We start from the raw sequence: 72,089 nt of genomic DNA, 5'->3' as shown, positions 1-72,089 counted from the left end.
CTAACTAACCTGGAAATTATGGAAATCCGAGCAGTTTCGAGATGAACACTCATAAACAAATTTTAACCAAGACTATACTTCTAAATTAAATGACCTTTCTTTACGTATCTTTAAATACAAAGCAAAATTAAAGCATTTAACTGGGCTAAGCAGCTAATGTTTTGTTAAATAGTGCTGTTCGAGAATAAAGAAGTTTTTAATTTACGGCAAGTGAGCTCATAAAAACACATTTTGAGTACGAGGTGGAAAAAACGCTCATAAACACTCTTAGTTTTTTTATTGAAGTATTTTATAATCTTAAAACTAATCACTTTGAATATTGGTTTGTTAAACTTTAAATAACAGCTCAATTAAAGTTAATTTTAAAACAAGTAACACCTTTCTAAATCTGTTAAATTTTTTTAAAAGAGCAATAAAAAGCTAGCTTAAAAAACTTTATTATATCTTTTTAATTGTTTTAAAGTTTCATTTGTTCTCAAACAGTGCTCAATGATTGCGCTTCTTCTTGCTGAGACCTGTAGAAATGAATATTAATTTAGTGTGCGAAAAAGACAGTATTACAACCATATAATTCTTTGGTTACTTATGAAATATTTTATATCCTTAAATCTTCCTTTTCTTTTCCACTATGTAAAATTTTCAAACTTTTAAAAAAAACGTGGCTTTGTACGTTAGCGAAGCATCGTTTGTGACATCCCGAAAAGAATTTATTTATCATTAATTGTAATAGTGATTACATTTATTTATACAACTTAATAGAAACTTAGCTTATTAGTTGGTGGCTTTCTTAATTTTTATGAAACTTTTTTCAAATTTTGTATGAGTCATGATTGTAAAAAATAAACAACAAATATATTACAAAAATATATACTTAAAGATAACTGGTCGAAAGAATCAAATGGATGAAAGACGAAGCACGAACTCTCAATTTAAACAAGACAACGATCGTTTCACCACTGTTTTCAGTAATTTCAATAGTTCTTTAAGGTAAAACTCTCAAAATGGCAAAACGATGCAATCAATTTATCTGAATTGTCTCAGCCGATAGCGAATCTCGAAAAGAAAAAAAGTCAGTTGTTATGGTCATCGCTCTAGCCTGGCACAGGACGATCAATAATAATGACGTTGTCATGAAATTCTTTGAAGCCGTAAGACTCACAGTAAATGTCAATTCCATGCTTCGAATAAAATCTAGCAAAAACAATCAGATCTCGAACGTCATATGTGTATTGCTCTCAACTCCAGCAGTTAAATCAACAATCTTACCTGCTGTCACAACAATATCGAAGAGTATCAGGGCGTCATTGCTAGTGAGGACCAACCTCTAGTAGAATAAGCGAAGTTTAACAATGACTGCACTATTTTGAAGAAACGACGAGTTGAATGCTCTTGATCTTTTATACCAGCCTTATCGGAACGTCAGTCACCATAAATGGTCAAATTTTCTGCAATGAAATCGTTCCAAATCTCAAGAACAAATAATATCAAAATAAGTTAACTGAATTCAAATTCAATTGAACATATGTGGAGAATAATAAATTATAGATACAAATTGTTTTTGATAGGCTGCATCGATAGACCTTTAATCACGATGGCTTACGGCTTGCTAAAGTAATAGCATTAATTGCAACAACAACAAAAGACGTGCAGGTGAAAGAAATTTTTTCTACCATCAATTTTATGATGATTTTAATTTTAGTCGCAAGTCGTATGACCTTATCAAATAAGAGGTGGTTTGAGATTTGTTGGCCAAGTGATAGACAAACGGTAACAAACACGTAAGGCGTGTTTGAAAATTTAGGCCTTGTAACCATTCAAAGGCATGAATAGTCTCCAAGAAAGGGCAAAGAAGAAGTGTATTTGACACCGGAGGTAACTTTTCTAACTTATTGTCAATTGAGCCTCGTATTGCCAAAAAGCTCTCCTCGACCTAATAATCAGCTGCAAAACGGACCGAATACTTGATTTTTTGGAGTCCAATCTCCTCGGACCCACATCAATGGGACAGTCACATTCAAGCGGTATCATAAAACGAAACAATTCATTCTAAATTAATGACAAATAACAGCCATAAGTGGTACTGAAATGCTTCATGGCCATAAGTGGTACTGAAATGTTTCACGACAGATCAAAGCAACAATATTTTTGCTGAAAAGTACAACGAAGCAATCACGCTTCAGGTCTTAACAAGAGCAACTTTTTTTTTACTGTAAACAAGATCTGAATAACAGAAGAAGTTATCGTTGCAGTTGACAAGGCCAAAATTTGTGCAAACTTTGGTCAAATTATCGAGTGTCTGGTCGACGCAATCATTAAGCACTTTTAATTGGCACGTGCCAGCATTTAAAAATGTGGTCAAAATAAAAAAAGTCTGCAATGCTGACTTATGAATAGTAATTTCCAAGAGCATCAAAAACCAACCCAAAATTTCTGCATGCACACGTGCAAGGCAAGCAACACGTTTAAGATCTTATTAGGTGCTTTCAGATGTTAGATGGATCTACTTCAACAGAAGACACTATCATATGCAAAGTATTGATCAAAATTTTCCTAAAGCCACAGTTTGAAAATGTACTCTTCATGACATAGTGACATAGCCGTCGAGGATGTTGAAATCTGGCTTGAAAATTTTCTCGATACTTAATCAATGGGGTACGACGGCGTTCAGTCGCGCATCTTGAAAAGTTGTGCAGCTGTATTTGCACCTCCAATAGCGCTCATCCTCAAGAAACTAATTGCAAATGGAAAAATTTTGGATCTATGGAGAAAATGAAACATAAAGGCGTTTTTTGAAAAAAGGTATTCAAATCGACGCTTCAAACTACAGACTAGTATCACTAACCCAATCTTTTGCCAAACCCAAGAAGGCTATATCACAATCGAGTTATATCTCATTGCGTAGTCAAAAAATTGCATTCAAAAGTACAGCGTGGCTTGGTACGCTAGTGAAGCATCGTTTGTGACATCCCGAAAAGAATAACCTTTATCATTAATTGCGATAGTGATTACACAGTTATTTATACAATTATGTCCATAATACTGAAAAGTTGATTAAAAACTTTTTGTTAATCATTTTTCGATGGTATCAAATAGTTTTTTGAAAATCCATATATAATATGTTTTCAAAGAGCTATTAAAAATATTAACAATAAGAAATCAAATTGAGATATAAACAAATTGTATTTATTGCAAAAAGTTTTGTCTTGGTTTTTAGTAAATGATTAGAAATGGTGAAATCCAGTAATGTATATTCATATTCATACTTAATATTAATATTCATAAAATAAATATTCATATTTAACTATAGACACCAACGGCAAGCTAAACCAAGTCTATCAAAAATAATGATTTTTTTTTCTATAAATTAACTTCCAGATGTACACCATATAAACTATATATACACTATATAACTTTGCTATAAATTAACTTCCAGATGTACACTATATAAACTATATATACACTATATAACTTTGCTATAAATTAACAGATGTACACGATAAATATTTACACTTTTTTAAAATGAAAAACAGCATTATTATAAGTACCTAAAATTTCGTGCCATGCACGGCAATCATTAGCTATTAAAAAGATAAAAAAAAAACGGTAAAAAAAATCATAACTTGGAACCGTAGTTGCAAGTTCTTGCATTCAAATTTTGAATGCAAAAACTTGCAACTGCATTACAAAGACCGCTTACCCATTGAACAATCAATGTTAGTTAAGTAATATTGTTTATCAAGCTACTGTGGTTGATGAAAATCCTAATCCTAAAGAAAAAGAAAAGGTATATTTCGGTATCAGTGAGACACCATTTAAGTTTAGATACGCAAATCATTTAAAATCTTTTAATACCGTGAAGTACAGAAAGTATACCGAGCTTTCTAAGGAGATTTGGAGTTTAAAAGAAAAAAACATAAATCATACAATAAAGTGGAAAGTTGTAAAACGCTGTAAACCTATCAAAACAACATCCAAAATTTGTAACCTCAGCCTTCATGAGAAATTTATAATTTTATATCACAAAGAAAACAACTTGCTTAATAAAAAAGACGATATATTATCTAAGTGTCGATGTTCCAATAAACTTTTATCCCCTTTTGATACCGAAGACTAAATAGTTACATTTTTTATTACGTCAGAAGTCGTTCAACCGTAATTTTTAATTCATTTGTAAAAGAGTTTGTTTTTAAGCGGTTTTTTCTAACGGTTTTTTTTATGTATTTAATAGCTGATGATTGCCGTGTATAGCCCGAAACTTTAAGCACTATTAATAATGTTGTTTTTCATTTAAACAAAGTACACACACATATATATGTATATATATATATATATATATATATATATATATATATATATATATATATATATATATATATATATATATATATATATATATAATATATATATATATATATATATATATATATATATATATATATACACTGCATGCCAAAAGTTTCCGGACACTTGATATTTTTATATAAAAAGCTAAAATCTATCCTGTATCATTAAATTAACCAATAAAATTAATTTATAATACTTAAACTTACTAATTTTAGGTGTTTATGTAAGTTTGAGGTCAGTAATTGAGTATTACTGACCTCAAACTTAAATAAGTAAGTTTTTTTTTTTAATTGTTTATTTTAACTTGATATATAGCGTTACATTACTCTTAAGAGTTTGGTCTTGTTAAAGTTATTTATTTGTTGAAACACGAAGTAAATATTTATAATATAATGATAGCCGACTAAAATGATTAAGAATATTTAGTTTTGTTTAGTTTTCATTTGGTATTAATGATGGTTACATTAAAAAATCTTGAAAAATATTTTAAAATTTTATAATTCGACTATTTAACTAAAAATATGGGTAAGAAACTTTCTTTAACGGTTGCAAAACGTTCTGAAATATTTACATTATATAAAGAAAGTTATTCAGTTCGTAAAATTTGCAAAAAATTAAAAGTTGCCAGAAGTACTGTACAAGATACCATCAAACGATGGAAAGAAACAGGCATTTTTGAAGACAAAAAAAGATCTGGTAGACCACGGAAAACAACAAAAGCAGAAGATAATAGTATAATATTGATGAGTAAAAGGAATCGAAGACTTACGGCCCCGGAAATAACTTCAGGCTTTAATAGGAGTCATTCAAAATCTATTTCATTAACCACTACGAAACGACGTCTTAGACAAGCAGGACTTTCTGGCCGTATAGCGGTCAGGAAACCGTTGCTACGGATTGGAAATAAAAAGAAAAGGTTACAATGGGCTATAGACCACCAAAATTGGACAGAAGGAGACTGGGGAAAAGTACTATGGACCGACGAGTCCAAATTTGAACTGTTTGGGCAAAGACGTAGAATTTACATCAGAAGAACAACAAAAGAAAAAATGATCCCAGAGTGTTTAGTGCCGACAATCAAGCATGGTGGTGGGTCAGTTGTGGTATGGGGATGTTTTTCTTCAGCTGGTGTTGGTGACCTAGTTAAAATTGAGGGTATTATGAAAAAAGAACAATATAAAACAATTCTAGAAAACAATGCTATACCTTCTGGCTTAAGAACTATTGGTCGTAGTTTTGTTTTTATGCAGGACAATGACCCTAAACACACCTCAAAATTATGTAAGAACTACATAAAGGAAAAAGAGGATAATGGTGTCCTCAAAAACATGACCTGGCCGGCCCAATCACCAGATTTGAACCCAATAGAGTTACTGTGGGAAGAATTGGACAGAATTTTTGACGAAAAGACAGTTTAATAATAATAGTGTTGTTAGTATTTTTTTTCTTTTATTTTTTTTCTTTTTTTTTTTCTTAAATAGTAACTATATGTATCTTTTATAAAATAAATATGATATAGGAATTTTTTTGAAATAATTATGGGAGTTTTAATTAAAAAATTAAACAAAATCCAAGTGTCCGGAAACATTTGGCCAGCAGTCGATATATATATATATATATATATATATATATATATATATATATATATATATATATATATATATACATATATATTTTTTATTTTATTCATAATTTTTTTATTTCGCTGACTAAACGATATTACAATTTTCATATAATAATGTAAAAAATAAATAACATCGTAAACATCTCGAGTAAAAAGGGGTAAAAAAAAGGGGAAAAAATCACAAATTTAAAAAATTTTTTTAAAACTAAAATCATTTTTTAAAAATTTTTTCTATTTATGTTGAGAAAAATGAGCTCTATCTAAATATTTGAAAAAAAAAAAAAAAAAAAGGTGATAAAAAGTTTTTTAGTAAAATGAATTTATTTGAAAAAAGAAAAAAAAAAAAAATTCGGTTAAAACTGAACGTGTTAAAGTGTTGGGAAATTTTAATTTATAATTTCAAAAATTATAATAAAAACAATTAATTGACAAATAGAAAACAATTAATTTACAAAAAGTTAGTATTAACAAAAGAATTACAAAATGATAGTTATTAATTTACAAGAAAAAGATATTTTCTAAGTTTCGACATTTTTGGTACAATAAAATTCTTCACTAGTTTTACATTTTTTTGGTTAAACATGTTTAACAAACCCAGCTTTTGCAATTTGTGCTTTCACATGTAAACCATTTACAATTTTCATTTTCATCATTTCCTTTCTACAATTTTTTGCATTTTTTTTTCTGTAGAGAATTGTTAATTTTTTGCTTCTTTGAAGGTTGTAACTCAACTTTATAATCAACATTAAAGTCAAGTTTCCAATTTTTTTTATTTGTTTTAATTCTTCAGCTTGTTGTAACCTTTTTAGAATTTCAGCTTTATTTACGCATTCACATTCCACTACTTTTATGCCAATATTTTTTTTTTTTATTATTATTATTTTTTTGTATTGACATTTTGGACTCGAAAATGTTATTTTAAAGATATTTCAAATCCAATTACTAATTGATTTAATGCATGTATTGCTGGTATCACTTGACAAATCGGTGTTTCAATACGTTGCAAATGATGTTGTATTGATTGAGATGGTGTGTTATGATTTTTATTAGATTAAATCTTTGTGTTTGTGTAAGTTGAACTTGTGTAGGTTGAGTTTGTGTAGGTTGAGTTTGTGGTGGTACAAATGTTTCAGTAATTTGTAATTTAGATTTATTAATTTTGTTTATATCAAGTCGAAATAAACAAGTATTTTGAAATCTTCCAATTACTTGTAATCGTGTAAACACTTCACCAATGTTAAAGTTTTTGGCTTGAAGCTGAAAAAAACTTTCTTTTGATAAATTGCTGCATAATGTGCCTGCATAATGTCTCCAGTAAGCACAAGACGTTTTTAAAACGTTTAAAAAACTTATTAAAACAATTATTAACGTTTTTTAAACGTTTTAAAAACGATCTGTACTTACTGGGGCTAGCATAGAGCTGTTGCAATAACTTTTGCCCAATCTTTTTGACAAGACAATATACTCCAACATCTAATGGTTGAAGTATGTAGAAGGAGTAAGCTGGAAAACGTATTAACTTTTTTAAGTATTGTCAATGCACGTTAGTGCAACTTGATATGTTACATGTGTGTTATGACCATCCAAAACTAACACATGTGTATCAAGAATTTTTTTTTATTTTTGGTATAAATAATTTATTCAGCCATTGCATAAATTGTTTATCTTCCATCCATCCTGAAGGTGAAGTTGAATATTCAGCGTTTGACGGACCACCTCAACACCTACTGCTGTATAAACGCTGCACAGTGGGCCAGAGGTGAACAAAACCCCTCAAAACCAACTTCTATATTGGAGTAATTTCTTTTTATAAATATAATCTAGAGACCCCCTGCACTCTAAAACTAATATAATTTTTTCCATGCAATGATCTTTAAGCTAAGTATATATTTTTTTTACATTTACCTTAACACAAACAGAAAAATACTAGACTGCACATGTGATTAACTTTAAATTACACTCGTATATATATATATAAATTTAAAACCAAAATTTCCGAGTTCAGCTGAACGCAGTAGGTGTTAGGCTTTTTGTTATAAATGATATCCTAAATTTTAAATTAAAAAACTGAAAAAGACGCATAAAGAACGGATTTAGATTTTTAACCATTATACTTTGTTAAAGTTTATTTTAAATGGCACTTTAAATGTTGTTGTGGAAAATTATGGAACATTATATGAAGACTATATGATTTTCGTTTATTAGTTTTTTTATTAGTAACTATTTTGTTATGTTTAAGCGGTTTTTTAATGTACATTTTTCAGGATTATTGTATTAAATTTATGTGAACATGTTTAAAAGGATGATTTATGGAAAAGAAAATGTATTATTTGTACTTAATTACGCACTTTGTAAGGTGTTTTTATTTATTTAAAAAGAAAAGTTTGATTTAGTATAGAGAAATTAGTTTGATTACGAGATTAAAGGGTTTCATAATTTCTCGATGCATTGAGAACAAAAAAACTACATCATCTAGCACTTTTAATTTTAATGTCGTCTAAATAACTTTTCTAAAATGCCGTTTTCATTCAGAAAATTGTATTTTAAATAGGTCAAATATGTTTTGTTATTTTAAATAACCCCCAAAAAATGGAAAAACAGTATATTATTTGTGAAAAATAATCATTTCATACACCATAATATTAATGTTGTATGCTAAAATAACAGAAACTACTGTTCAATGAAATTCTCCAGGCCCCAGACAAACTCTGATAGTGTAATGAAAATTCTTTGCAGTTACGATATTAAAGTGTCAAGAATGAGGAGAAGTTAGCAAAAAGTATTGAAAAATCACTGGAACATATCAGGACCACCCTTGACTAGTCTTAAAAGAACCAACTGTACGCAATGACTACTCCCAAATATGCCCGGATTTAAATTCCCTGATCTCTATTATTTGTATATAGACATGCAATATGCTCCATCTAAATGAAAAATTATCAAAATATTCCAGGACCACCCCTAAAACGACCACGTAAGCGGTTATCGCCCAAATTTGAATTCTCTGACCACAATTACCTATATTTAGACATACAACATTTTCCAACTAATTAAAAAAACATCAATTGTTCCAGGACCACCCTTGATTACCCTTAAAATAACCACTTGAGCAATCATAGTCACTTCTAAAGAACGAATATGACCAGATTTGAATTTCCTAACAGCAATTACTTAACTTAATTTAAAAATCATCAACACATCTAATGACCATCCTTGAAAAAAATGACTACCTGTGTTGTCATGACCACTTCAAACTCAAAATGGCGCCCAAAAATGAATTCCTTGGCCCCTAAAATCACTATAAACATTTATTGTATTTCTATATTTAACCCATAAGTAGTTTTGCCATTTTTAACAATTCTGGTCCACTGTACGCTGTTTTGACTTAAATATTATAAATTGTAGAATTACGGCTCTAGCTCCATTGATGCAATTGCTGTCTGTATAGTTTATTTTTTCATTATTACCAACCAGTTTTAATGGACTTTTAGCACCACATCTGCAAATTATGGATTGCTTGCCTTGGTCACCAGAAAACCCGATTTCATCGAAAACCCATAAATTGCACAAACTATTTTTATTAATATTTGCTTTGAGAATTTGCTTTTCATATGTTTGGAATTTTTTTGCTTGAATTTCTTTAGTACTAGATGCTGCTCTTAGTGTTGATATGATTTGTAGCTCTAATCCTTATTTTGTGTTTCCATCTGTTAATAAAATGATAATACCAGTCTTTTTCAGGTCGGTAATTTTTTAATAAACTCGTTTGATTTGTAACTTTTAAATAACCGGCAACAATATCTATGGTTTGACTTTGTGTTCTACCAAACTCCTAATCTGATAATTTTGCCAGCATTTCTAACAATATTAATTCAACCGCACTACTTAGAATTGTTGCTGTACCAGACCCTTGCGAATTCACACGGTTACTTACACGATTTGACAAGGTACCTTTTGGAATATTGGACATTTGAAATGCTTTGCATAAACTTATTTTACCACAATTCATTCTTCCCACCGCCATACGTATTTGTTCCTCAGAGTAATTTTTTTTTTTTTTAAGTAATTTTTTTTTCTTTTTTGGATAACGTTTTGGCATTTTGAATTGATTTTGATTTTGTTAATTGTTTTACGTTGATTTAGATGAAAATGTTATTGTTAAATCATAGTCAAGAATAAGAAATAATCATGATAAAAAATATAATTATTAATAGAGTTAAAAAGTTAATTAATTAATTAGATGCGAAAATTATTGGTGTTCAGTTTTACCCGAAAATATGACTTTTTGATAATTCTGTTATAACTTTATTCAGAAAAAAACAAATTTATTTCTGAAAAAGATTTCTTAATCAGCCTAATTTTAGTACAAATAAATCTTTTCACTTTAATAATATTACATTTTATTTCCAAGATTTTTACGTCGGTATAAGATAATAAGATTTAAAAAAATTAGAACTTTTGAGTGTGATACGAAAATTATTATTTGAAATTTTTTTATTTTTATGTCATTAGATTAAGCACAAAATTCTCCATAATGTAGAACTTAAATAACTTTTGTTTAAAACCGAATTTAATCAAAATTAAAAACATTTTCATAAGTGTTCAGTTTTACCCCATTTTACTAAAAACTTTATGGCTTACAGAAATTTTTCTATAAAAAGTCTAAATAAAAATTTTTAATTTTTATTTAGGCTTTTTAACCTTTTAAAACAAAATGATATAAAACGATGGGATAACGTTTATACACTGCGACCATTTTCTATAGGCACATGTGGATTATGTCTCAAAAACGTACTTAACTTTATTTTTATAGTGTATTGCAATAAATTATAAATAAAGTATCAAAAAATAATGAAAATTATCAAAAAATAACATCAAATTTGAAAAAAGGTCAATCATAAATGAATTAAATTCAAAAGATAGCTGACTATTTTCTATAGACGCAGTTCACATTTTTTAACAAAACTATCCAAAAAAAGTTTTTATCACATTTTTAGTACTCGATTTTAGGATTCAAATCTAGACTGCGAGCAGGTCACCACATTTGCTCAATTTTTTTAGCTTCAAACCAAGCTTTAGTCTCGTTACTAGTGTGAATGCTGGAACGGAATCAAACATAATTTTAGCACATCAATGTATTCTGAACTTTTCATTTTGCAAGATGTAATTGCTAAATTTAACTTTCCTGTTGCACAAAACCCAAGCCAAACCATCAAAGATCCACCACCGAAATTCCTTGTCGAAAAATATTTGGGTTCTCTCCTCAAATCACGCCAGTAGCTACTAAGACCATCAGGCTCATAAAGATTAAATTTTTTCTCGTCCGAAAAAATCACCTAGTATTGAAAAAAAAAATATTCAGCTATTTTGACATCTTACGTATTCATAAGAATTTAATCTAAATTTTCTTACTAGTTCCCAAATGTGTGCCATGTTTTCGCGGGCGAATTCCATCCGTTTTTGTTTGTGAACTTGGTGCTTTATTCATTTTTGATCGTACAATAAGTGGGCTGTCTTTAAGAACTTTCCTAATCGTCTCCTTGCAAACATTAAAACCCAAATCTGCGAGTTGAACAATTCTGCGTTTTTCACGGTCTGAAACCTTAGATTTCTTTGGTTTCCTCTTGATTGTTGCATAATCTGTTAGGTTTTTAAAGAAATTACGGATAACGTGGTCTGATCTCTTCAATCTTCTAGCAATTTCTTGATTAGGAACTTTTTCTCGATGATGAGCCAATATTTCACCTTTTTCAATATCGGTAAGGACCTTTCCTTACGGCATTTGGTTAAGTTCAACTTAATTTCGACTCACAAAATAAAAAATACTACAGAATATAAGAAATTTGCGTCAAAACTCCTAAAAACTTTGGTGCGTCTATAGAAAATTGCCACGAGAATATTTAAAATTTAACTATTATAATACAATCAAGACAATTAATAATCAGATGCATAATGGATCATTGTTTTCTTACATATACTTATTCAAAACCGTTAGAACAATTTTATTACCACTGTAACGCTGTAAATCAGAAAAAAAGAAGCACACTTGATACAGCACTAACTTTTGATAAAAAAAAATTATAACAAGTAAAGCAAATGTTTGTCAAGAATTTAATAAATATTTTGTTAATGTAGGCCCCTCTCTTGCCTCTAATATTGTACAACCAAATAAAATTGTTGATAATTTTTAGAAAGAAAAACCCACTACTGTATAAATAATGAAAAGATAACTTAACTTGTACTAAACGTAACTTAAACGTAACAAGTCATGTGGATATGACCGTATTTCCAGTAATGTAGCTATTTATATTACATAAGTAAACCATTATTTTTTTAAATATTATCTTCAATTTAAAATAGTATATTCCTTGACAATCTTGAATTAGCCAAAATTAACCCAATTTTAAAAAGGATAGTTGTAATAATGTTTCTTGTTCTTAACCTATTTCTCTTCTTCCAGTTTTTTCAAAAGTATTTTAGAGAATAATTTATAATAGAGTTAATAATAAAGCACGTTATTATACACAAATTAGTTTGGACTTCAAAGCAATCTGATTCAATGCTGTAATGAACATGCTATTATTAAACTTGCTAGCAAAATACCTCGTTCCGTATTGATAAACTGGTATTATGTGTGTTTATTGATCAATCCAACGTCTTGACCACAGTATTTTACTTTCCTAGCCAAAATATTATGGTATAACAGGCTCAACATATAAGTGAATTCAAAGCTACTTGTCTAACATTAAGCTATTTGTATAACTAGAAAAGTCTGGAGCCTTCTTTATTGCATGTGTATATCCTCTGGCTTTAATCCTAGGTACGTTATTGTTTTTTAATATATATTAACGGTATGCACAAAGCTCTACAGAAAATATCTGCAATTGTGTATGTTGAAAATACAAATTAATTTTTTAATCATCCTGGTGCTAAGACATTGCTTGAAACTATGAACTTTAAACTCGAAAATTTCAACCTCTAATTTATAGCGAACAAGTTATCCCTAAATTATCAAAAAAAATAACTTTAGTTTATAAAACAAAACAATCACTTAATATTCCTTTAAAGCTGCTTAAACTGCTTATTAATAAAATTGAAATTAAACGTGAAAAATATACAAAATTTTGGGAGTACTGTTTGATGAAAACTTATCATGGAAAAACCAAATCGGCCTTCTTGAAAAGAAAAAAATTCTCTGTAATAGGTGTTTTGTATAAATCGAGATCTTTTCTCAATAATAGATCACATAATATCTTTGTGACAAGACCTGATGGTCTTCTTTGAGTATCCGCGTTCTTTATATTTAAAAAGAAAATACCTATATGCTAAGGTTCACTTAGTCGACATTTTCTAGCATGTATATTTTGCAAATTTGGATATAACAATTTTTTCCGTATTTTTGTTACTTAAGTTTTTGTAATAATTGTCATGAAAAAAGCATTGCTGCTAAAATCATACAGAAAGATTTATTAGATAAGCTTAAGAATGTTTATAAATTTTTGTAATGAATTTACTAGTTAAATATTTTTAATTAGTGCAGAACTCAGGGACGCCCAAAGCATTTTTTCGTCTTTGAGATAGCACACTTCCAGAAATGGAGCAAACTCCAAACATTTATATGTTTATACTTATGTCAAATAAGGGTGTTTTGCAAAAAATTGCGATGATTGGAGCTTGGGAACAAAAAAGCCCCAAAAACTTAGCCCCACCTGCCCCAAACGTGAGAGCAACAAGTTGATGAAATATTTTTTGTATTATTTTTAACTAGACTTATATTCATTGATAAATTATAAGTTTCATAGTAAAATATTTTAGCGTTCAAAAATTATGACTATATAAAGTTTAAACCCCCCTCAATTTGAGGGGGTTGCAAATTTTATATTGCCATAATTTTTGAACTCTGAGAGATAATACTATAAAACTTAAAATTTATCGATGAATATAAGTCTAATTGAAAATAATACAAAAAATATTTCATCAACTTGTTGCTCTCATGTTTGCGGCAGGTGGGGCTAAATTTTTGGGGCTTTTTTGTTCCCAAGCTCCAATCATCGCAATTTTTTGCAAAGCATCCTTATTTGACATAAGTATAAACATATAAATGTTTATACTTATGTCAAATAAATCATCAACCAAATTACAGATAAAAAAACTAAATGTATAAAACTAATAGTTTATTCATTTAGTTTATTCAATCAATTATTTGAATATCTTCTTCCATCAAGTCTTTAAATATGTTGTTTTTTTCTTTGATATTCCATAATTCAAAGGACTAGTTTAGAGTTGCCGCTACTTTATCTTCTACGTCAGCATTTTGACGTTTGAAAATGATTTTTTTTACCGTCTATCAAACACTGGACGATGTTTAGCTTCAATTGGTTAAAAATTTAGTGTTGTTAAATGTGGCATTTGTTACCTAATGTATTGTTAATGGATAATTTATTGGTGCATGCTCTCCACAGACCTCTTTTTTATTATATATTCTGTTGGTGGAGCGGCATAGACAATCTTGTATTTTTTACTAGTTTAAATACACAGTCTCTCCAAAGGAACAGTTTTCAATCCTCGAGATTTTACATGGCGCCCGATGAGGGACTATGAAAAGATACCAAATCAAAAGATTAAAGAAAGAAGTAAGAGTTAAGAAAAGTTTGACTTATTGAACGTTAAAGTTGAGTTTTTTATTTGTGATTTTGTTCGGTAAGATTTGATAGAATTAGAATTTAATTGTTAAGGTGTTGGTTTGACAAAAAATTGATTTTTTTCTGAGTTGTTGTATATATTCATTTAAAATTGAATTAGGAAGCATTAAAGCTGCATTAAAGCTGCATTAGGAAGGTAAGTAGCGAGAAGGAGTGCGTTACGAGTAAGTTTTGGAAATTTATTGAGCGAAATAAGAAAGGAATTAGAGAGTGAGGAGTTTAACCATACCAAATTAGTAGGTTTAAAAAATTATTTTATACGAAAGTTACGAGAGATTAAACAATAATGATGAGGAAATATTAAATAATTTAGATCAAGAGGAATTTGAAAATGACGTTTGCGAGAGTGCAAGAGTAGTTGAGTTTTATCATGTGTTGATGGCTGGAGTGACACTAAAATTAAAAAATATAAACATAAATGAATCGGATAAACATTCTGTTGAAAGTTTAAATCAAACTAAGTGTATTTTACCTAAGTTAGAATTGCCAGCTTTTAAATCCCGTAGATTGGCAGGGTTTTTGGGACCAATTCAATTTATCAATTCATAGGCATGAAGGTTTAAGTGATATAGATCGGTTTAACTAAAAACATATTTGTCTGGCCAAGCATTGGCTACTATCTCAGGACTTTCACTTAGTTCGAAAAACTATAAAGAGGCCATTGAAATCTTGATAAACAGATACGGGAATACACAAATTTTAGTTTCAGCACATATGGGTTCTTTGTTAAAAATAAAGAAAATTAAAGATTTCAATTATCTAGAAGAACTAAGAAAACTTTATGATGATATAGAAAGCTGTGTACGTAATCTTAGATCCCTAAAAGTAGGAACAACAACTAATAGCTGTTTGCTAGTTCCTATCCTTAAGGAGAAACTGCCAGATGAACTTTTGATTTTAATTTCTAGAAAATTTGCCGGAGAGTAATGGACTTTAGATAGACTTTTAAAATATTACGATGAAGAATTACAAGCTAAGGAGTGTTGTGCCAAATATCTTTTAAAATCAAGTTATGAAAAAAATGAACATAAAAATTTGAAATTTGATTTTTTTAAACAAATATGCATAGAAAAATTATTCTCATAATTATAGAAACAAAAATAACTTTACAACATCAAGTTTTCATACACAAAATAAAAGAGCACAAGAACAAAAAAATTTACAATGCGTATATTGTTTAGAAAACCATAAGCCTTCTCACTGTTTAAAAGTAACGAATTTAGATTCCAGAATTGAAATTTTAAAACAGCAAAAGAGATGTTTCATCTGTTTAAAATTTTGTCATTCTAACTATTCATGTTTTTAATGCAATGGGAAACACCACATTTCTTTTGTAATAAGAAGCAAACCCAAACTAGTGCAACTCTAGTAGGTGTCTCCGATAGCATTTTACTACAGACAGCAAAGGCTAAGTTTTTTTCAGAGAGTGAGTGTGGAGTATTCAGAATATTATTTGATGGCGGTAGTCTGAGGTCTTATGTTACTAAGTATGTATGTGAAAGATTGAAATTAAAGACATTAAGGCCATAAGCTATAATAATAAAAACATTCGGTCAATATAACAATTCTAGGGTTAAAAAGCTTGATGTTGTTCAACTTAAGGTAAAACATAGAAATGCTAATTTGTATGTGTATGTCGAGCCGCTGTGTGTGTCAGTTATTTGTTGCCTTTTGCAGAGGCAAGAGATATCTCGAGCGCGTAAAAATTACCGACAAATTTCAAAATTAATTCTTGCTGATTATGATGATGGTTAAAGATGGCTAATAATTTTTCTATTAATTTATTGGTAGGGTGTGATTTGTACCATAAATTTATGCCTGGTAAAGTTATTAGAGGGATTGAAGGCTGTCCTGTAGCTTCTTCCTCTGTTCTAGGATGGGTATTAAGTGGCCCAATGTCTTCTATAATAAATGATAATGAGAAAATAATCATGAATTTAAACGTTGATGCTAATTTAATAGGGAGTATGAAAGATGTGTGCAGTGAGATAGATGAAGAAGTGATTTACAAAAATTTTGGAGTGTGGAGAAAATGGAATATACTGATGAGTGTGTGATACATAAATTCAAAAATGATTTATGCATAACGTTGAGAGATATGTAACTAAGCTTCTTTTTAAGCCAGATCATGATTATTTACCAGATAACTATAAAATTTTTGAGATTAGACTAAATAGGTTAGAGAGGCAATTGATAAGAATTTGTTAAGTGGTTATGACGCCATTTTTAAAGAATACGAAATAAATAAAATTATTGAAAGAGTTTCTGACAATGAAATTGCTAAGGAATCAGGAAAAACACACTACCTAGCACACAGGCCAGTTGTAAGAAAAGATAAGGAACCACTAAGATAAGAGCAGTATTTGATGCTTCTTTTTCTAACAATGGATTGTCCTTGAATGATTTTCTTTGTTCAGGGCCAAATCTGTTATCCAAAATATTTGATGTGCTACCGCAATTCCGATTAAATTATATTGCCATATTAGCAGATATTAAACAAGCTTTCTTGAATGTAGACATTTCTAGTAAGCATAAAGATTATTTCAGATTTCTCTGGTATGAAAACGTTGAAGCAGAACAGGACTCATAATTGATTGTTTATAGGTTTTTGAGAGTAGTATTTGGGCAGACTAGTAGCCCCTTTTTATTAAATGGAACAATAAGACATTATTTTAAAAAATATGAAAAATGTAATGGCAAGTTTGTAAAGAGATTCGTTGAAGATTTATATGTTGATGTCACATCTGGAACTGAAAATGTAACTAAGGGTAAAGAATTTTATAAAAAGTCAAAAATACTTATGTCTGAAGATGGTTTCAATTTAAGGAAATGGAAAACAAACAATCAAGAGTTACAAAACTATTTTGATTTTAATGAGAAAATAATAAGAAATAAGGAAACAAAAAATTGAATTAATTTTCAAATTTAATGAGTTAATAAAAATGTCACGTGAACTTAAAACAACAAAAAGAAATATCTTAAAAATTTTTGGCATCAATTTACAATCCATTAGTCATTGCTTTGCGTATAACAGCTAGATTAAAAACAATTTTTCAAATTTTGTGTGGAGATAAAATGGAGTAGGATGGAAGTGTGAGTTGAGAGATTGAGTTTAAGTGGAAAGACTTGTTGAAAAATGTTGAGGAGCTGAGTGTTTGAAGAGTAAAGAGATTTGCGTTCGTTAGAGTAGAGGAGAGAATAATTTCGGCAGATTTACATGGATTTTGTGATAAATCAAGAGAGAGATATTGTGCAGTTGTTTATCTTAGAGTTAAGACGAGTGTTGCTGTGAGAGCATTTGTTTCAATGGTGTTACCTTTGTTTTGGCAGCCAAAACAAAGGTAGCGTCATTGAAAGAGTTGTCTGTTCCTAGGTTAGAGCTATTGGGTTGTTAGCTGTTGAGCAAATTAGTTGGAAAAGTGAAACGAGTAATAGAAAATCGAGTAACTATTAGTGAAGTTATTTGTTGGACAGATTCTGAAATGGCTTTACATTGGATTAAAGGGAAGGCAAAAACTTGGAGACTTTGGGTGGAAAATTGTGTAGTCATGATTAGAAAAGAGGTTGAGAGAAAGAAATGGAGGCATGTAGCAGGATTGGAGATTCCAGCAGATATTCCAACTCGTATGTTTTGTTTTAAGCAATTGAGTGATGGTTGGGTATCTGGACCTAAATTTTTATGTAAGGAGGAGGTTGAAGTAGGAATGTTTGATAGTGAGAATAGCTTGAATGTGGATGAAGTTCTGATTGAGTCGAAAGGTGTAGATAGGATAAGTGAGAGTAATGTAAATATGGTTGAGGCTGCGAGTAGTGGTAACATTGGTGTTCTGATTGACATTAAAAAGTATAGTACATTGAGCAGAATTATAATTGTAACTGGGTATGTGAATAGATTTGCAAGTAATTTGATAAAATCAATTAAGAAGAACAATGGGTTAATTAAAGAAAACATGTTAACACTTGATGAATATTATAAGCCATTTAATTTATGGTTATTAGTATAACAGTTTTATTTACAAAAACAAGAATCCACTACGAGAAGCTAAGTTCATCCCTGAATTTGTTCACTGACGAACAAAACGTACTGCAATTAAAAGGATTTGGAAATTCGATACTGAGTTTTTTTGATGATATTTTACCGTGTTAATTATTCATGACGCCCATGAACGTGTCATGCATCATGGCATTGAAATGACATTAAGTTAAGTTTGAGCAAGATTTTGGATTATTAAAAGAAGAAGTGTGTTATTTGTAAGAAGATTATTGGAAGAACAATGCTACCTCCCCCAACTCCTGATTCACCTGATTGTCGTGTAAATGTTTCTATGTTTTCGTTTCAAGCTGTTGGTGTAGATTTTGCTGGACCTTTATATGTAAAAAATTACTTAAAAACTGATTCTGTATCTAAAATTTACGTTTTGATTTTGACCTGTGCGTCTAGTTGTGCTGCTAATCTGGAATTAACTCCTGACATGAAGATCCCTGCTTTCATCCGAGCACTTAAACGCTTTATAGCACGCAGGGGCATACCTGATAGCATTACTAGTGACAACTTAAAAACATTTAAATCGATTGAAGTAAAGAAGTTTTGTTTAAATAATAAGATTAATCAAAAATTTATCCTACATGCTTCCCCTTGATGGGGAGGATTTTATGAAAGATTGGTACGATCAGTTAAGATACCACTATTAAAGGTTATGGGAAAATCCCTCGTTACTTATGAAGAACCGCAAACAGTTTAATGCGAGATCGAATATGTAATTAATAGAAGACCACTTGTCAACACGAGTGAAGATGATAATGAAGAAGCAATTACTCCTTTTTACTTGACGTATGGACGAAATATACTAACAAATAATGTGGAAACGAGTTTAAGTTTTGAGTTGGGAGATATCAAGAAACGTGCAATCTACTTAAGAAACTTAATTTATAATTATCGAAAGCGTTTCAGTAAGGTTTTTCTGAATGAATTAAAACAGCAGCATATATTGTTATTATTGTTAATGGATAATTTATTGGTGCATGCTCTCTACAGACCTCTTTTTTATTATATATTCTGTTGGTGGAGCAGAATAGACGCTCTTGTATATTGTACGAGTTTAAATACATAGTCTCTCCAAAGGAACAGTTTTCAATCCTCGAAATTTTAATTTTAGTTTACATGTTCGTTTGATCTTATTACAAAACGGCATACTTTCCGAATGTACTTCAGACGCCTTTTTAACGTTCCACTTTCAGCAAGGATATAATGGTCCCGTACTGGTCCTGTATAGGCTGCCGCGCTGGACCAGCTGCGGTTGGCGAAGCTCCGTCTTGCTCTAATGATTATTAATGGATTGTCACGGAAAAAACCGTCCGTGGAGTAAGTATATATATATATATATATATATATATATATATATATATATATATATATATATATATATATATATATATATATATATATATATATATATATATATATATATATATAAATATATATATATATATATATATATATATAGATAAGTGTTTTTAACTAATTTATTATTGCTCTGTTCTTTAAGAACATTGAGCACTCTATTTGTATAATACACTAACATAATTTACATATATATATATATATATATATATATATATATATATATATTTTATTTTTATATATTTGTATTTTAAATATTGTAACGAAGGTATGATAAATAATGCGCGCTTATTTATACTATTTATATAGTATTGGCAATACTATTTTAATAAAAACCTATATGGTTTAGGAACGCAACTTCCAATGGGTGTGAATATCTTGCAACACTTTAAATATTGTCAATCAAATTTGCCAAATGGAATTACAAAAAAGTTGTATATTCTATATTGTCCTCCAAAAATACGAGTTTAGAGGACTACATGTTGCCTTTATTAATTTTTTAGGGTTTGGAATTTTTTCGGCTAGGTTTGGTCCTACAGATCCAAAATATTTATTGAATTTGGAAGCAATGGTTTTTTGATCAAGAAAAAAATTATCATCTACTTTAATAACTGAGTGCAAAAATTGCGACATTTTTTTAGTGTTCGCAGTAATTTCGTTTATTAGTTGCCAAGAGCGTTTTGAGTTTAATTTGCATTTTTCAAATAAATTAGTGTAGTATATTGTTTTTAAATTATTACTTAGGCGTTCAAATAGTCTTACGTAATTTTTATAAATGGTCTTACTCTCACTTGTTTTTGATTTTAAGTATTTAATATAAAGTTTTTGTTTAGTTTTAGAAGATTTTAGAATACCCTTAGCAATCCATGGCGATTTAATTTTTTATATTTGTAATTTATTTCTACTTTGGGAAAATTGATGTTATAAATTTCATAAAATATTTAAAAAAAATATTTGTATATTAAATAATTATCTATTAGAAAAGTTAATAATGTTCCAATTAACTAAAGAAAGTTGATATTTAAAAGATTCCAAGTTTTTATTATAAAAAGTTCGTTTTTTAATTGATTTTTTTTTTCATTATATAAAATTTTCGCATAAATACTATTGAAAAGAAAATAGGGAAATGATCAAATATGCTTTTTAAATGATTTTTTTTTTCATTATATAAATAGAAAAGAAAATAGGGAAATGATCAAATATGTCACTTTTAATAATGCCTTTTTTATGTGAATTAAAAATATCGTATGCGAATTAAAAATATCGTTGGTTATAATGTTATCAATTAAGGAAGTTGTTGTTTGAGTTAATCTAGTTAGTTTGTTTGTAAGAGGAACTGCTCCATTTTCAAATAGGCCATTATAAATCCGACTAATGTCTTTTTTGACGTGATACTTTTTTGACGTGATACAATTTAAATTCAGATCACCTAATATGTAAAGTAATTTCTTTTCGCGGTTGCTTTTATTTATAACATCATCATGTAAAAATGTACTAAATGTTTAAATTTCACCCGTAGGTGGGCGATAACAACAGCTCAACACAATGTTTTTTAGTTTTATTGATCAATATTTCAATCGTTAAAACCTCTTTAATGACGTCAGAAATACTTAGTCGTGCCTATTATAATACCGTCGAACCTCGGACCTCTGGGTTCGGAGCCAGAACTCTAACGACTGCGCCACGGCTGTGTTTCGTTTCTTTTTCGGCGATACTATTTCGTGATCATGTTCAAAATGTTAATCTAGTATACTTTTTGATGTTTTACTTGTGTACCCTTAGATCTGCTAATATTACGTCCGTTGCACACCCATTTTGATGTTTCCTATTTAATTGAGTAATATTCTATTGAGTATACTCGAATGGAGTTTTGGTGGTTTCTTCTGTGTATAAAATTCAATTTCTTTTTGACTAGATGAAAATATTTTTTTTTTTACAATAACTATTCTTTACAATACATACAATATAAATAAAAGATTAATCGAAGGATTTTAACAAGATCATATAGATCTTATCACAAAACCCTTTACAATTTATAGTTTTAAAAATATTTAAATAGTATAAGTTTACAATTTTAGTGAAGTTATATACATTACAGTTAAATACACTAACAAATTTAAAACAAAACTAATAAATTTTAAACTTTAGTTATAGATAAACATGTTTTCTAGTAAAAAAAAAAAAAATTTTAAACTTTTGTTTGAAATAATTATAAGCCAAATTAACAAAAAAATCGATATTAGGTATAACTATTATTCCATAGATATGGACCACGAAAAGAAATACAAAATTGATTATACTTATTTCGGCAAAAAGGGGCATTGTGCTAATTATCAGTAGGGGAGACCCGGGCACGTTGGCCTGCTTTTTTTTCCTTGATGTGTAACTTTTTAACGTTTTGTTTTTTAATTTATTTTCTTTTTGGAAAAAGGTTGACTAATTCCTAGACTAACCGGAAAAAACAATAATAAAAGTTCATAATAGCTTTTCAATACATTTAAAACTGTTTTTATTAGGTCATGTCGGGTGGGCCAACCTACCCCGTTATCGGGGTAGGTTGGCCCAAGGATTGGAGTCGGTTGGCCCACATACAACTTATGGCAGACTTTAACAAATTTATAACTTAATAAAACAATATTGAAACAACTTTAAAACAATAAACTACAAAAAAATGAAGTAAAAACAAAATAAAACAACAACATTTTATTTAACAATAGTATAAACATTTACAATCTAACCCCTTTGCATCTTTTTCTACATAACTTACATGGGCCTAACACTGACAGCTTGAACACTGTGTCCACACAGCACCTGGAAGGTTGTTTGAGAACGGTTTGAAGCAACTAAGACACAAGACATCTTCCTCATTATCATCTTTTTTTTTCTTGTTGCGTTTTTCTTTTTCAGGTTGACTGGCAAAAACCTTGCTTGTTTTAGAGTTACTTGGACCGGCTTCTTTGATAGAAAATAGTTTTTTATTTTTTGAACCCTTCTGCTTTTTTTCTTTTGCTGCTTTTTTTTCCTGTTGCAAGCTGGTGTATCAGTTAATATAGCAGAAATTCGTTTTCGATTTCTGAGCAGATTTACATTGTTTTTTCTAGGCTGAGTTTTTTCAAAAGGCCTCACTTCTTCAGGAGATCGTATAAGTGAAGAGTTTGGAGTAGCACCTGATGTGCTGTCTAAATCTGGAATATTTCCTTTCTTAGATTTTGATTCATTTTAATTAAATTTTTTAAATTTTTTTTGTTTACAACCCACAGCTGAAACTTCGTTTCTAGGTGTTTGTTTAGTGATGCTAAAATCCTCAGATGACATTTTACTGCTAGGTCTGGTCTATCTGTTAAATATGATGGCAAAAAATTACTCTCTGAAAAATATCTCTGTTAAATGGATAAATATCTGTTGCTTGGAAATCACTGACTATGTTTCTTGGAGTTATAGCATTAGGAAGTGATGTTTTTACTATACCAGGTATGTCATAGATAGTCATAGGTCGTTTGTTTACAGTAACCCATGTATCACATGTTGAGTTCACAAACTTTTTAAAAGGACCATAAACACTTCTATCTAAAGGTTAAAATTTACAGCTACAGTGTGCTGGAAAAGATAAAAGTGTGATGCCATTTTCTTTACAAAAATCAAGCACTAAAATACAAGGGCGATCATTGGAACAACGTGCATGGATAGGAAATAAGAAAATTTGTCTCTGTCATCCATCCTGAAGAATGTGCTGATCCATTACATCCTATTGGTCCATCACGAATAAAGTGAGATTTAAAATTAACTCTGGTAAAGATAAAATATGGAGGTATGCAATTGCCAATCGCACTAACCACCAAAGCCATAGTCACTAATGCTCCTCTTTCTGCTGATGTTACTCGACCGATCTGGCAAAAGCCTCTACGGGCAACAACACGATCAGGCCGCTGCACTGTTGTGATTTCAGTCTCATCAATGTTCCAAATGTCTAAAGCACTTAATTTTAATCTAGTCAAAACATTGCTTAAGTTGTCAAAAAATAAATTTACATTATGTTTATTAAAACTTGTGCGCCGAGTTTAACTTGTTGCTTGAGGAGAGAGAATAGAAAGCTTTGTATGCCTTTTCAAGAATCCGGAAGTTTATTAAGATCATTGATATATATTAAAAATATATATTACATGTAATATTCATTAATATCTGAGAGTCAGAGTTTTCATTGTAAACATACTGTTTGCGATTTGTTAAACAGCATTTGAATATTAAATGTTTAATTAAATGTTTTATATTTTATACCATAAGGGAAAAACAAGCCTTGGAACTATAAACACTCCGAATGTAAGTTAAGAGTTGAGATTTTTTTAAAGATTGCATGTAAGTTGGAGGATAGCGTGCTCAGTTTTTTTTTTCCTTTTAAACCCAAATTGGTTTTGACAAATCAATTTATTGTCAATAGGCTGTATAAACTTGGTTATACATTAATTTCTTGAAAATTTTTAAGATAAATGGAAGAATTGAAATAGGGCGATAGTTATTTGTATTTGTATAATCGCCGGTCTTGAAAACAGGAATTATCTATGCTATTTTTAGATGATCTGGAAAAGATCCTTAAATGATAGATGCTCTAAATACTTAATATAATATTTTTGATAACATTGTATAAGTCGATTATAATATATCCATTAATGCTATCAGATCCTGTGGCCTTATTTCGTTTTAATTATTTAAAAGCATCATCAAACTCGTCATAAGTCAATTCAGTAAAATTTATTTTTGAATTACTTGGTATTTGCACATCATAGACATGTTTATCGTTTATGTATGGAATGCTATTAGATAATTTGTTCCAATAGTTGTAAAATATTTGTTCAATTCAATTGCAATATAATTTGATTCACTTATTATAGTTTTATCAGTTTTCAATGTATGTGGAAGCGAGCACTGTGCACTCCTGAGACCGCCAGGGTAAATTTTGGTTTACTTTAAATTTTTTTTGTTTATTTACTATTAATGGGTTAAACAAAGTATTTTAAAATAGTTTTTAAAATCTAAACTAACTTTTAAACATAGAAATTTTAGATTTAATAAATTGAAATGTCTAAAATAAATTGCGTCATTATATGATTGCATCATCTGTTCTATATGGTACAAAATGTTGCAATACCGATGAAAATTATTATTACAGTTAAAAGCGATCATATAACACTAATATTTTTTGTCAAAAAATGGCCGACGAAAAATGTCTAATTTGCGCATGTTGCTTTATTTCCTTTAGAAAAGAATCACATAAACTTATTAAAGTAACTCCCGCATTACAACTTCACATTCAAAATTTGATTTGGAGAGAATATGATGTAGAAAAAGAGTGTTGTCCGAAAAACATTTGTAATTCTTGCAAAACAAATTTATATGCATTGAACAGGGGTGAAACATCAAAATTAAATGATTGGATTGAGAAAATATCTCAAATAAACAGAAAAAAACTCAGAAGATCATCTGATATTAGTGAAATATCTGAACAGATCACAACAAATATTCAAGATATCGTTGATAAAATTGTTAAAAAGATATGTCTTTCTTGCTTCTCTACAATAGGTATGATTTCCTCAAGTAAATTAAAAATATTGTATAACATATATATTTTAGCTAATAAACTATTTCTTCAATTATTAAAAAAAATAATTTAAATTTAGCATAGAGTCTATGCTAGTCAATACATAGTCTATGATAGACTTATTAAATATTAGTGTATTATTTTTATATGTTTTACAAATATAATAATATCAGAGTTTTTCCTACTTTAAATTTCTATTTAGGCAAAGGAATTTCTCGCTTTTGCTGTAAAAGTGAAGCTGTAAAAAACCTAATTATGTTGGCTGAAGGTCTTGGAAATGTATCCAGTGAGCAAGTTGCTTCTGGGATTCTCAAAATAAAAATGAAAAGAGACAATATTAAATCTGGAGACAAGTTTCCTTTAAAAACCTTTGGAAACAATCTTCTTCTTGTTGTTGGCACACCTGATAATAAATGCAGCAGAGCATCCGTTAAAAAGTTATCTCTAGAAACTTTAATGGAAATCTCTAATACTTTAAACCTGAGTAAAAGAAAGACTAACCTACTTTGTAAACATATGCGACAAAATTTAGGGAAGAAAATGTTAGAACCAAATATAGCAACTCAGATAGAGGAGCTGCATAATATATTTTCAGATTTTTATGATGTCAAAACTGAATCATTCATTTCAGGGGATGAAGAGATAAGTCGGAGTTTGGTATTTGTAAAAGACACTTCTGATTTAATTCTTCATATGATTAATGAAAGAAGTTTGAATCCTTATAGCACTATTGCTAGGATTTCCATTGATGGTGGACAGGGTTTTCTTAAATGCGTTATAAATGTTTTTGACCCACTATGTAAACATACAACTTCAGAAAGTCTTGATGATTGTGGTGTAAAAAGATCATTGGTTTTGGCTTTAGTTGAAGATGTTTCAGAGCATAATGGTAATCTTAGCAAACTATTGAAACCACTAGCTCTGAGTGATGTAAAATATTCAATAGCATTTGATCTAAAATGTGGTAACTCTTTATTTGGTTTAAGCAGTCACAGCAGCAAGTATGCATGTCTCTGGTGTGAAGGGGAAAGTACTCTTGAGAGCGGAAAAAAAGAACTTTAGGTTCAATTGATATCAACTACAATAAGTTCATTGAAGATGGATGCAAAAAGAATCACATGATGGAATTTAAAAACTGTATTTCTCCTAGGGTTGTGTATCTTGATGAACCTCTAGAAACTTTAGTAGAACATCTCATTCCTCCACCAGAGTTACACATTCTAATTGGTATTACTTTTATATTTGTAAAAATATTAATTACATTGTGGCCTGATTTTGATTCGTGGCTTAAGTCGAATTATATAATCTATAGAGGTTACCACGGAACTGGTTTGGATGGTAATAATTCACAGAGACTTTTAGATAAATTAGATAATTTAGAAGTTAACCTTCTAAGTGCAGCCTCTATATTACCAAATATGATATTTCTCCAACCTGTAGTTAGCTGTCTTAGAAAGTTTTCAGTTATTAAAACAAAAGGTTTTAGCATGTTTATTGGAGAATCTATTGCTGAATCAGTTTTAGATTTTAAAAAAGCTTTTGAAAATCTGCAGCTTCATCTTCTGGAAAAGTTTAACTACCAATTAAATATTAGCTGGAAAGTTCATATTTTAGTATGTCATCTTGTTCCTTTTCTTCAGCATAGTCAGTTTGGGCTTGGTGTATATGCTGAGTAGGCAGGAGAAAGTGCTCACCACTATCACTATCAAGTATGGAAGCGATACAAGCGTCGTTTGGAACACAATGATTATGCAAAACAGCTTATAAAAAGTGTGATTGAGTTTGGTATAAACAGTTTCAAGTAGTCCTTTTCTCTCATTTTTTAAAATTGTGAACTTTGAAATGATTGAATTATTTTATAAGGAATTTTAATATTTCATGTTAAACTGCTACATTTATTGCCTTGATGTTATATTGTTAATCTAGAATTTATCTTAATTTTATCATAAAAGATCTCATTTTTTCATTTTAAAGTTGTATTTTTTGTAACAAAAAATGTTTTAGAAGTGTAATACTCCTATAAATTTTGAAAAAAATCACCGCCCTCCTCATATTACCCCCTCCCCCTCCATATGTTATTTTAGGTAAAAACTATTTTTGCAAAAAAAATGTTTAAAAGTTATTTTAGATTTTAAAAATTATTTTAATATACTTACCTAAACCCAATATTAATGATTAAACAAAAAAAATTAGAGTTAACCAAAATTTTCCCTGGCGGTCTCAGGAGAGCACAGTGCGAGGTAAGGTAATTTTTTTTTTCCCCTGTGATTTCTTTTAATATTCGCCATGCGCGCTTTGAATCATGTTTGTGTTTGTTTAGCATGACAGAATAGTATTTTTTTGTTGTTGTTGTTGTTGCATTTTTGTAAAGTTTTTCGATAAGCTTTTGTCGGTTTGATAATTTATGTTAATTTACTTTATGTTTTTCTGATTTAGATTTTAAGTACGTATAGTTTTTGTTTGATTTTTGAAGATTTTTTAAAGCCTTTAGAAATCCAAGGAGATAATGTCTTTTGTTTTTAGAATTATTTCACACAATGGAAAATTTACCTCATAGACTTCATAGATTATTTTAAAAAAGGTGCTGTAGATAGTGTTTATATCAGAATCAAAATGTATTTGATTCCAGTCAATTAGTGAAAGCTGTTCTTTAAAGGAGATTAAATTTTTATTATTGTATATTGGCTTTTTTATTGTTATTTTCCTTGTTCAATGGTTTTTTTTGGTTTTTTTAATTTTAGGTGCCCCAAGAAGTCCTAACGGTCTTGTCACAGCACCGCGGAAGTGCATTTAACTAGAAAGTTCAGGCCTCCTTCCTTACCGTGACGCGAAAATATGTCCAGAGCTCGTTTCGAACCTCGATCTCCTGCTTATAAAGCAAGCGTTCTAACCACTGCGCCACGGCCGCACAAAATTTATGTATATAGAGAAAAGTTTAAAATCTATGTTTATAGAGAAAAGTATTGGAAGGATATTAAATATTGGAGACAAAATATTTTTGAAAAAATCAGTCGTTATGATATTGTCAATTAATGACGATGAGAAGTTTGTAATTATAGTGGATCGGTATTGTTTTCATTTTGAATAAGCTGTTGTAAAACGTTTTAATGTTTTCATTATCGTAATAATCAAAACATTTTAGGTTGAAATCTCTAATAAGATAACTGTTTTTCTTTTGTCGGTTAGTTTTCTCAAATATGTTATTTTGTAAAAAAATGCAAAATTTTTCAGTTTTATCAGTTGGTGGCCTGTAGCAACAGCTTATTAACAGGTTTTTTGATTTCTTGTTGATCAATTCTATTGCTAAAATCTCATTATTTACTAGGGGTGCACCAATGAAATACAATAAAATTGCTAAAAGTATAGGAGTAATGTGTAAGGCTAGAAATGCTTTCAATACGCAAAGTTTAACACAATTATATTTTTCTTTTATATATTGTCATTTAAACTATATTATATTACATATTTATATAGAATTTACATATAAAACATATATAAATTATATATATATATATAAAATTATATTATATTACATATATAGAATTATATATATAAAATATATATAAATTATATATATAAAACAAATATATATATTACAATATATACAATACTATATATATATATATACAATTATATTTTTCTTTTATACATTGTCATTTAAACTATGCAAATATTGGTTGGTGTAGTGCCAATAAAAGTAAACTGGAATCACTTTATTGTTAGCAGAAGCATGCTGCTCGTCTTATCAATCTAAAGACAGGTTTACTCATGCCAGGCCTTTTTTATTTGAAATGAAAACTTTTAATATATATCAGCTCAATGTTTTTAATACTCTTTGTTTTATTTACAAGTGTAAAATTAACTTCCCTTTTCAGTTTCTTTTTATAACTTATATACCTTGAAAGATAAATTTAAATACAATTTGAGAAACGGCAATTTAATTCGGCAACCATTTTATCAAACTAATTTTGGAAAAACAAGCATTGCGTTTCACGGAGCTTCTCTTTAGAATAAAATAGTTTAAAAACCTTTTTGATTTTTTTCTGAAATAGAGCTACCTCTCATTTAAGAATAAGCTTAAAGAAATTATTTTGTCTCTTGATAATGTATTTTTATATATTTAAACGTTTGATAATTTAATTTATTATTTGATGTATTTATGCTGTCAAACTTTTATAGAGATATAGAGCTATATTTGATTTGAGATTAATTGAGATTGTTAATTACGAGCGGTTTTTGACGGCAAGACTTGATGGTCTTCTTCTGCGAGTCTTCTCGTTCTTTTTATAAAATTAAATACCTAATTTAACTATAAATTTTATTATTTTTATATTAACAATTTTATTGTACAACGATTTACTAAAACGTTAAAGAAAAGAACAAAAAAAAATTTTTTTTGTTTATATATTGTATTCAAAAATATAACTATTCCATAAACGAAAATACATGTATAAGCCTAAGTAAACCTTTAAATATTTTTTGAACCTTAGTCTTATAAGACATTTAGTGTCTTTTTATATTTTAATGTCTTTACTAATAAGACATTTAGTGTCTTCTAATAAATTAGGAAAGTCTGTGTGTATATATATACATAATATATATATATATATAAATTTCTCGCTATAACCTAAGAGTTAAATTAAAAATAAAATTAAATAAAAAATAAATTAACAATGAGTAAAGCCTTTGACCGTTAACATTATGTTAATGTAATTTAAAATATACATAAAAAAAAATTCTGCCAGATATTTCTCTTTTTTGTGTTTTTATTTTGCAAATTTACAAATTGTTTTGAACTTTTATTTTCATATATACTAAAATGGTCTATTATATAAATTTATATACATAAAAGACTATTATAATATAGATGAATATATATATATATATATATATATATATATATATATATATATATATATATATATATATATATATATATATATATATATATATATATATATATATATATATATATATATATATATATATATATATATATATATATATATATATATATATATATATATATATATATATATATATATATATATATATATATATATCTGTGTGTGTATATATACATAATATATATATAAATTTCTAGCTATAACCTAAGAGTTAAACTTAAAAATAAAATAAAATAAAAAATAAATCAACAATGAGTAAAGCCTTTGACCGTTAACATTATATTAAAAAAAAAAAGTTCTCATTTACCGGTTAGTAAAAAAAAAAAGAGTAAAAATAGTCGATGCCAATGCATCGGTATCGGCCTATACCAATCGGTATCGGCATTGGCATCGGCCAACAGTAGGCATCGGTACACCCCTATTATTTATATCAGAAACCCTCATATCGCGTCAATATTTATGCAAAAGGATATTTTTTACGAAAAAAAAAGAACTCCTCCTACACGCTTATTATTGCTTCGCTCTAAAATAATTAGATTAAAACCAAGTTGTTGGATGTTTGAGTCATTTTCAAAATCAGAAAGTGATCACTAAGTTTCAGTTACACAAATTAATTTAAAAGGCTTATCAGTTTCAAAATAATATTTAAGAATTTTTCAAAGTTCTTCTAAAAACTCCTAATGTTTATATGGATTACATTCAAAGAACCATTATTACTCTCATTGAGTTATAAATCAGTTTCTACATTGAAGTTATTAATATAAGATTGGAAAAAGTTAAATATTTTTTTAAAATCATGATTATTTGAATCCATTTTAGTATTATTAACTCAAAAAAAAACTTGTATATATATATTTAAAAATCACGTGCATATAGTTTGTTGTTGATAACTTCAGCAAACTTACCCATTGACGTAATTCTTGTGCTTCTAAAAACAGCTTTTTTCGTATTTATATTTTCGTATCATGCATTTCAAGAAGTTCTTTCAATTGTGCCAGATTTAAATTTTTAGACATGTTTAGATTTTTTACAGAAATAAACGATGTTGAAACGCCAAAAAATGCTAAAAACTAAAACTGGTTACGCCATCACTATGATTATTAATTTTTTTATTTACTATTTAATTACTATGATTAATTAATTTGTCTTTCTTTTTTCCAACCTTTTCTTTAAATCGGATTTTGAAGTGGCGTGTTCAATAGAACACACCACTTCAATATATTGCTGTTTGACATTATTTAAAATTATATTTCTTAGAATAAGTTTATAGATGTTATTTAGAAGAACTATTTATCTGGTATAAAGCAGAAAACTATTATTTTAAGGTTTCAATTAAGAAATTCCGTGAAATTTGTTGTGTTGAGAAACACAATGAACATAATAAAAATTATGAAAACTAAATCAATTAGAGAAAATCATTAAAATTCATTAAATTTAAGTTTTATAATTTGTTATAATCAAGTAATAAAAAAGTTTTGTTTGTACCCAGTATTATCCCAAATGTTCTTTTTCTAAATTAAATAACAATTCACTTTTTAGCAGATAAATAAAAGACACGGTTAAAAACAGCTAAATTTTTATTCTGAATACATAATAAGTTAATATTATTTTAGTTTTTGAAGAAAATAAAAAAAAGGAATAACTTAACAAGATATATTTTCAATTAAACAATGTAAATACAATTCCGGTTAGTCGAATACTAAATATAACTTTTATTATCTCAAACTGTTTCATTTGGTCCCTTGAAATCGTCTAACTCATTACTATTAAAATTCTCCATTTATGTCGAACCTTGAATAACTCGAACTTCGTTAAGTCTAAGCATTTTTTTCTCGCCTTTCAGCAAGTTTCTTTCGATAACTCGAACGTTTTCATTGGGAATTAAAGATATTGACATTTTTTTTATTAAAAAAAAACCACTCCATAGAGTGACTGATCCAAGGAAGAGGAAGGGGGGGGGGGAAGGGTATTCCCCCTCCTTACCAGAATCTGAAAGTCATAAATTATCTTAGAAATTCTTCCCTAACCAAAAATTCCTGGATCCGTCACTGACTCCATATAAAACATAAATAACTGTAGTCTAATAATTTCATTACTTTTTCGTTGTATTTGGATGTGAATAGAATAGATCGCTATCAGACGTAAAATAATACTGTTATTAAATAAACCATGATAAAACCATCAAAAAACAATTATTTTATAGTTAAATGAATTTCTAAATAAAGTACCGCTACCTTTTAGATGCAACTTTATTACCAAATAATAAAGAAGCTATTGTTCGCTTAACTTTTTTGAATGTTTTCTTTTGACTGTACTGCATGAATTTAATCCGTAAGTTCATTTATTAGTTTAATGGTGTAAATCTAATGTATATCCTTCAGAATTGAATAAAAAAAAAGTGGCCTCAACTCAAACTAATATCTCATATCAGCCAAAGTTCAACTTAGCCGGAATTCGCTTTAGTTGCAAAAGTCGAACCATTTTCTCTGGCCCCTTGGAGGTTTGAGTTATCCGAAACTAAATTTATAATAAAATTTTGTTTACAATTTAATTGTCATCACTGTAAATATCTGCGTTTTTATGAATGCAGAATTAAATAACTTGCGAATTACATTAAAAAATAATTAGAGGTGTTATATAAAGGAAATCCAAAAATAGTTCCGCACAAAACACAACTTTAAAAGTATGGAACCATCTATTTTTAATAAATTGATTTCACACAAATGTTTTTTATTATATAATTCACTTCAATTATAAATTGAAAACCTTTTCTCAAAATACACGAAAGCCTTAAAATTGATGTGCTTTAGCTGTAAATAACAATGCAGCAAAGATCTAACCACTTTACAACTAACGCAGAACCAGATTTATAAAAATTATTTTTATGTAACATTCACAATGTACAGTGGGCCAGAATATAACAAAAATTAGGAAAAATAGAAAAATTACTTAAGTCGGCTATAAAAAATTTTTATAGCCGACTTAAATAATTATTTTTTAATGTATTTCATCCATTTAGATATTTCGTTTTGAAAATTTTTTCAACCAACTCTGTAGCTTATTTAATTCTAAAGATATTTGTGTTTAAATATTTTTAGTTTACTAGAGTTTTTTAAGAAATATTTTTGTATTCTATTAAGCATTATTTCGTAAAGAATTTTTATTAAATTTTTGACACCGAAAATTAAGAAAAAAAAATTTGTTGATATTTTTTATATTTGTGATATTTTGTGTTAAAATGATTTAATCGCAAAAAGATTTTGTATTAACAAATTTATACCCCGTTCATACTGACGATAAAACACGTTTTATCTTAAAAGCGTATTAAATTGTTATTGCAAAAAGCTGTATAAAACAACAATAAAACAATACTGCAAGGTTACTTTGTCAATAGAAAAAGCATGTGTTAATATAAAACAACCTCGCCATGTTGTTTTATTACTGTTTTGCAGAGTTTATAACATTAAAAACACAAAACACATTTAAAATAAAACGTGTTTTATCTCCAATGTGAACGGGGTATTATTTGAAAATTTTATAAGAAATAATATCATAAGTTCAAATTAATATATTATATATTATTTAATTATATTATATATCAGAGGTTCCCAACCGGTGGTCCATAAGAACTTTTTAAGTGAACCACAAAACCAAAAAATCTTGAAACTACAGAATCACCAAATTTTTCTATTAAGTTGGATGACACCACAGATGTAAGTTCAATAGCACAATTTATTGTATTTTGTAGGTATATTTGCAATAAGAAAATCAAGGAAGAATTTTTGTTCTCTTCTTCCCTTGAAACAACAGTATGTTATGATATTATATAACAAGATATTATGGAAATTTTTAAACAGTTTTTCAATGACAAACAATCAAAATGGAAACATCCCCCCCAAATATTGTGATTGAAAATCACAACCTTTGGGAGGATGGGGGTGTAACACTCCCCCGTAAAATTGCCTCTAGTTGTGAAGTCTGGATTGCTGACTAGAATAAAATAGATTTCTCCAAATGTAGTTGGTGTACACTGTTTTATTCATAGACAGGCTTTGGCAACCAAAACTTTACCAGGTAGTTTGAAAGCTGTATTTAATCAATTAGTCAAATTGGTCATGTAAAATCCTCTGCTCTGAACACTCAACTTTTTTCTGCTGGAAAATTTTTGGAAAGATTTTTCAATCTTAGAATAGAAGTGAACTAATTTTTATGTAAAATGAAAAGTGGACGCGTAGAATATTTAAATTTGACAATTTTTAAATAACAACGGCTTATCATGTGAACATTGTGGGTCATATTGTGGCAAAAATGCTAATGTCATTATACACTCAGAAATACTGAAGGAATTTATCGAAAAGCTCAAACTGTATAAGACTAGAATTAACAATGGAAATTTGATCATGTTTCAAAATTTAATATCGTAATTGGAAATAACATGCTTCCCAAAATTATAAAGATAGAAATAGTTTGTCACCTAGATAATTTGATTAATTAGTTGGGTAACTATATTCTAGATGAGAACATTTGCAGCAGTAAAATTATTATATCACCACTTTCTTGTGATGTAAAAAATATGAAAGAGGAAGCGCAAGAAGAATTTATAGAGTTAAAGGATGACACCACGGCTAAGGATCAGTTCAAAATAACACCAATAGATAACTTCTGGACGAAAATAAGGAATTTATATCCATTGTGTTCACCAAATGCACTTAAAGCCCTTATTCCCATTTCAACATCACATTTGTGTGAAGCCGAGTTTTTAGCTATGCTATCTCTTAAAACTAAAAAAAGAAAAAGACTCGATATCGATGCAGATATTAAATTAAACAGAATTTAGTTAGATATTAATTGCTGCTAAGCAGTGCCAGATTTCCCACTGACCTGCTTTTGAATCATATATTAACTAAGATAAAATAATTTTGGGTCATTGATAGACTGGCATATTTTTGAATAGTCTGTCACTAGACAGTTTAATCAAAAATACCTTAAACAAAAATTTATCCTGATGAATAAAAGTTACATTATTAAAATTTTCACCTTGTAAAAATTCTTAAAAGCAAACGGGTCCATGAAGATTTTATGATATATAATTTGGGGAACGGGTTAGAAAAGGTTGGGAACCACCAGTGGCGGATTTACCATATGCGAGGCCATAGGCAAGTTTTCTATTATATTAGTTGAGTTTTTAATTCTTGTGTTCTATTGTGTTTTGGATATTTATTAGAACGTAACGAAGCAAAAAACGCACATAGGTTTTAAATGTACATTAAGTAATTTTTTTTATTTTGGATGAAGATGCACTAATAAGACTACTCAAAATGCGATACCATTTATTTTTTTCGCAGATTTTAGGAGGATCGATTACATTGACTTAAAACTTAACCTTTCTGACTTTTAAAGACGCAAACTCATCAATTAAATCAGAACAGCCCAAGGACTGACTTATTTTATTTTCAATGGAAATTAAAGCTAATGCAGATAAGCGGTCTTGACCCATAGTGGAACGTAAATAGTTTTTTATGAGTTTTAATTTGGAAAATGACCTCTCTGCGCTTGCCACTGAAATAGGGGAAGTTAGTAAAATTCGTAGGGCAATAAATAAATTTGGAAACATTTCGATTAAAGAATTTGCCGTAATATACTTCAAAATTTCCAGTGCATCTTTCGATTCCGCCGAAGCTTCCATTCTTAAAAATGTATTTATTTCCGAGTATAACTCTTCATGGTTCACGTCCGATTCTTCTGTACTAGGATTTCTCAGTGATATTTCTAAATTTTTACAATCATTTAACAATTCATTTGCATCTAAACTTCGCATTTTTTCGGTACGGGTTAAAAAACCTAATATTTTGTTGTATGAAACAAGCATTTTGAATCTTTCATTTAAGCTTACTAATGCAACATCAATTATTGCATTAAAAAAATCTACTTTATATTTAGACTTTCCATTTAGAGGTGTATCAGTTCCTTCATATTCAAAAAAACGTCGTTTTCGGCTAAGCCGTACTTGAGGGAATACTGGCTCAGTACCTAATTTTATAGCTATTTCTTCAGATTTTTTAATAATCGCTTCAAATGATTTATCACTTCTGAATTCAGAAACCGCTACAACAAATACTAGGAACCAGCATAACATCCCATCACTGCTCAGATTATGTCTTGTGCAACAGTAAAAATGTAAAGACAATATTATATAAAATAAATAAACAAACAAACAAAAAGTCATCCAGTTAGGAGGATGGAAAAACAGAAAAAGCCTTTGAGACGTGTAGGTGCATATGGGCAAAGATATATTTGTCACAGTCATTGTCAATGTATATGAGACTAGAAACCGCATACTCTTTCATATGGTTGCCAGGCATTATGTATAACGCAAAAAAAAATTGCTGCATACATAATAATAGATGTATATGTAAAGTTGAATATTTTATAAAAATACTGTTTATAAAAATACTGTACGCATACATTATATTGAATTTTAATAAATGAGTTTTGTTGTTTATATTTATTGTACAAAGAAAATTTTTTTATATTACTTGTACTAAGAAAAAAAAATGCGAGGCCACCTGAGCGCGAGGCCACCGGCAAATGCCTGCTTTGCCTGTGCTTAAACCGCCGCTGGGAACCACTGTTATATATCATTTTAATTAATTATAATTATACAGTATAAATTAATTATACTATATAATTAATATATTTTTACTTAGCCGACTAAAAAAAAAAGTTTGATTTTAGTTAGACTTAAGAATTAGTCGATTATTTTTAGTTACCTAAAAAGTTAATCGACTAGTTTTTGTTAGGGTTTTTTTACTGTTGCTAGTTACTATTTTCAGTTTTTGTACCAAATAATTATGTATAACATAAAAAGGTTTTACTCGTTTTATTAAAACAATTAACTCTAACTTTTAAATTATTTTGTTAGAATTTTTAGATTTTTATTTTCAATTATTCATTTAATGATACAAAACATTTGGATTAACTTTAATTAAATATCTTAAAAGTTTTGTTTTCAACAAAGCTTTTCAAATATCACATTAATGTAATACTTTGACGTACTTAATTTAAGTATTTTGCACGAATTTTTGTTTAATTATGTGTTTTGTTAAATTGAATAAAAAAGTTAAATTTCAAATTTTGTATTAAGCTAAATGATTATAAACCGATTCTATAGTTTTAAAATTTTTTAGAAATCCTATCTTTAAAATCTTTAAAATTTTATTGCGTGAATAATTGTTGATTCATCCTATTGGATGAATTAACAATGCAATAATTGATAAAGTGCTTGATTATAAAAACGGTGTGAACTTTATGCGTGAGCTGACGTTTGAAAGATTTTGATAAATTATTTTGGAAAAGGTACTTGTAGTTGAAAAGTGTTTCAAGTGGATTGTAACACTGCAACTGTTTTACCTATTTTAGGATGGAAGCTAACAATGAAGATGTAAGAACTTTTGATTTTTTGATTTGGTCTTATAAAAGACATTGTGTATAACATTTGCTTCCACCTGCTTTATATTTTGCTTTCTACAAACGTTTTGGTTTATACCTCCGAAAAGATTTTTAAAATACAACTACACTCAAACCTCTTTTTGTGCGGTAGGTAGGAACCGCATAAAAGAAAACGCATAAAAAAAACCCATTAACAATATATGTAAAATAAAATAAATTAATGCTTAATAAACATAGGTAAGATATAATCAAGTGATTAATAAAAACCTAAACAATTTGTAGATGTATTTAGAATTGTGTTATCCTCATATTTTTAATCAGTACCATATCAGTACCTTCACTAGTACCCCATTAGGGCACTAATTTACATCTCTACCCCCCTATTTTTATTTTTGATTATGATAGAGAATTTTATTCTGATAAAGAATCGCATAAAAACATAGACCTGAAAACCAAAGGAAAGTTCTCTAATTTGATGTTGAAGTGTCAAAAAATATACCAAAAATGGTAATATTCGCCATCTTTTTTGAAACACGACTAAGTTATAATTAAGGCGGTAAACATTATGAACTTAATCATTAAAAAAACTTGATAGCTCGGTTTTTTTTCCGCTAAAACATTTTATGAAGAAATTTGTTATGTATTTTCTTTTTATTTTAGTATTTTTTCTTGAAAAAACTTCGAATTTCAATAAGTTTTATTTTTTATTTTCAGATTATATACATATTTTTTTAAATACAGTTTAAATATTTTAGATAGGCAAATGTTACTATATACAAAAATAATAATCAAACGGGATATTCATCTACAACTTGCAGGCCTTGTTAAGAAGCGTTACGCAGCTCGCATTTTGCTTGCGAAAAGACGATTTGCCTACGCGTTCAGCAGTTTTGCGCTACGCAAAAACTTATATCTTTTAGAATATTTAAAATTATCTTTTGATTATCGTTAACGCGACGTTTATTCAGAAGAAATAAAGTCGTAAGTCGAAGAAATAAAGTCGTAAGCATTTGTACCGCAATTGTAACTAATAGAACCGCAATTGTAACTAATAGATTTTTTTGTTAAAGAAAAAGTTTGTTTCATAATTTTTTTTTTTGTTATTAAAGATTAGTTAAAAAAAATAAAGTGTTTTAAGTTTTATCTTAAGGAATTAAATATATAAATTCCTTTTTAATATAAAAATTATTATTAGTCATAATAGTTTAAAAAATGCACGATTTATTTTGATGTAAATATTTTATTAATAAGATATTTTGTTTATTGTTAATTCAATAACGTAAAGTTTTAATGACGTTCATTTAATTTATGAAAATAAATTATGATCAAGAATATGTTATCGGTAACTGATAAATAACAAAAAAAACTCTATCGTTTAAAAACATTATTAAAAAGAGTTCACAAATTAAATAAGAAAAAATTTATTAACAGTTAATAAAATAATCAAAAACCAACTGTAAAATCATAAGAAAATAAACAAACCTTATTTTACGTTTCATGAAAAGAATATTTTTTTCAAAATAAAATTTAGTTCATATTTGAAAAAAATAATAAAAATGATTTATTAAATAAGAACTTAGATTTTATTTGTAACTTTTGTTCTAGTGATAAAAAAACTAACTGTTTGTATGATTTTTAACGCGTTAATAAAGTAACTTTAATTACAATGCGGTACATGTTTTTTTTTTTATAAGCATAACGCTTATAAGCATATAGAGGCTCAGATTTGGGAAAAAAATAAGCATATGTAAGCATATTCCTGAGCCTTGATAAACTATTTAAAAAATTAGAATTTTATTTAGTTAAAGATTTTAAATATATTTCTAAATTTAAACCAACAAAAACAACAAAAATCGAAGTTTATGTTTTGCAATGCAATGACTTAATGAAGTAATGAAGTCATTGTATTGCAAAACCTAAACCTCAATACTTGAACATAAAAACATAAAGTTTAGAAGTCGCTCTGAAGTGTTTTATTTCTCTCTTTTTTTTTCTCTCTCTCTCGCTTTTAATGTGTAGTTTATTTAATACCTTATTTAAAATGTTTATTTTATTTTTAAGTTTTATTTTCAGATACTGATAAAATAATAATAATAATGTCAAAGATAATAAAGAGAAAGCAGCCTACATTGGCAGCGTTTGGTTTCACAAAAAATGTTATGCACAGAGGAGAAATGAGTGCAATCCGATTGCCGTTAGAAGCTGTTGAAACTAGTGTTGAATGCAAACATTGCAAAAAATTATTTAAAAGCCAACAAGGACTAGCTTTTCATGTTAAAGTTATTCACGGAATTAGCAAACAAGATTGTAAACATTCACAATCACAAGTTCTTCAAAGAAACGAAGAACTTATCACTCTAGCAGTGAAAGATGTGCTCAATAATATAGTCAACAAAGTTGTTAGTGAAATGAAAAAAAGTGAAGAGTCTCGCCAATTAGCTGGTAAGAAACGCCACCAATATACTGCTGCCTTTAAAGCAGAAGCAATTAACGCCTATGGTTATGAGGCAAATCAAGAAACTATAGCAGAGTCGTTTGGTGTAACACAAAGTCAGATTTCGCGATGGCTTAAAAAAAAAGAAACTATTATTAAAGATGCCGAATCATCCTATCGCAGATTGTTTCTGAAGGGAAGACGTTCCACAAAATATCTTGAACTGTACGAAGCTATTTACAATGAATTTTTACAAGCCAGATCGAAAGGTCATATTGTAAACTTTTCCTGGCTTTGGAGTAAAGCTAGAAATATACAATTAAACATTGATCCAAACGTGGAAATAAAACTTCATGTTATAGTTCGATTTTTACAAAAAAAAGAGTTAAAAATGAGATCGAAACAAAGAAACAAAAGGAAACATAAGAAAGAAATGGAACCATTATTACAGAAATGGGATGCCACATTCAGAGAAAAGTGTATCAGAACAGGTTCTAAAGATCCAAGTTACGACAAAAAATGGGGACGGTACCAACCTGGACAAAGGCTCAATGTTGACCAGAGCCCACTTCCCTTTGTTGTTCATGGTAAGAAAACTTATGAGTATGTACCCAAGGGTCAAGGTGCAACACATAATACATGGATCTCACAACCCGGCTCAGGATTGGAAAAAAGGCAATGTTCCCTTCAAATTATGTTTCGCCCAGAAGGAGAGCAACCAAAGCTAGCCATCATTTTTAGAGGTCAAGGAAAACGCATTTCAAAAGACGAAAAGTTAGCATGGCACAAAGATATTCACGTTTACTTCCAGCAAAATGCTTGGTTAGACCAAAACGTCTGTAAGCACTGGTGTGATAAAACACTTCTTCCATTTGTAAAAGAACAAAAGCTTGATAAATTTGTTCTTTTGCTGGACAACTTGAAGGGACAGATGCAGGAGGATTTTAAAGATGCTGTGGCTGCTGCTAAAGGACTTCTCTGGTACGGTCTACCAAGTGCCACTGACCTTTGGCAACCAGTTGACGCAGGATATGCTGCCACTCTGAAAAGACTTATTGCCATTGAACATCAAAAATGGCTCGATAGAGATAATCATTCTGATAGATGGTTCAGTAATGAAATGCCCTAGACTGCAAAAGAGAGACGAATTTTGATTACACATTGGGCAGGGGAAGCATGGAAACCTTTAAACACTTCAAAGTATGACAAGCAAAGGAAGAAATGTTGGACGATGACTGGATGTTTAATGACTTCTGATGGCTCAGAAGATTCGCTAGTTAAACCAGAGGGCCTTGATTGTTATAAAGTTCCCCCACCATCCATCATTGATCCTGGAAGTGATCAACCCATAGGAAATCAGGGTGATATTCAACCAGTGGAGGTAGATGATGCTATAAATGAAAGTGCCAACGAAATTCTTCCAGATGACACCTTTATTGGTCCGGACGAGAAGGAATGCGAAGTTCATATCTTTGATTTTATTGATAACATTTGTATATAGTATATATGTTTTATTTTTTATTATCATACTATAACATTAATTCAGCTACATTAAAACCAAAGCAAATACAGAGCATAAGTCAACTTTTTATTTTTCTTATACCCATTAACCTTAAGTAACGCGTACACTTTAAGAAAGTATTGAAATAAGCATATTTTATTAGAAATATGCTTAAGCTTTAGCATATTTTTGAGCCTCTTTTAACTTTTTGCTTAAGCATACCCGAGCCTGTTTCAAAAATTTCATATGCTTATAAAAAAAAAAACATGTACTTGAAAAGACGCTAGTGACGCAATATAACTTCTAACAATCCAAAATATATTTGCTGAGTTGAGTTACTTAGAAATGCGTTACGCGTTTTCGCTACGCAGCGAAATCTCGTAACAAGGCCTGAACTTGGTTCCAAATATGAAAATAAGAGTGTTCTTTAAAACGTTGCGCCCATATAAATTCTGATAAATAATTGGTAATCATTTCTCTATTTGTGGCCCAAACATAGCTTTAAATTCGGCTTTGCTTCTTTGCCACATGGCCTCAAACCTGTTTGTTGTAACATTTGTTGCAGAATCAACAAAATGTAAAGTATGGCTTACTGTACCATGTTGAAAACCTTGCGCTGCTAAACTTTGGTATGCTGCCCACACATCGCTCCATATTTCAGTTCCAGGACGGATCCATTGTATAATGATGGGTAATATGGTTACTGCATAGCGGTGCGCTACAGGAATGAGTAACCTTTCTTTAGTTGCTATATCGTACGCACCAAAAATCCATTGATCTTCTACAATTCTACCTGGGTTGTATTTCCTTCTTGAAAAAAGTGGTTCATCTATTTCCACTATTAAACCTGGCCCTCCTAATTGCACACGGTTGTTAAGGAAATAAGTAACGGCAATCTCTCTGCAAAATTGATTCCAATCAACTACAGTTTTATTGCTACCAATTTCTAAATCCTTTTGCATGTCTTCTACTGAAAGACCACAACTTTTTCCGGCGCTACGAGTCCTAATATAGGTAATACCTATTATTTGCCAAAGTTTCAGTTGAGATCTTTCGAAAAAACTTCCAACACGAATACTTTTTTTTTTGCATTGTTTTTGCATGCATCTCCAAATCTTTCCATCGACATTATGATTATTTTGTTCGTTGCACTGGATGTTACATCGAGGACAGATCATATTTATAGCAAGTAAACTAAACTCCCTGCACCACCGGATGCACTCGTTATTGTTTTTAAACCTGCGACCAATTTCCGGTAAATTAAGGCTATCAAACTCGATAATAGTCGGTCGTCTAAGATTCACCATTTTAATTTTTAAAACAGAAATACAGAAACATTTCTTATAGAGTTTTTTTTAACTACATTTTATTTTTTTCAAATTTTTTGCATCGGAATTTTTATGAATACTTTCGCAATTTTCATGAGTTTTTAATTGCTTTCAGACTACAGAAACCAGGCGGCGTAATTAAATAGTGAAATTTTTTTTAAAAAGTGTTATAAAAAAAGATGGTGCATATTAGCCTTTTTGGTATATTTTTTTGACACTTTAACATCAAATTAGAGAACTTTTATTTGGTTTTATGTTCTATGTTTTTATACGGTTCTTAATCAGGATAAAATTCTCTATCATAATCAAAAATAAAATTAGGAGGGTAGAGATGTAAATTAGCGCCCCCCATCAGTACCTATCAGTACCCTGTCAGTACCTTATCGGTACTCCATCAAGAAAATGAATTAAGTACTCTATCAGTACTTAGTTCATTTTCTTGCAAGTTATTGTTGTGCATATCGTAATATGTTCACATATATGTACCATAGTATATATTATGATACATATCATGATATGTATCGTTAGGGATAGCACTTTTACTTATTTAAATGTAAAAACACGAATTACTTTTTAGCGTAATTTATTTTAAATAACTCATTTAAAAATATATAATTTACTTACATTTAAAAGTAATTCCTTTTTTTTTTTACATAAATTATATAACATGTAAAACTTAATTACTTAAGTTAAGTTTTTTAAATGAGTAACTGTAACTTGAAAGAGTAATTTATTATTACAAGTAAAAGTTATTTGCATTTTTACTTTTACTTGTAAATGTATCTTACTTTTAACGGCAAGTCGTGTAAAGTAAATTACTTTGAAAAGAAATTTTGGTTATAATTATGTAAAAAATTTACATCGAAATGTAATTTACTTTTTAAATGTAAAAAAAGTTATTAATGAAGTAAACTTACGTAAATATAATATTTAAAAAAATTACACTTACTTTACAAAGTAAAATAAAACAACATCATAACAACAAATTACTTTTACGTGTAAAAGTATCTAATTAGCAAAAACAGCTAACATAAAAGACATAATTTGAAAAATGTTGTTAATTGCTTTTACAAATAAAAGTAAATTTTTTCTTTGAAATTTTATACTTTATTTTTTAAGTAAGTAAAATGTAAGTTATATTATTTACTTTCTCAAAGAACAGTCATTTCATGTTGATTTAACATAAATTTTAAGATGGCGTATTCAAATCCATTGCCTGTTTGAGGGCACCACTTGGTAATACTTCAGGTAATACTCTGAAGTGTGTGGGCGGTGTTTGTGGTGGGGCATCGGGAAAAGATCTTTTTTCACGTATATCATAAAGGGTAGTTCTATTATAATTAAGAGCAAATAAAGTCAACATGCGGGTACACCAGTAGTGTAGAGACGGCCTTCCTAACGCATGAGTGCTAATAGAGGCTGGTATTGATTTTTTATTTCTTTTTTTTTTGTTGAGCACAAAAAGGTTAGTGGCCATAATGAAACTTTGAAAGGGGGAAGGGGTAAAGGGGCATAATTTTTAAGCTATGGATAATTCATGCATGTGTAAACCTTGACTGTCAAGGTTGACTTGAAAGTCACTGTTCGTTAGTGCGCGCTTTTTTTCCTGTTTTTTTTTTGTGTATTTGTCTTTTCAATCAAGTACTTTATTATGGTAATATGTCGCAATATAACATTTTTGGTATCTGCAAGGACAGCGACTGCTAAAACAGTTTTCAAAAAATTATAAGTCATTTAAACTATCTGATTTAATTTATATGAATAAAGGATTGTTTATCAGATATAATCTTTTGTTGCGTTTTATCATATATAATCTATTTGAAAAAAGATGGTAGGGAAAGCTGTTCTATCTTCTACTATAGGTTGTGGGCACCCTAATAACCTCCTTTTTGTTGCGTTGGTGTCCAACCCACACATGGATGATTAGAAAAATAAAATTTTATTCAATTAAAATAGTGCTTTAGAATTAACTTGTGTTTTTTCAAAACGTTCCAGACTACCTTCCAGACTAGCCAGGTCTCTCAAACTTCCAGCATTTGTGTAAATTTAATAAAAGTACACCTTAAAATTATTTTCAGAGTCAACTGGAGAACTCCACTTTTTTGAATCACTTTTTTTTTTTTCTAAATTTTGCTTGATCTTTCAGACTTTACTTTGATTTAACTTTATCTTGACAGCATTTGTGTAGTCCTAATGAACATGCGTGTTAAACTTTTTTCCTGGGCAAGGGGGTCGTACCCTTATTTTTTTTCTCTAATAATTTGTTTACCTTTAAAGTTGGGGTTTCGTCCCAAAGAAGTCTCTTATTGAGGAGGGGGGGCGAGGGGGTTGTTTGTATTTTTTGCCAACTAGAGACACACACACACAAAAGGGTCCTCGATATTTGACATTTGCCAACTATACTTCAAAACTTGCCAACTGAAATGCTAAATGTACAAATGTGCTAACTCAAATACATATAAAACAGCTTGCGGGGAGGCGGGGGCGGGGATACCCCTTTACCCCCCGTTCGAGACGGCTCTGGTTGTAACCAGTGTTAATAAACGGTGTAAATATTCTCGCCTCCACTTTTCTTCCGCAGCAGACGGCGGCTGCCTTCCAATTAATTTTTAGCGGCAATATTTTCTTTATTTCGCCTCCAGTGGCTTCCACCTTTCTATTGGCGGCCGCGGTTAGTTTTTTCTTCGAGGCAAAATGTTTTGGAGACCGACGCCAATAGAGAGGCGCAAGCCAATGGTGGCCGCCTCCGGAAGAAAATTTGAAGACAAAACCATTTGGGGGCCGCCTCCAATAGCTTCTGCCTCCCAGCTGGCTGCGGCCGCCAAATTGGAGGCGGAAATATTTGCCTCTAGCCGGCGGACGTAACGAAAAATAATTGCACGTTTCTTTAAGTTAACAAGCAATTAAAATATTAACTGAGAACAAATGTTAAATATTTGACATCAAAGTTTTGTTTTATATGATTTATTGACTATTTAAAAAAAATTTTGAAAAAAATATTAAAATTTTGTAAGAGCGGTTGTTTTTCTAGGACTATCGAATAAATTAAACAATAATATGAATAAATGAAACAAATATTTCTTATACGAATAAATGAAACAAATATTTCTTAAGAATGAAACAAATTCTTATGAATGAAACAAATATTTCTTAAATGAAACAAATATTTCTTATACGAATAAATGAAACAAATATTTCCTAAAAATAACAAAGAGCACAAAATATTATTCTGTATTGAAGATATAAATATAAACTGTCTAAAGTACGATGAAGATGCCGTTACCAAAACTTTTTTTGACGATGTTTCAACACTGCATCTTTCCTATAATAAACAAACCAACCCGGGTAACATTTAATTCAATCACTGCAATAGACAACATATTGACCAATTCATTATATGATCCTTCATTAAAAGCAGGTGTAATCAAAACGGATATATCCGATCACTTTCCGATTTACTTTTCCTTTTTTCAAGATACAAAAAATAATAACTCTAAAATCAAAGTCTATAAACGAAAAATTAATAATTTAACTATTCAACAGTTTAAAGATTCACTATCGGCAGTAAGGTAATAGGATTTACCAAGAATGTAACCTTGGGCATACCAACTCCGCTTATAATGAATTTATAGAAATATTCTTAAAGCACTATGATAATCACTTTCCAATTATAGAACAAGAATTAAAAATAAAATACTTACAATGTCCATGGATTACCAGAGGTATAAAAAAAAAAAAAAACTCTACATCAAATATTTAAAAAATAGAAATGAAAAAAATCTAAATACTTACAAACAATACAAAAAATAAAAAAAAGCTCGAAGAAAAATTACTACTCGAACCAAATAAAAAATGCAACTGGTGACATTAAAAAAACATGGAATATTATAAAAGAAATAATAGGAAACAAAAAAGTAAAATCAAATAGTTTACCTGCTCAAATAATCATAGATAATATAGAGTACAGTGACAAAAATACGATTGCTGAAAAAATCAACGAATTTTTTGTTAACATTGGCCCTAATCTTGCCTCAAAAATTAAGTCTCCCAACATCTCATTCAAATCATACCTAAGTGATACCCAGAGCGATATAAAATACAAAGATCTAAACTACCAAGAACTTAATGTTGCTCTAAATTCCTTAAAATTAAATAAAACTCCAGGTATTGATGATATCTGTAGTAGAGTAGTGGCAAATGTCTTTACAACGATAAATAAACCAATATTTGAAATTTTTAAGTCTTCGATTAAAACAGGAGTTGTACCAGACAAGCTTAAAGTAGCTAAAGTAGTACTAATATTTAAAACAGGTGAAACATACTTAGTTAATAATTATAGACCTATCTAAGTACTCCCTACCTTTTCTAAGCTTCTCGAAAGAGTAATCTATAACAGATGTATGTATGAATATTTAATCCAAAATAAAATTCTAAATAAAAAGCAATTCGGTTTCCAAAAACAATATTCAACTGAACACGCAATTCTAGATCTAGTTAACAATATATGTAATTCTTTTAATAAAAAACAGTTTGTTCTAGGCATCTTTGTAGACCTTTCAAAAGCGTTTGATACTGTAGATCATGATATCTTACTTAAAAAAATGGAAAGCTATGGGATAAAAAACATAACCCTTGACTGGTTCAAAAACTATCTAAGCAACAGACAACAATGTGTTTTTTCAGATAATTATAAACACTCAAAACTACTAAGAGTTGAGTGCGGTGTCCCCCAAGGTTCCATTCTTGGACCTCTTTTGTTTCTTCTATATATTAACGACCTTACAAATGTCTCAGATAAACTTGATGTCATTATGTTTGCCGATGACACAAACTTACTTTATTCCTCGAACTCAATCAAAGATCTTTATGAATGTATGAACAAAGAGCTTAAAAGATTAAATATATGGTTGAAACTAAATAAATTATCACTAAGTACAGAAAAATCAAAATGCATACTGTTTCATTCCAAAAAACAAAAAATTAATATACCAACTATCCTTCCCTCGCTAAAAATAGATAAGGTAAACATTGAAAGAACAGAAACAACTAAATTTCTTGGGATCCTTATTGACGAAAATTTATCTTGGAAAACCCATATAAGTACAATAAACACCAAAATTTCAAAAAATATTGGGATACTCTACAAAGTTTAGCCTATGTTGTTCCAACATAATCTTAAATCCCTTTATTTTTCTTACACCCAAAGTGATCTTACGTACGCTAATATTACATGGGCAAGTACACACAAATCCAAATTGAGTACTAGTTATATAAGTCAAAAACACGCATCAAGATTAGTTTATAATAAAGATAAACTCACCCATGCTGAACCCTTATTGAAAACCTTGAATGCTCTACATCTCTGAACATCTACCAAAATGTACTATTCATGCTTAAATACAAACTTGGACTAGTCCCATCGTATTTTTTAGATAATTTCTTTCAAGTTAACTCTAATAGATATATAACAAGAGCAACAGGCAACTTCATACTGCCTAAAAGAACAACAAATTTCTCACGGCTTTCTATTTCCTACCGGGGTCCGTACCCATATAACAAAATAATATCAAAAAATATAGAACTTAAAGTATTAAATAATCCTGCCAACTTGAAAAATAAATTAAAACACCTCATACTTAATATCAACAATTATATTGACATGTATTAAACTTAGCAACAAAATTTATACTAAAATATTTATGTGTATCACTGACTGTATACTGTTTAACCACTTCTGATTATATATAAATATAAAATAGACTTTATTTAACCACTTAAAGAGGTACTCGATGATAAGTCTTCTCAGACTTCTACGAGTTTTCCTTTACAACAACATGTTTTTATGATAAGAAACACTTATATTATTATACGTTATACTTATTAGTTTACGTTATACTTAGTTATATTTGTTAAACCACTTTTTATTATGATACGTGGTAATATTATGTTATATATAATTTTATTTTTTACGTTGCATTATATTATATTATGTAATTGTAACGTAACGATGTGTAAATATATTGAAGTTGTATAAAAAAATAAAAACTATTAACTTTTAAACGTTTTAAAAGTTAATAATTTTAATAAACGGGTTAAAGTAGATGAGTCTATATTTTTAAGCGTTTTAAAAGTATAGAGTAAAATATTAATAATATTCATAAAATTATATATATTTAAAGTTTATAAATTTTTTGTTGTTGTTGTTGTAATTTGGCAAAAGTATTAGCGAAATACAGCGTGGTTGCAAATTTTTAATAAACATTAGCAGATTTTTTAAATAACTTTTACAATATCCATTATCAAAAATAAGTATTTAACGTTATGGCAAATGATAGAATAGATAAAAATTTTAGCATGACAACTCGTTCTAAAAAACTTAAACCAAAATCAGTCAATTTTAATTACGTATTATAAATTTTTTTTTTTTTTTGTCAAAAAGATTTATTCGCCAATGGCATAAAAGTAGCCTCCAACTCTTAACTATTGTTTTGAATAATAAAACTACTTATTTATTCTATTTATTTATTAGTTTAAAATATATATATATATATTTCTTTAAATTTCTTATACTTTATATAGAAATTTTTTAAATACTCAAATTTTGCAAATAATCATATAAAATGAAACTTTACGTCAAATATTTAACATTGGTTTCTACACCTTTTCAAGATGTAATTGAGAACTTGAAAGTTGTAATTAAGAAAAGTAAGATGTAATTGAGAAATACAACATCTCAATAAGAAATCGCAAAATGTAATTTGAAAAACAAAAATTGTAATTAAGAAATCGTAATATGTAAATGAGAATACATTATTTGTAATTGCGAATTCACAATGTAAGCTTAAAGGTCATTATAAAAAATCTTCTTGTACATGCATTTTAATAAGTTAATAATATCAAGTTTAGCATTTGTATGCACCAGCAATACAGTAATGGAATTAAAAGATCGTTGTGTTAATTTGTCAATACACTATGAACAGAAAGTCTGTTCTTAAATTGAATCCGTGCAAGCATTTACTTCACCAAATTTGTTTACACCCACTTCTGGAACAACCAGAACCACCTTGTAACCAATTTGTAGACATGAAATACATACAACTGAACAAGTTGAAAGAAAACATTATGTTTTATCCTCATCGAATGATAGAAGAAGAGTTATTGAATGTGCTGAGTGAAATGACGATTGGGTGACTCTGGTGCAAACTTTAGGTGTCAAGTATAAAACAACAAACAATTGAGACCGCAGCGGAAATTTATATTTCATTGGAAGAGGTGTAGTTGCCGCCAAAATCTCAAATACCTTTTTCATTAATTTTTTTTTATTGATTATATATTATTATTTATTGAAAACCAACCCATATGGTCACCTTTACCAAACTAGGACCCAACCTAAAATTACAAGGTAAACTAAGGCAACAAAATTAAAAATACAAAAATTTTTTTTCTGACAATCTATATTATAAACTTTTCTCAATTACAACTTTTATCTTCTCAATTATATCTTACGATTATTTACAACTTTCATGTTCTAAATTAAATCTTAAAAAGGTGTAGTTAATATTTAACTGCTTTAAAGCAAATGAGCAATTATTTTTTAATTATTTTTCACGTTTCTCAATTACAACTTTCATCTTCTAAATTACATCTTACGTTTCTCAATTACAACTTTAATCGTCTAAATTACATCTTACGTTTCTTAATTACAACTTTCAAGTTCTCAATTGCATCTTAAAAAGGTGTAGTTAATATATAACTGCTTTAAAGCAAATGAGCAATTATTTTTCATTACATCCGCCGGCGGGAAGCAAATATTTCCGCCTCCAATTTGGCGGCCGCAGTCAGTTGGAAGGCAGAAGCTATTGGAGGCGACCTCCAAATGATTCTGCCTCCGCAATTTTTTCTGGAGGCGGCCGCATTGTTGTTAACAAAAGTGCAAATCACAATATTTAAACAACCAGGTTCCAATCACATATTTAAAATTAGGCCCGTAGCAAGCTTTTTATTTTTGTTTAAGAATTTAACTTTATGTAACGACATGGAGCAAACTTCAAATATTTATATATTCATGTTCATGTAAAGCTTTTTCAAAGTATTGGGATAATCGGAGTCTGTTAACAATAAACCCCTAAAATGTTAACTTCCCATTTCATCGCTATTTTCATTGCTCTTTTCATTTGCTCGCTATTTTCATTTTCTCACACTAATGGCATGAAATGCCATTAGTGTGAGAGCGATGAGTTTATAACATTTATATATAGGTACATTTTTTAAACATTTTAAACTAAATCATTAACAAGTTAACTATGACCATATAAATTTTGAGCAACCTTTCTAATCCTTTTGGGGGTTTTAAAATATTATCTTTAATTAAGTTATAAGTTCGTGTGACAATTAAATTCTGTTCCTCAATCAAAAGTTCGGAGCGAAAGTTAATTTAACTTTCGCTCCGAACGTGAATAAGTAAAGGCGAGTTTCCACTCATCCGTTTTTCAACGGGAAAGGGAAAGGAAAGGAAAAAATAATCACGTGAGCATGCGCAATAAAAGTTTTTATTTGTCAAAAGGAAAACTGCGCATGCTCACGTGATTATTTTTCCGTTCCCTTTCCCGTTTCCGCAGAAAAACGGATGAGTGGAAACTCACCTTAAGCAAATGACGCGGACTTAAAATTTGTTGAAGATTAACGAAGAAAATATAAGTTTTTATAAGTGACTTTAGTCTATAAGATTTTTTGTATTTTTCAAACAATATTATAATATTGTTCAAACTATTCTAATTTTTGTTATTATCAATTTGATAATTATCAAAATTTTTTTTTTTCAAATTTAATTTCGTCATTGATTTTTGTTTTTTTTATTACAAAAAGATATTCTTTAATGCAGTGGTGGATTTTTAATTTTTATAATTTTTTATTTTTCTAAATTTGCCGTTACAAATTATTATTTTTCTTTAGTAAAATATACGGATGGCGGAGGCAAGAAGAAGACAAAAATAGTCTTATTGCCAAGCCCCTAAATATCCGTACATAATAAAGTCATTAAAAACTTGCCATTAAAGATTGATGATGATGTGTTTTTCTTAAGTTTGAGTTTAATAAGTTTATTTTAGTTGACAATTATAGTTTTGTATTTTTTGGGAATATATCTAAAAAATTAATATACGTGTAGCTGAAATACCAAATTCTCCTGTTTTAGTATGTTATTTAAAAAAAAAAGAAATCATTTTCTAAAAAAACATACTAAAACAAAAGAAATATTGCATAAATAACAGAAAATTTGAATAATTTTATTTTTTTAACATATAAATAAAATGGTTTAAAAAATATTATCCATGAAATATAAATCAAACAAAATACAAGATTTAATTTTAAATTGATTTAAATAAACGTATTGCGTGATATTACACATGTGAAAAGCAATGTAAAAAAAATGTTTCATAATTTGAAAATGCGGCGATTCCTTTTATCACAAAACCGATTAGATTTACATACTCAACAGCATTTTTAACTAATTGTATTATTAATAGTTACGTACAAGGTCTTTACAAGGTCTTTTAATGTGTTGTTAAAAAACATATTAAACACATTTAAAGACTTTATGGTAACCAATAATATTATGATGTCTATTTGCGTAAATTTTGAGATGTAATATTATAATAATTATGAAAAACCAATGATTTTGGTTAATACATATACTTTTGGTAAATAAAACATACTTAAGTGCAAACTTAAGTATGTTCTTATTTATATCACATTAGAATGTTTAGGATAATGTTGAAACAACCACCTTGTTCGGTTTGCATGTAAAACAACCACCATTTTCGGTTTGGGTGTAAACTTTATATAATCATAATCTTTGAATTTTGAATTTTAAAACCTGTCGACTTAAATTTAATGTATGAAAATAAAAAATAAAATTTATTAATTTGTTGCCCTCACATTTGGGGTAGAAAATTTTTGGTTTTTTTTTTCCAGGGTCCAATCACTGGATACATAGGTTAAGATTATTTCTTAATCTGAGTATAAATCATTGCTTAGTTACAGCTCGGGTTATACGTATATTACACAGTGACCTAGCAAAGTATTATTGGTCAGTAGACATATGTGGCCAAGATGCCCAATTTTTGTTTCTCTGGAACAATAACTTTTCTAAAAAAAACGAAAAAAAACTCTTTAAATATATTTTAAGGCTCCTAAATCTTGCAGCTCTAGGTTCATTTGCTTGTGGGACCGTAAGTTTTGCTTGTACTGGCCTTAAGTGACCGTAAGTTTTGATTATACTGGTTTTGCTTATACTTTACCGTAAGACCGTTTTGCTTATACTGGTGTCTAGGTCACTGATACTACACGCAGATAAATATATTTACGTGAAAAGTTATAAATTTTTCATGCCCATATAAAAGTACCGTAGTTGTTTAAACCAAGACTTTTAGGGTCAAAGTACATTATTGAGCAGGTGGACATTTTTCGTATCAAAGTGGCAAAAAATCTTTACATAATAAAGCGTCTACTTAAAAGGATTCGGGGTTCCCTAATCTTCAGGGTATTGTGTTATAGCCCACATAATTCAGGACAGGTTTAAACTTTCTCTCCTTAGTTTTTGAATAATAAATACATTTACTTAAAAATATTGTTAAAAAAAACTAACTATTATGCCAATTATTTTCCTTTCAAATAAACTGCCCTTTCTGAGGTCTCTCATGGGTGTATGCGCCTTCTGCTAACTGCCTTGTTTAAGCTTTGTCTAAATTCTAGACCTTTCGAATGGTTGGCCAGAGAGTGAATATTTTTGAGACGGTTTGATTCAGAGAATGTTTATTATAGCTAAAACTATCGTGGACCGGAACTAGAAAGGGTTTTAATCATGGGCAGAAACCTATTATTGATATTTTCAAACTTAACAGGGAATTTTTGCATTACTTTTGTACAAGATCATGTCTGTAGAATTATTGTAAAATAATTTAAAGTTATTTTTAAAAGTTATTGTAAAAAATAAGTAATATAAGTATAATATAAGTAAATTTATTTACTTTATATAAATTACATTTAATTTACTTTACAAATTATATAAAATGTAAGCTTATGTAAATTTAATTTTATTTTATGTAATTTATTTTTAATAAAGATTTGTTATTACTTTTAATATAAAAAATTCCAATTTAAAAAATATTATTTTATTTGCAAACTTAATTTACATTTGGTAGCATATTACTTTTATGTAATTTACTTTCATATGCAAGTTATTTTTTAATATAATTTTTTTTTTTAATTAGTTACTATCATAGGTAAATGTAAGTTACAGTTTAAAGAACTTATATATTATGTAATGTAATTTTCAAAAGTAGTTAACTTTTAAATGTAAAAGTAAACAGCTTTTTCATGCGACTTTTACACGTAAAAGTAAATTACTTTTTGATGTAATCTTCTTTTACATAACTTACTTTCGAAAGTAAAAAAACTTTATAAAGTAAAAGTCGTTTCAAAAAAATTAATTACTTATACGGAAATGTAAATTTACATAAAACATTTAAAATTACTTATGTTGTTTACTTTTTGATAAAAATTAACTCGTGTAAGTAATAAAAAAAGTAAGTAAAAGAGCCATCCCTATTTATCATAGTATATATCATGATATATATAATTGTATATATCAGTGATCAAAAAGCAAGAAAATGATCAAACTTTAAAAAAAATACATAATAATAGTTAATTAATCATTAGTTAAAATTATTTACAATAATGCATTAGTGTAAATAATTTTAGAAAAAAACACACCCATTAAATTTTCAAAGGTTATTAATGACCTTTGAAAATTAAATGGGTGTTTATTATTTAAAAAAAAAAGGTTTTCGAAAGTATGTCATGTTTTATCTCATATGAAGCAAAACTTTATAAAAGTTTCAACAATAAGAGTTATTTAACAAAACAAAATTGATTTAGATTTCACTACATAAAAAATAAGGTTTTTTTTTAACTAAAAATAAAAAGTATACATTTTTGCAAGCTTTTTTTAAATATTTTTTATCTAATTTGTTTTTTATAAAATGGTTAATATTTTTAAATTTTTTTATATAATTGCTCTTCATTTGAGTCCCAACATAACATAACTTTTAAAAAAAAAATTATAATATGAGGGACTTATTTCAAAGGTTTTGGGACACCTTAAGATAATTTCCTAGAAAACTTATAACTTTCCTTAGTATTTCTGTTATGAATGGACAACTTTTTTCACATTAAAGTCTAATGATTTAAAAAAAAAATTAAAGTTCATAAGTATATTTTTTAGTTAATAAATTTTTTGTTTGTTTATACTTTGAAACTGTATAGACATAATGACTGCTTTGTTGCTTTTTTTTACATTGTTTTCATGCTCTTCTAGTCGCTGCTTGAAAGGTAAAGAAGTAAGGTTTTCAGCTGATTCTGTCTTTCTCTTTCGTTGTCTTAAAGCAGGAATTTTGAGACGCGGAGAAATCTTTTCCAATCAATGACAAAGCAATCAATGGGTTTAGATTCTAAACCCATTGATTGCTTTGTCAATGTTTGCAGTAAAGTTGTAGGCAGTTGCAAAAATACCTGCGATGTCAAAAAATGAAACTCTATGCCCCTGATGTGATAATATCCAGTTGCTTGCTGCTGTATTGTAGCCAACTTTCAATGGTTTAAAAAATGTACGATCTAAAGGTTGCATCTTGTGTGTACAATGAGGTGGAAGAGTTATGAGATGGATATCATTGTCACGACAAAAGTTAATGGCCTCAAGTGTTTTGTGACTGTGATGACCATCAAGTACAATTAATTGCTCATTAATTTTAGATGCATGAGTCACAGCAACAAAATGTGTTAACCATTCAATGAATAAAGATGAATCAGTCCATCCACTGGAGCTAACTCTAATATTTGAGCCTGAAGGTGCACCAACACCCAGCCTATCAGTCATTCGCTTACGGGGAAATATAAATAAGGGTGGGACATAAGTGCCACTTGCACTCATTGCACACACAACTGTCACAGTAGCACCTCTTTTTCCACTAGTTATTTTTGAAACTTGTCGTTTGCCTTTTGTTGCAATTATTTTTCCAGGCTTATGGACATTTGTGATTCCAGTTTCATCCATATTCCAGAGCTGTTTTATTTAAGTCATTATTTGAGGAACTTATGTTCCTCAAATAATGACTTGTATACTGAAAAAAACTGATTTACTTTAGGTTTTGAGCCAATGGCTCTGGTTATTACTGGTGGCTCGTGGAGTTCGAATAGAAAATTGTGGATTGCGAGACATGAATCCTCGCAGCCAATCCACTCCTGCCATTTTTGAATCTTTATTAAAAGGATTTTTAATAAAGATTCAAAAATTTTTCTTTAGAAAAATCATATGCAAGGCGACGCACATCTATTGTTGTCAAGCCAAATAATGCTGTTTCCATAATCTGAACTTGTGTAACAATCTTTAATTGAAATACTTTATTAAAAACAGGAAATTTTCCACCCAGAGATAAACCACCAGCTACTTTTACTTTTCCATCTCGATGACATTGTAATGTTTTTTTATTAATACTAAATTCTGATGCAACATTCTTTAGACTGCAGCCCATCTTTATTATATCTAATCCTGACTTTATTCTATCATTTGTTGCACCTCTCTGTGTTTTTCGCACATAATTTCTCACCATTATTTGTAATATTTAAATATGTATCTAAAGAAATATTAAAACCCTAAAATTTTAATTATATAAACATACAAACACATACACAGTATTATATAATTATTTAATACATTATTTTATACATTACATAACATCTAAAAATTAACTCTCTTTGAGTTAAATAAGAACTTACTAAAGTTACATGTACATACAAAATTACTCAAGATTATTAACAATAACACGATGTTGCAATTATTAATATGATGTTACATGCTAAACACAGCTCCTTTTAGTAAAAATTGTATTACGCGCATGTAACAATATATGAAGTTGTTTTAATACAACTTCATTCAGCTAAATGCGATGCATATTTGTAAAAGTTTTACAAATATACATTGAATTGCAGCAATAGCATGTGATAGAGTTTCATTTTACTTAGCATATACATTATAACATTTACTTAATATATAAAACTATTTTAAAAAGTATTATTTATAAATATGAATAACAGTTATCAACATATAAACCAACATACAAACATTGTCAATAACGAAATTAGTAAACATTTTTATGCTCTAAACACACTTTAAAAATGGTAGAAATTCCGTAAAACCACGACGCAAAAAGCCCTTTGGCATCTTACCCCACGTAACCGAGGACATCTTGCCTCATCTGTAGTAAGTGCAAGTTTAATACAAATAAAATTAATTTTATTGCTCAGTTATAAACTTTCTTTACTATATATTATTGTGGGATAAATTCTCTATAAAACAACACATTTCTTACCTTAATCGCATAAGTATTGCCAATCCAATAAACATTCAAAATTAGAAGCAACTTACTAACAAAATACTCCAAAAAGTTATAAACCGATTTAAACCTCACCTACCAGCAATATTAAAAACATTTTTTAGTCCACGATTTTGTTTTAACTTTATGAATAGTATTATAGAGGGATAAAACATTACCGTTCTATGATACTCTCACATAAGCAAGACTTCTTGCCCCACGGGTCATCTTGCCCCACCCTACCCTACTTACCCAGGCGATGACAGGCGAATTTATATAATTGTGTATAAATGAATAATAGAGTTGGGTTAGGTTTTTTTTGTTTAGATAATTTCGGGCTTTGTATAAAATGCCAATTTTTTAAAAAATTTTTGTGCTTATATGATCAATATGTTTTCTCCAAGTAATATTCTCATCAAGATAAACACCTAAGAATTTTATAACAGTATCTCTTTTTATTATCGTTTCATCAATATAAATTTGAGGCATATTACTTGGTAAAAAACCTTTTTTTGCGCAGGAGTGAATTTTTACATTTACATTTTGTTTTGTTAATATTTAAAGTTAATTTATTAGCTTTGAACCAATTAGAAATGACATTGAGTTCTTTGTTTGTAGTTGAAAAGAGTTCATAAACATCAGTATGCGATAAGAAAAGATTAGTATCATCAGCGAACATTATACTTTTCAATTTGGAAGCATTGTTTAAGTTGTTTACATACATTGAAAATAGTAGTGGTCCGAGAATAGAACCTTGTGGAACACCACAGGTTATGCTCAGGGGTTCACTTTGCTGACCATCATTACTATACACAAGTTGTTTTCGATTTTTTAAATTATGATTTGTTGAATAATGACATGTTCAGTTGAACTTCCTTTTATAAAACCATACTCATTGTCATGAAATAAGTTGTTGTAATTAAAATAATTGTATACTCTGTTGAAGATAATTCTTTCTAAAATTTTAGAAAATATAGAAAAAACAGAGATAGGACGATAGTTACTGATATTGGATCTGTCGCCTTCTTTATGGATAGGGGTAACCCTGGCAAGTTTTGAACGTTCAGGAAAAATACCTTGATGAATTGATGCTCTGAAAATTTTAAAAAGAACATTTTTTAATTGTTCGTAGCAATCTATAACAATATTTCTGTTTATTTCATCTGCACCAGGTGCTTTATTTTTTTTTAAGGATTTGAAAGCTTTTTCAAACTCATCAAATGATAGTTCGGCAGATAATTCTTCAGAGCAAATATCTTTGTCAATAGGTACCATAAAATCATAAAATGAGGTTTTGGTATTTCTTGACAGAGTTGATCCAATTTCAGTGAAATATTTATTGAATTCATGAGCTATTATTTGTGGTTCATACAAGCTATTGTTATCGACTTTCAGCATTTGTGGCAAAGAGCTTGAGCATGTTTTTTGTTTTCCAGTAATTTCTTTTAATACTTTCCAAGTGCTTTTTGAGTCATTTTTAACTTTAATAATTAATTTTGAATAGTAAGTTTTTTTTTAATTTTTTCGAAAATTTTTTGTAATTTTTGTAAATTTTTTCGCTAGCTGGTGTTTTTGTTTTCAGATATTTTATGTATAGCTTTTGTTTTGTTTTGGATGATTTTTTGAATCCTTTGGTAATCCAGGGATTATTAAAGTGTTTTGTTTTTAATGTAATTGTAACAATTGGGAAATTAGATTCGTAAATAGAGGTGAATGTTTCAAAGAACTTTTCATAAAGGTTGTTTGCGTTTTCATTAGAATTTAAGTGTTTCCAATGTAATAATGAGAGCTGATTTTTGAAAGACTCAATATTTGATGGTTTAAAAAAACGTTTTTTTATAACTTTATTTAATTTTTGTTGTTGTTGGTCAGTGTTTATGGTTAGAAAAATAGGAAAGTGGTCTGAAATATCTGTTTTTAAGATGCCCAATTTTATATTACTGTTGAACAAGTCTGTGGAAATAATATTATCCAGCAAGGTTGCTGAATTTTTTGTTACTCTAGTTGGACGATTTATTAAAGGAATTGCTCCAGATTCAAAGACTGCATCATAAAAATTTCTAACTTTGTTATCGTCATTGTAGTCAAAACAATTCATAATAAAATTACCAATTAGAAAGTTTTTTTTCTTTTCGTTGTTACCTTTCGCAATAACTTTTTGCTGTAAAAACATGCTCAAGTTCTCGCTCACGCCATCTGGCGGTCGATAACAACAGCTAATTAAAATGTTTTTTGTTCGTTCATTAATAATCTCAATTGTTAATATTTCTCCATCGCCGTCAGAAACGCAAAGATCATTTCTTCAGCAATGCCTAATATTTTCATGAACGTAAATTAGAACTCCACCACCACGCTTATTTATTTGCCTTTCAAGAGAAATCATTTCAAAATGAGAATGTCGTTTGAGGTAGCCCAAGTTTCAGTTAAGCAAATAATATTAAAAAAGTATTTAGTTTCCTCAAGTAAATTTTGGAACTTTTCAAAATTACAATTAATGCTTCTGATATTTATTTATTTATTTAATAATAACTGTGTACATGTACAATGACAATGTACGGAGCCTAGGTAATCTAGGCTTTAACAGCCAATTTATGTTAAAAATAAGTCCAACTTTGATTTAAATTGATATAGTGTTTTAGAATCTACAATGTTTTGATCTAAATTATTCCAGCTGTTAATGACACGATTTGTTAAGAAATAGTACCTCTTTGGATTTTTAATAAATTGTCTATGAAACCTCATGTTGTGACCTCTCGTATTTGAAGTTATTAAATCTGGTGGGTATTCCAATGTTAAGTTATCTATTTTTTTTACTATTTTGAAAAGTTGGATTAAGTCATTACGTTCGCGTCTTTTTTGGACACCACATTGACTTTGCGTAGTCTAGATGCGGTCTTACAAGAGAGGTGTACAATAATTTAGATGCGTTTATGTCTAAGTTTTTAAATGAATGTTTTACTATTCCTAACATTTTATTAGCTTTACCAGACGCATAATTAACTTGACTGGACCATTTTAAGTGTGGAATTCTAATTTGAACGTTGCTTTCCTTGTTAACATTCTTAAAAAGAATTGCTTTTAATTCACTTGGATAACAGTAAGAACATTCGATTTTTTCTAATATATAATAATATTAAGAACATTCGATCATAAAAATAATTTATATCTGGGTCGGAGTTTTCGTGTAATAAAAAAAATTTCGCTTCAAAAAAATTAAAGGCAAGAGTTTCAAAGTCACTTTTTAAAGCCATGATTAGTTATAACAAATAAATTAAAAAGGAGTTCTTTTTAAGAACGAACACATTTACTTCCGAAGTTCTCTAGAAAAAATTTTATCATATTTTATAACTGCATACTTACCTTCGAGTCGCAGCTTTTTGACTTAATCCCACAACTTTTTTCGGTTTTTGATCGTTTCTTTAACGAAATCCTCATTAACATAAATCCTTGTTCCTCGCAAGTTTTTTGTAGCATTAAGTATTTTTGTTTTATCTTGCAAATTTAACAACTTTAGGACAATAGTTCTTGGTTTCTTATCTTCTTTAGGTGGGCCTATTCTATGAGCTCTTTCTATAACTATATCATTTTTAATTTTTAGTTGATTTTTGAACATTTCCTTTACTACATTTTCGCACTCAGCCCAATTTTCATTTGGTTTTTCATATATCTCGTCTATTCTTAAATTATTCCTTCGAGACCGGTTCTCCAGATCTAATGTCTTTTTATTTAAATTGGTAATTTCTTTTCATAACGCTTCGTGATCAAATTTAATTTTTCCGTGATGCTTATTTCTTGAAAGTTAAAGACTTTCTTTAAAATCGCGTAGGTCTTTTTCTATGCTCAAGACTTTCGATTTGTTAGTGTCTACTTCTTTTTCAATTTTATCTAATCGATTAGTGAGTATTTTTAAATTTGCACTAATTATACCAGTAAAAATTTTTTCTTGATCTTTTAACAGGCGCTCCGTTTCTTTTAAAATACTCTTTTTTTGTTCTTCGAGTTTGTTTGTAATTAATTTCTCTATATTTTTCAATGTAATTTCCATTATTTCTTCTTTTACTTTATTATGATCAAGTTCTTTTTCTTTTATTAAATTCAAATCAGAAACAATTCTGTTCAAATTTACCAAAAAAATAAAACAAAAAAATTTGCCAGAAAACAACAATCAGAAAACGAAAACTTTCAACAGCTGAATTTATTGAACAACTTTACAACCAGATAACAACAACCAAAAAACAACAACTTTCAAACAACTTCAACAACTGAATATATTGAATTATGAATATATTGACTATGTTCTTTGTTCTTTTTTCTTTGGTGATTGCTTTGATAACCACGGATTTATAGTTTAACGGTTCATATTTAGAATTAATACCTCGGCAGTTTCTTTATATAATTAAACTGAAAATTTATCAATTATTGTAAAATGTTTGAGAGTTTAAGGTACAGAGACATATCAATATATTGATACAGATAACATATTTAAAAAAATTTAATTTCCGCTAAAGATTTTTAGAGAAAGGTTTATTGATTTTTTTTTGTAAATTCTCTCAATGCTTCTGTGATATTAGGACAAACTAAGAAAGCAGTATTTTCAATGTATTCAATTTTTTTTTATCAAAAGTTTTCAATTGTTATACTGTTATATTATGCTAAAAATTAAAACTTTATTTTTTAGAATATAAGCAAACAGAAGCACAAGAAATGGTTGCAGAAAAGAAAATATACTTTCATTGCGTTTTCAATTCAAATGATTATTATAGGAATGGAATGGAGTCTTACCATTGTAACATTATGGTCATATATAAAAGAAATGATTATTACAAACAATCCAAAACTAATTTATGGTCTTGTTTCCGTGTCATACATGCTTGCATCTACTGTAATAACACCGTTTATTGGAAGGTATGTTGATAGACGTCGAAACATCAATACTTGTTTTTTAATATGCAACATGTGGATGCTTAGTGGTAATGTGATTTACAGCCTTCCCTTTTCACCTTTTTTTTTAATTGGAGGAAGAATTATAACTGGTTTTGGTGGAGCATTAAAACCTATTATTTACAGCGAAACGGTTCGGAGTTACCCAGCGAATGAAATAAGTTCAAAGTTGTCAATTTTATCAATGATGGTATATTTTGGATTCATGTTAGGCCCAGGCATAAATTTCTCTTTTAAAAATATTAACATTTTTATAGGTCACTGGCATTTACAATACGCAAACTTTACCGGGCTTTTTATGGGTATTTTATGTTTTATTATGGAAATTCTTACCATGACAATGGTGTATGATGTTTCTAAAGAGTTTGATTACAAAGCTATAGGTAAAAGCAGTTTTTCAATTGATAAAATGAATGAATTTCATGTCGATGATATACTACCGTTATTAAAGGACGATAGTGAAAACAACGCTACAACCGTACTCAAAACAGCAGTACTTCAATCAATAAATTCAAACCAACACACTGTAATAAAGATTTTGAAAGTATTGTTTTTTAGCTTCGATTCAGCACTGCTTTTGTTTTCTAACTTTTTTCTAGCTTTTTTTTTCATTAACACAGACATTTGGCTACCGCTATTAATTATTGAAAAAATGCACCTCTCGGTGACGGAAATAAACATCTGTTTTTTTGGAGTAAGCGGAATCTGCGCTATTATATTGTTACGAATTATATATAGACCGTTTTCTGATAAGAACATGATGATAATGATAATCTTAAGCTTAGTTGGCTTTTGCGCCGTTAGCGCAGGTTATATTATTCTTTCATATATTCCTAACAACAAAGCTTTGAGTATATTTATGAGCATTGTTTATATGACATGTAATGCAGGAACACCTATAATTATAGATGTGTACTTTGTAAATACGCTTGCTAAAATGGTAAATTCAAATGTACTGACATTTGTAGACAGTGTTCGATCTTCGAGTTTTACTGCTGGAGCATTATTGGCTTTTTCTTTCTCCGCGTTCATTTTTGATTATGTTGCAATATTTGGAACATTGTACATTGTCATAATGATAGTTATTGGAATCCTGTTTATTTGCAGAAAAAAACATTTTATAAATCCTAAACTATTAATATAACTTTTGTTGTGTTGCTATTGGATATGACTTTGGATAACTTATATAATTTGGATTGATTTAATTTGTATATCTCTACCATCAACAAAGTCTCGAAAGTCGTTTAATGAAATGTTGTATTTTATTAGTTTATTTAGCTGCTTTAGTCTATTTTCACCTTCAATCCATGGCGCTTACCAAATATCACCCTGCCAAGTTTCAGGATTTAACAAATCATTGTACTTTTCATTTATATCGTCGAATAGTAAACGCGTTTTTATATGTTTTACTAAACTATCATAAAATTTATCTCTAGAAAATACAATTGATGATTTTTTCCCGTTAATTTCAAATGGAATATTGTACTTTTTAGTTTTAATTATATCACCTGCTTCCTTTTCATATGTTCCTTTGTTTAATTTTAAATGTTGAATTACATTTATTGTTCGTCTTATTAATCTATCTGCTCTTATTAATGAAACATTTCTTTCTTGTAAAGCTGTAGAAAGTATTGAGATTTCTTCTATGATGTCGAGTATTAGACCTAAGTCTCTCAAAAAGTTTTCATTTTTCAAATATGACACTATTCCAATTTCTTGATTACGAATAAAGTGAATATAAAAGATTAAGATTTAAGCCTGATAAGATTTCCAAACTGCTTTAGCGGTCCTAGTGCTATGCTGCCCACCGAGGGCCGAATGCTGCCCACCGAGGGCCCCCATGGTGCCCACCGAGGGCCAAATATTCTACCAATTTTTTGTACTTCATTTTCAAGTTCTTTAGATATATTATTTAATTCCCGTTGATGTTTGTTTGAAGTATGATAATAAACATAAAGTTTATTGAGAAAATATCTAAAATTATTTACTTCTTTTATTACATCATCTAGCGATAACTGAATGCAATGAGCTAAACAATGGCAAGTGCTAATATTTGGAAATATTTCTAATGTTTTTGCTGATACTCCAGCCTTTTTTCCTAACGTTACACTAGCACCGTCTGAGTAAAATCCGATAAGATTTTCGTACAAATATTTTTCATTAAAACCATGTTTTTCAAGTACTGATATTATAGTTTCAAAAATTATTATTGATGTTGCTCCCTCTAATTCAACAAGATCAATAAAAACTGATACACTATCTTCGACATCTTGAATTTCGGATTTCAAATAAATTATTAAAACGGCTTTGTGGGAAATAGTTAAAGCTTTATCAATAATAATTGAAATTTTACAACCAGTATTTATCATTTTGTCAAAAATGATTCTTCTTTTTTCTGTAGAGATGAGTTTTGCGACAACTGGGACAATAAATCTTGAATGCAATGAAACTCCCAAATTTACATTATTTTTTTTCTATAAATCTATTAAATTTTTAAAATCACTGAATGGTTTATTATTTTTAATAACGAAATAGATAGTATTGAAAATGTTTTTCGTGCTCTTTAAATACTGTTCATTTGCGACATCGAAGGTTTTCGAAATAGTATTTTTTTCAGCTAATTTTAATATTTCTTCTGCTTTTTTATGTGTAGATGATTGATTATGTTATTATTCTTTCAATTTTTTCCTCATTGATGATTGTAAATTTTCTTTGTTTGCTCCGTGAGCTTTTGCTGAACATGATTTCCGCTCTATTGAAATATGCAAATGTTTAGCACTTTCAGCCTTTAATGATTCTACTTTTGTACACCAATAACATCCCACATTTTCATTGCTAACAATATTAAGCCACTCATATTCAAAGGATCCAAAATCGAGAAAAAACTCCGTCGGAGTCGAGAAAAAATCGGAGTTTCGATAAAACTTAGTTATAAATTAAAAAATTTAACTATCTAGTTGATAATTAAACATTGTCCTTATATTTATTTTTTTTAGTTTTATATATTTCAATTTATAATTGATAATAAATTTTGAAAAAAATTTATATTTTTATATTACTTTGTACTTAAATATTTTTCTTATCACAATCTTTTAACGAACAAGTTATATCTAAAAATTGGCTTTCTAACCAGCTTCGGTTAGGAAGAAGGCGTGAACTTTCAGTTAAATGCCCTACCACGGTACTCTGTAATAAAGACTTCTTGGGGTCCCCATAGTAAAAACTAAAAAAAAATTTAAAAAAAGTATCTATTCTGAAGATCTTTTAAATTAATATTCTAAAAAGATGAAAACATCTATCATTTCATCAGAAAGCGAACTACGAAACTTTGTGACAAATCTGGAAGACAAGGAGAAAACTCTTTCTGCTTCCGAGGAAGTTGATTGAATTATGTGGATGGCTTGTTCAAATTTCAAAACTGCTTCTGATTTCACACCAGTTACTTCGTATTCTTTTAACAGATCGGTGAAGGTCTTGACTTTTTTTTCTTTTAGCTATTGATTGATTTTGATATAAAACTTCTTGAATTTCGACAAAAAAAGATGTCGATTGTGATGGTTCTTCTTGTTTGCTTTTAGTGCAATCATCTGATATTGTTTGGAGACTATTTTCTTTTGTTGCAAATAATTGATCAAATAATTTTGCAGCATAAACTTGAATATCTTTTTTAGAAGAGTAAAAAAATGTGTGGTTTTTATTTTTAAAAAAATCGAGATTGTGCAAATAACGACTCAATGATACCAACATAATGTTTTTACGATTTTCGTATCTGGAGATTAACGCCTCTGCAAAATTAGAACTGATATTAGTTTCTACAACCTTCAATTTCCTTACTAACGTTTCCATAATGATGTCACACTCCAAAATTTTTGTATTTGGTTTTTCCAAGCGAACTGCAGCGTCAGCAATGACTTCCAATAAGTCAGTTAGCGATTTTAAGAAATCCAAGTCAATTTCATCTAACATGTTTAAGCAGTTTAGTCCTTCGAGTGTTTTTTTTTACAGCTTCTAAGCAATCCAAAAATCTTTTGATCATCTGAAAAACACTTTTCCAACTAGTGCGGTTGTCGAGCAACAGTCCTTTGTCATGCGAAGATCCGTAAATTTTGTGTATTATTCTTTTAAGAACTTCATATCGAAACGATGAATATTTTAAAAAATTAATTAGTATTCGAAGTTTCTGTAGATCTTTTTCGATATTTTTTTCATATTCAATCTCATTCTCCGAATATTCAATAAGAAACTCTCCTTCAGTCTCTCCATCAGTTTCCGTTTCTGTTTCAATATCCGATTCAGTTTCTTTGTTCACAATTTTGCGACAATCTTTTTTAGCGTAAATCAAATCACAAACACTATAATGAATTGAATTATTCTGGCAGATTTGATGTGGAAACTTAAATATGGCACCCAATTTCACCATCCAGCTACAGCCCTCCGTAGTTTTACCTGCAACATCTTCATCATCTACACCGAAATCTTTTAATTTTTGCATTATCAAAATGTTTAATGTTTCGGCAGAACTAGGAGTTGGCAATCTTACCATTCCTATACAATATGTTTGGTCGTGATGAATATTTAAATTGTAGTATCTTCTACCTCTATTGCTACACCATTCGTCACCTGTTAGTCCAAATTTTTCTCCTTTTGCTTTCAATGTAGCCAATTCGGCGATCATTAAACATTTGGCTTCAGCGTGAAACATCTTAACTTTTTCTGAAATTGTGAACGCTGACTTGGGCAAACTCTGCCCATAATTTTCAAAAAGCATTCTAAGTGTTTCAGATTGAGTTATGGACCTAATCGAATATCCATCAAGAGCTGTCAACTTGGCAAGAAGATAGTTTAACGACATCTTAGTCAAAACTGGTATGGAACTGGATGGTTTAAAAATCTATTTTCTCGCAACTTTTGACGTGACCAATTAGGCCGTTTGTGCTGCTTCCTCGACAAGCGATTCTTTTATGACATTTTTTGCAATCTCCGTATTTCTTATCATTTACCACAACTTTATCAAAGTATTTCCACACTTCCGAAACCATTTTTCTCTATAAAAGAAAAATTATCAATTTGACTGTGACATATATTTGTTTTTAATTTTATTTTAATTGTGATAAGTTATCACATTTTAAGTTATTAATTAAGTTATTTATTCTAATAGGTAAGTATAATGAAACATTAATTATTATTATTTGTTAGCAGTGATGACATTTTATTACATAATTTCGCCACAATGCACAATGGGCCGAATATTAGACTTATGGTGGACAAAGTTATTTTGATCATACGATATACGACCTTATTGTAAAAAAAAATGTATTGTATGTTTAAAACTTACCTCGTTATTTTAAGACCAGTTTTTGTATATATTATAAATAATGATCTTGACTTAAAATTTTTTTTGTCAAGGTAAAGTATTAAATAGTTAAAATACATTAACTAATATCACACACGCATAACACAGGTCAACAAAAAAAAATTTTTTTTCTGGTGCCGAGCAAACAATTTGTTTTTTGTATAGCATTTCTCATTTTGATTTCAAATATGTAACTCTTTTTTTACCATCAGGTCAAGTTGTAAAGATATTTAGGTTCAAATCTTAAGTATTTAGGGTAAAGTCCCTAATATTGTCGAAAAAAAAGTTATTCAAAAGTATGTCAACCTGGGTCTCAAAAGAAGCGTATTTTCATAGAGATTTTAGAAAACATAATTTTTTCCTTAAAATTTATGTGAAAAAATGCTGAAGGCTCTTAAAAAAAAGTCAACAGAATGTTATTCACCAAAAATACACAAAATACTTATTTTTATTACAAATGAATAACATTTTTAAAATCTCTATGAAAATACGCTTCTTTTGAGACCCAGGTTGACATACTTTTGAATAACTTTTTTTTCGACAATATTAGGGACTTTACCCTAAATACTTAAGATTTGAACCTAAATATCTTTACAACTTGACCTGATGGTAAAAAAAGAGTTGCATATTTGAAATCAAAATGAGAAATGCTATACAAAAAACAAATTGTTTGCTCGGCACCAGAAAAAAATTTTTTTTTTGTTGACCTGTGTAATATTTTAAAAGTTATTGTTTACAATATCTTTGCTTAAAAATTTAAATTTTTTTGCTTTTTTGACAAAAAAAGATATTTTATTATGTATTACATTTTATTATACCACAACTGATTTTTGTGCATTTAAAAACTTCTATTATTAAAAAGATACTATTATACTCAAAAGAGTTTTGGAAATAGTACAATGGAAAAGTTCGAGAATGTTTTATTTGAATAGAATAAGCTTTTTTTTGAGGTTTTTTCCACCACCACCACCTGACCCACTGTGCATTACTAATTGCTTTGTGATGTAAATTAGTGTTGATACTGAACAAAGAGAACACTTATATTTTGAAAACAACATGAAAAATGTAAAAGCAGCGTAGAAATAAAATCAGAATTTAATTATTTTACGAGTAAAAATTGATATTTTCTAAAAACCTCGTTGAAGTTCCGTCGAGGTTTCTCGATTTCTCTCAAACTCCGAAACTCTGAAAACCGAGAAAAATCCAACGAGACGGAGTTCCGAATGGATCCATTGCTCATATTTAGTTTTAAAATAATTTAGTTGCTTATCATTCCAAAAATGTAATAAACCACCTTGAACTGGTGACGGTTCAAGGTTGAAATCATAATTATCCTTACCTTGTTCTGCTTGTTTAAAATTGGAAATGTTTTCAGATTGGAGTTCAGTTTTGTTATCACCTACTTTTTTACATTTCTTTAAAAATCTATCCAAAGACCTCTGCCGTTTCATTCTTAGGCACAGTGGGACAGAATTTTTCCGTGGCCAAAAGTCCCAAAAAAGTCAAATCTTCTAAACTTTCTTTTTAGTTTATTATTGAAACATAGGTGCTTTACTCTACTCAAAAATGTATCCGTTTAATTACTAGAGATGAAGGCAAGCTTGCTAGAACCATTCATAATGGGTTTAAAATTGTCAAATTTTCGCAAATTTTTTTTTTTCAAAATACTTATCCTCAAAATCTACATAACTTTTTTCAATTACAAAAGCTTTGGACTATTTTTATTTTAAATAAACATATTAACTTAGTGCTTATAAAAAGTATATGTTTTAGTTATATATTTGTATTTAAATTATTCATAATATGTCTTAGAATTGTTTGTATTTTAAAGGTGTTTTTCTAAACTTCCTCATCTTCTTTTTTCTAAATGCCAATCGAAAGTTGTTTAATTTTCTGATTTTTGCATTTACTAAACGGCAGTTATTGGTCAAAAAAAAAACACAGCTGCGACCATGTATCCTTTATGATATATTTTTTAGTTTAAAATCGACGACTTTTTTTGCTTTTATAAAAAGACCGATTTAAAGTTAATAAAGATAATTGTTTAAGGAATATAGTATTTTTTTGTTTTTTTAATTTTTTTAAACACATCGAACTGTAATTGTTTAAACTAAACTTTTTTTTATTATCTTAATGTTTTTAAAAAAGGAAAAAAAAAAGAAAATCGTTTCACTGTAAATGCATAAAAATTAAATAAATAAGTATTCGATTCCAACCAAATGCCGCTCTATTGAAATTGGAATTAATGATATTTAGGAAGTATAAAGGTTGTTTACTACTATTAATTAAAATCAGCTGTAATTAGCTATAATTTAGACTTAAAATCGATTTTGAAAATTCAAAATTTTAGACTAATTAGCGCTTTGAATAAAAAATTGAAACGTTACAAACTTTAAAAAGCCTTAAGCATAAAAAATAAACATCGACTCTAACAGAAAATTGAAGTCGGACACTTGCATATATTGTCAATGTTATTCATTAAACTATTAGTCACTAACATCCTTCATATAGACTTTTAGTGAACTACACTAACTATATGACTCGCCACTCAAAAATTTGCTCTTATTTCGAAATTTTTTTTTGCTAAGTTTTGAAAGGCATTTGCATACAAATTTGAGAAGACCTTTTTCAAAGCAAGTAAGATCATCATTTAAATTGATGGGATACGTTTAATTCGTTTTTGAGCATATTTTACTGATCTGCGATTTGTTATGACGTAAGTTATGATGAAATAGTGTCTTTAATTTTTTCAAATACTTCAAGTCGAGTTATGCTATTAAACATTTTTATAAGATAACTTGATTAACCGAATGTTAGCATGTGACACGACAAAATGTGATGCAAATAATACAAGAAGTAAAGAAAACGAAATAAACGAAGAGAACAAAATAAACGAAGAGAACAAAGTAAACGAAGAGAACGAAATAAACGAAGAGAACGAAATAAGCGAAGACAACGAAATAAAACATCAGTGATCGTGGAATAAAGAGCCCGCAATTAATAATACGATCCGCGAATACAAGATGAGCAAAGAGAATGAACGTAGTTACCGAAAATAAATGAATGGATCAACTCTGATATTCTAGTGCCGTATAATGAGAAAGCATTGGGACCACCTAAAGTATCGATACCGCTCATCTGTGTTGTACAAGAAAATAAAGGTAGAAAGATACGCCCAGTGGGAGACTTCCGAGCTCTCAACGAATTTGTAAATTGTCACACAGCAAATGCCGACGTTTGTCAAGAGAAACTGCGTCGTTGGTGAAAAATTAAAAATGCAAAGCCTACCTTCAAATTTAAATTGAAAAAAAACTGTGGCAATATCAATCTGTGATTATAAACGGGGAACGGCATTGTTTCACCAGAATGTGTTTCGGCATCAACGTGGCTCCAACAATAATGACTACAATTCTTTGTCACATGCTCAATATGAATTCTACCGTGAAGAAAGCATGTGATAATTACATTGATGATATAATTGTTGATGAAAGAAACAGCTAAAAATGTAGCGAAGCATCTTGATAAACTTGGGTTGCAGTGTAAACCTCCAGAAGACCTAGGAAAAAAACGTGTTTTAGGATTGAGAGTCGAACCAAATAAAAATGGAGAACTGATATGCAAGCGGGAAAATGTAGTACAATTCGAATCTTCAGATGCAGTCACACAAACACAGCTTTTTATCAATTTAGGTAAACTTTTTAGACATTACCCGGTGGCACGAAGTTTGCGTTTACAAGCTTCATAAATCAAACGATTAGCAAAGAAAAAATGAATGAGTTGCTTCACCTTTGGAAAAAGAGGACTCGGTTGGTGGGAAATGGCTGGTACCAATGAATGGAAAAGCTGAGCTTTACTGTGATGCATCATCCATAGGACTTGGTGTAGTTCATCTAATTGGAGGAATAGTTATTGAAGATGCATCATAGTTACGATTGACGAGTGATATGCACCATATTAATATAAGTGAGCTAGATTCGATACTTCGAGGGCTAAATTTAACCAGTAAATGGAATATGAATAAACTCACAGTATACAGCAATAACAAGAGCACCGTGGGATGGTTAAACGCAGTTTTAAAAGAAG

General features: G+C 29.0%; 4 protein-coding genes across 4 annotated transcripts in view; 1 reads left to right on the top strand and 3 right to left on the bottom strand.

Annotated features, from left to right (window-relative positions):
- Positions 1-212, bottom strand: part of LOC101240327 (uncharacterized) — a 63,551-nt gene extending 63,339 nt beyond the window's left edge. The window contains exon 1 of the mRNA XM_065795524.1: positions 10-212. The gene's annotated coding sequence lies outside the window, so the exon portion shown is untranslated. The remainder of the gene's footprint in view (positions 1-9) is intronic.
- A 35,730-nt stretch (positions 213-35,942) lies between these two features.
- On the bottom strand, positions 35,943-36,707 carry LOC136079205 (zinc finger MYM-type protein 1-like). Its single transcript, XM_065794927.1, has one exon. The coding sequence runs from the start codon at positions 36,705-36,707 to the stop codon at positions 35,943-35,945; it is 765 nt and encodes a 254-aa protein (XP_065650999.1).
- A 1,154-nt stretch (positions 36,708-37,861) lies between these two features.
- On the top strand, positions 37,862-63,906 carry LOC101237375 (uncharacterized). The gene is made up of 2 exons (XM_065795522.1): positions 37,862-38,012; positions 62,391-63,906. The coding sequence occupies exons 1-2, from the start codon at positions 37,992-37,994 to the stop codon at positions 63,795-63,797; spliced, it is 1,428 nt and encodes a 475-aa protein (XP_065651594.1). The 5' UTR covers positions 37,862-37,991; the 3' UTR covers positions 63,798-63,906.
- Positions 63,907-63,967: 61 nt separating this feature from the next.
- LOC136079204 (E3 SUMO-protein ligase KIAA1586-like) lies at positions 63,968-65,022 on the bottom strand. Its single transcript, XM_065794926.1, has 2 exons — positions 64,524-65,022; positions 63,968-64,368 (listed from the first exon to the last, which is right to left on the bottom strand). Exons 1-2 carry the CDS (start codon positions 65,020-65,022, stop codon positions 63,968-63,970), a joined length of 900 nt encoding a protein of 299 aa, XP_065650998.1.
- Between the last annotated feature and the right edge of the window lie 7,067 nt (positions 65,023-72,089).

This window comes from Hydra vulgaris, chromosome 04 (genome assembly GCF_038396675.1).
Source record: "Hydra vulgaris chromosome 04, alternate assembly HydraT2T_AEP".
Lineage (NCBI taxonomy): Eukaryota > Metazoa > Cnidaria > Hydrozoa > Anthoathecata > Hydridae > Hydra > Hydra vulgaris.
The sequence above is the reverse complement of the archived record's forward strand: the minus strand, read 5'-3'. Positions and strand labels throughout refer to the sequence as shown.

What these genes read in the sequence shown, in the direction of transcription:
- LOC136079205 (XM_065794927.1), bottom strand. Translation starts at nt 36,707, where the DNA reads ATGTTATGCTGGTTCCTAGTATTTGTTGTAGCGGTTTCTGAATTCAGA.
- LOC101237375 (XM_065795522.1), top strand. Translation starts at nt 37,992, where the DNA reads ATGGAAGCTAACAATGAAGAT. An exon ending in TGGAAGCTAACAATGAAGAT is followed by an intron (nt 38,013 to 62,390) that starts GTAAGAACTTTT and finishes TTTATTTTTTAG; the next exon opens with AATATAAGCAAACAGAAGCA.
- LOC136079204 (XM_065794926.1), bottom strand. Translation starts at nt 65,022, where the DNA reads ATGATAAATACTGGTTGTAAAATTTCAATTATTATTGATAAAGCTTTA. An exon ending in AAATGAAGTACAAAAAATTG is followed by an intron (nt 64,369 to 64,523) that starts GTAGAATATTTG and finishes TTCGTAATCAAG; the next exon opens with AAATTGGAATAGTGTCATAT.